This window comes from Corylus avellana, chromosome ca3, assembly GCF_901000735.1.
Source record: "Corylus avellana chromosome ca3, CavTom2PMs-1.0".
In the NCBI taxonomy this organism is placed as follows: domain Eukaryota; kingdom Viridiplantae; phylum Streptophyta; class Magnoliopsida; order Fagales; family Betulaceae; genus Corylus; species Corylus avellana.
In genome coordinates this window covers 26,207,482-26,279,421 of record NC_081543.1, presented here as the reverse complement: position 1 = coordinate 26,279,421, position 71,940 = coordinate 26,207,482, and the positions used below count along the sequence as shown (strand labels likewise).

General features: G+C 34.6%; 5 protein-coding genes across 5 annotated transcripts; 1 reads left to right on the top strand and 4 right to left on the bottom strand.

Annotated features, from left to right (window-relative positions):
- Positions 1–32,602: 32,602 nt before the first annotated feature.
- Positions 32,603–35,347, bottom strand: LOC132174328 (uncharacterized). Its single transcript, XM_059586001.1, has 8 exons — positions 35,260–35,347; positions 34,996–35,121; positions 34,644–34,894; positions 34,297–34,545; positions 34,033–34,125; positions 33,852–33,953; positions 33,308–33,746; positions 32,603–32,652 (listed from the first exon to the last, which is right to left on the bottom strand). The coding sequence occupies exons 1-8, from the start codon at positions 35,345–35,347 to the stop codon at positions 32,603–32,605; spliced, it is 1,398 nt and encodes a 465-aa protein (XP_059441984.1).
- Positions 35,348–40,521: 5,174 nt separating this feature from the next.
- LOC132175470 (uncharacterized) lies at positions 40,522–44,073 on the bottom strand. Its single transcript, XM_059587425.1, has 5 exons — positions 43,794–44,073; positions 42,965–43,031; positions 42,287–42,335; positions 40,928–40,972; positions 40,522–40,806 (listed from the first exon to the last, which is right to left on the bottom strand). The coding sequence occupies exons 1-5, from the start codon at positions 44,055–44,057 to the stop codon at positions 40,740–40,742; spliced, it is 492 nt and encodes a 163-aa protein (XP_059443408.1). The 5' UTR covers positions 44,058–44,073; the 3' UTR covers positions 40,522–40,739.
- Positions 44,074–49,321: 5,248 nt separating this feature from the next.
- Positions 49,322–59,693, top strand: LOC132173842 (kinesin-like protein KIN-14J). The gene is made up of 22 exons (XM_059585477.1): positions 49,322–49,602; positions 50,485–50,639; positions 50,731–50,888; positions 51,036–51,134; positions 51,554–51,800; positions 52,236–52,336; positions 52,445–52,528; positions 52,666–52,743; positions 52,837–52,929; positions 53,005–53,034; positions 53,843–54,184; positions 54,259–54,340; positions 54,437–54,532; positions 54,618–54,797; positions 54,924–55,030; positions 55,116–55,295; positions 55,438–55,601; positions 55,709–55,962; positions 56,092–56,255; positions 57,929–58,488; positions 59,048–59,175; positions 59,316–59,693. Exons 2-22 carry the CDS (start codon positions 50,531–50,533, stop codon positions 59,375–59,377), a joined length of 3,318 nt encoding a protein of 1,105 aa, XP_059441460.1. The 5' UTR covers positions 49,322–49,602; positions 50,485–50,530; the 3' UTR covers positions 59,378–59,693.
- A 7,934-nt stretch (positions 59,694–67,627) lies between these two features.
- Positions 67,628–68,223, bottom strand: LOC132174327 (putative B3 domain-containing protein At1g78640). The gene is made up of 2 exons (XM_059586000.1): positions 68,194–68,223; positions 67,628–68,086 (listed from the first exon to the last, which is right to left on the bottom strand). The coding sequence occupies exons 1-2, from the start codon at positions 68,221–68,223 to the stop codon at positions 67,676–67,678; spliced, it is 441 nt and encodes a 146-aa protein (XP_059441983.1). The 3' UTR covers positions 67,628–67,675.
- Positions 67,997–68,930, bottom strand: LOC132175537 (kinesin-like protein KIN-14J). The gene is made up of 2 exons (XM_059587504.1): positions 68,553–68,930; positions 67,997–68,452 (listed from the first exon to the last, which is right to left on the bottom strand). Exons 1-2 carry the CDS (start codon positions 68,834–68,836, stop codon positions 68,383–68,385), a joined length of 354 nt encoding a protein of 117 aa, XP_059443487.1. The 5' UTR covers positions 68,837–68,930; the 3' UTR covers positions 67,997–68,382.
- Between the last annotated feature and the right edge of the window lie 3,010 nt (positions 68,931–71,940).

Here is a 71,940-nt window from a genome sequence, read left to right as displayed (position 1 = left end):
CTATATACATTGCACTTACAAATCAAGCAAATTCCCCCACAGTTTTATCAACCATTTGTTCTAACTTATATCAACCATTTGTTCTAACTTATAAGCACAACTTTACTATTTATAAATCAAAAAATTTTAGATAAAAGATGAGTTTTTTATTTTATTTATTTATTTTTAATGATTTGCGGACAAGTGTATTGCCATTTATATTTATATGTAATGAAAAATGTTTGCAGTATTATAGTTTTTACATAAATTTCTTACAAATTCACCTATTAATCTAGTAATATTTTAGGAGTTGACGTGAGAAGTACTACATAAACTATTATTACAGTTTGTAAATATAGCAATATCATGTAAACGCGACAATCTACACGTTAATGATTGACATGACAAACGCTAACTGCAATCGTATATAAATATCTTAAAGATGACGTGGCACAACTAATGCAAGTGGTGGTTGCATCCAACAGTTACGTGGACGGTGGAGATATGAGTTGCAAGATTTGCTGCTACACATTATAGGAATATTGCTAGTTTTGGTATCGAAGGTGTGAATCTTCATGCCGACAATTAATACTGATAAAGTCATGTTTGGTGGCCTTAATGGGTTTTGAAGGACTACAACACGAAAAGTCGTTTTCAGATTTTATTGCCTCGCAAAGTGGCAAACGCAAACAAACGCTTCGGTAGGCAGCAGCCGATCGATAAATCATAAATTATAAAAGACTTCTCATTATTCACACCCTTAGATTCTATGTTAGACTTCTCTCATTCACACCTTCAGATTCCAAATAAGCAAATATATATATAGTGACAGGTTGAAATCGATATATGTTGGACATCATGCATTCTCAAGTGATTAAATTACAAGAGCATTTTATTCCATTTCACTAAACTTTACTCAAAACATTTTATTCCAATTCACTAATCTTTAGTCAAAGTTTTCATTTTTTTTCAAAGACAGTTCACTCGCGTTCAGAGACGGAGGGAGAGGAGGGTCGGTATTGGCCGTATATAGCCCTCCCTCTTCTTTTGAAATTTTTATTTACTATAGTATATAAAGAGTTAAATCCATATATTTGAACCAGAATAATTAAGTTTGGCCCCTGACCCTATTGTAACAAAATCATTTTACATCCAAAGTCCAAACCTTAAACCGTCAAAATCTCTATCATCACTAATATCTCAAATCTGTCATAAAAAAAATAAAAATTAGGCATGAGCGATAGCCTGGAAGAGCAATGTAAAAGAGTTTTTAACACAGTAAACGTAGCAATATAGAAGCTAAAGCAGCACGGCCACAACATAACGCTAGGTTCCATTTTGATAGAGGTTTGAATTGAAAATTGAAATATATTAAGAAAAGATTTTATATTTTATTATTATTATTATTTGTTAACACTAAATGAATATTAATAATATTAATTTAATATTTAATCTTAATTTATTTTTCATTCATGTTTGGTATCACTTAAAAACATTTTTTTAAAACTGAAATACAGAAACACTTTTTCAAGATTATTGTTAAGCATGCACTTTTCAAGATATAAACAACTTTTACTTAACAAAATATTTCCTTCTAGATGCCTTTCCCAAGATAATATTTAGGAGAAACTTCACTTTGGCCTCCTGAACTTTCACTCGATTTTACAAATCCCCTGAACTTGCAAATTTCTCATTTTAAACTCCTGAACTTTCAATTATTCTCAATATGGACCCTCCGTCAAATTTTAAACGTTACAAAACGTTTATACCCCTGACTTTTGTATAAAATTTCAACTTCTAAAATATTTTTTTATTTAAAAAAAATGAAAATCAATGACATTTTGGTCTTTTTTTTTTTTAATTTTTAACTGCTAAAATTAATGAAAAGGTTCTAATTGAGAGTAATTGAAAGTTTAGGAGGTCCAAAATGAGAGATTTAAAAGTTCATAAAGAGTTTATAAAATTTGATGAAAATTTAGGAGGCCAAAGTGAAATTTCTCCTAATATTTATAATTTTTAGTATCTAAAATTTGTAAAAAGCCGTTGGATCCTCCTCTCCTCCCTACCCCCAAAGGAAAGCAGAAGCTGTCAGCTCAAGGCTTAGAAGCCGTCCTAAAATGTAGCCGACTGTGATCATAGGAAGCTAAGCTTGTTCCTTTTTTAAGAATAAAAAATAAAACAAAATGAGAAAGTGAAAGTATGTGGGGGCCTTTAATCAATTTTATCATTGTTTTGTACCAACCAGTCAAGCCACTCATCAACGGCGGCTGCGTGATTCATATTCTTCGGAGCTTGGTTGATGTGCCCACGTGCCTCCTTGAGTTTCATCTTATCCACGAGATCCATGCAATTTTTTTGACATGATTAATTGAACATAATTAATATTATTTACTAGACGATTATTATATAATAGATGTGATTGTATTAATTAGAATTGTATGCTAATATTGTGACATAAAAATATTATTTATAGCATTATTCTGTCGTATATTTTGAGTTAATTAACCGCTTTAGCCTTCATTGATTTCTTTGCATATGATTAACGGAGCAGAATAATACTCAACCTATTGTATTTGTTGAAATTGTTAGTATATTACATCAATATTGTGAGATAATTATAAAATAAAAATATTGTTTGCAGCTTTAATTACTTGGAGTAGTGTGTTGCTGCTTCTTATTGGGAGGCCTATGTGAATCTATTTATCTTCAAATCAACTGGGAGAATTCCCGGCCTACCATACCTTTGCCAAAGGCTTTTTACTATTCATCCAAAAAATTTAACTCCCGACAGTTTTACTTTTTTTAATCGTATTAATTACTTTTCATTATTATATAAATAAAAAAATTACTACAAAATAATATACTTTTTTTTTTTTTTTCTTTTTTACTTTTACATACCAAACATTCTTATTTTTTTCTTATATCAATCAATTTTTACTACAATTCTGTATACTAAATGGTGACCGTTGATCGTGGAACAAAAACTATTTGATGTGAGAGGGGGTCGAGATTTCTTGGAATTTGCAACAAGCCAACAACTTACCAAATACAAGCTTTAATATATATATATTGTGTTATAATAGTTTTTATATTATTCTTTAAACATAATATTAGAGAATAATATAAAACATTTTAACAATATTCATTTCTTTCATTATAAGATAATATCATACTCTGACCATTATTATAATATCAAGAAATTTACAATCAATTTCTTTAATAGGGGAGGTTCAACTTGTGGTACATATAATTTCATTCTAAGTCATAACTATATAACATGTCTGTAAATCATCTTTAAAATTAAAAAACTTCTCTTTTAAATATAAAAGTTTTCTAATTTGTTATAAACATGTACAACTGTAATAAGCAAAATTATCAATAGACGAAAGTTATCACTAATAAAGAGTTATTATTGATGAGCTAAAATAGTTGATGATGAACAACAATGTCAAACTTTTTGCAAAAACTTATATATCAACAACGATTTGTCGTAGCTTAAAGTCATTAGCGACAACCTTTAAACTTATTGGCATCGACGTAAATGTTTTTTTAGTGACATCAAACAACCAATGTATATATATTACAAACTAGGTAGCTGATGACTTGGGTAGTGCAAGTAAATACATGTTATTCATCATTGGTGTCATGACCTAGCATGGATTTGAGTGCACTAAATTATCGACTTGAGAAGAAAAAGAAAAGAGGGCAGCATAGAATAGACCACGAGATAATATATAATATGATCGTCTGAAATAATGTAGGGTCACATGGAGAAAGTGAAGCTCACTATGACACGTCACACGACCAATGGTGACTTTAAAATACAGGAAAAAGCAATGGAATTAATGGAACAAATGGAGATACATAGATTCTGAAATGATATCCACTTTTGACACCTTTTTTTTTTTTTTTTTTTTCTCTTCATGCTCTCTGTGGGGTGACTTGAAATCAATCAAACCTGCTTTCGATCGTGTGGTCTAGTAGTATTCTTTGTTTTATCTCGCCTCCTTTTTGCTATATTTGTATCTCTTTTACTACTGCACTTCCTTTTTGTGTCTTGTGTGATTAAGTTATGCTTTTATTAAAAAAAAAAAAAAAATGAATAATCATTTACACTTTCGATGTGTTACTAGTTTTGTAATGTTGATTTTAAATTATAAAAAGTTATAATATGGGTATTCCATTATTTACCATCGTTTAGTTTTCAAATTTCTTGTTAAATCTTCGCGGAGGTTGTCAAAATAACTAAAATGTTTTGTCCCATGATTTGGTTCCTTTTTTTTTTTTTTTTTTCTTTTTTTTTTTTTTTTAAATTTTCTTAACTTATTAGGATAAATTTAATAGGGGTATAAAAGACATTTCACATGCTAGCACAATAAAGGTAAAATTAAAAAAAAAAAAAATGAAATACCCACATTGTAATTTTTGATAATCCGAAATCAACATTGCAAAACCAGCAACATATGCTGCACGTTAGACTAATTAATGACGACTATTTTTCTTGCTGCATCTGTTTGATTGCAACAATGATTTAATATCAAAGGGATTAAGCAAAGTTTTCCCCTAAATATGTCACAACACTCTCTATGGTGAACGGTGTGTGTCTCACATTTGCTAGACAATGCACAAGATTTATACACAAACATAATGTTTGTAAAGGGTCATTCAAGTACATGCTTGCAACCCATCTTGTGAAGAAAGGATGGCCTAGCTACAAGCTAGCTAGTGTGACAAATATTGGAAATATGACAAGATTAATTCACAAAGTTAGGCTATTGTGAAGTAGACTTTGTTTTTGTCAACCATTGATCAAGCCTATTGTTGTTCGCAAATATTTGTCCCTTCTCATCTAAATGCACTGCACCACCCACCCCATGACAGGTGTCAACTAAGTGGTGCTAGCTCGGCCATAGCCCCCCCACCCCCACCTAAAATCCCTGACAACTCCAGCCCAGGACCCCCCCTCCCTTGGCATTGGAGAATTATCTATATGGTCCCCTAAAAAAAAAACAAAAATAGAAAAGGAAAAAAACGAAGAAGACGATAATCATTATAATTAATAATTATGCAAATTTTGAGGGAGGAATAAACGATAAGGACAAAATTGATGAGTTTGACTCCAAAATAGGGAAGATTTCAACCCACCGTCACTGTCATCCTCACCTTATCAGAGTTAAGACTATTTATTCTACTTCTTCTTTGATTCTGTTACGAATTCAAGAATTAATGGTAATGTAAATGAATAAATGCTCAGCATATTTTCACTCTCTATTGTTTTAATTTACATTTTTCAACGTGGTATATATTGAAAATTTAACTGTAATTTTTAACCCCGCATTAAAAAATATATTTCGAAAAATGAGAGTGAGAATATATGTAACATTTTTTTTGAGCTAGAGTTTATGTTCCCATTACAAAACTCAAACTAGTCTTTATGTAGAATATAGAATATTATTATAATATTATAAAATTATTATGATAATTTTCGAGAATATTATGCAATATTTTCTTTTCATACCCGACTCCCTATAATTGTTGTAAATCAATTATAATTATTTCTCGATTTTATTCCTACTATATTTTTATTTTTCGGTTTCACTTGTCTCATTCAACTATAAAATAAGCGTGACCATTATACAAGTTTTACTCACTTAAAAATAACACAAAAAACAAAAACAAAAACAAAAACAAAAATCTCCTGGCCTATACAATAAGGATATTTTTTATTCTTTTGTGGTCCTCAAGGAAATAAGTTGGCATGCATAAAATGCCAATAGATCCTCCACGGAAATAAAGTAATTAAAAGGTGTTGTCCATCACAAAATCTCTGTCACCTAATGCATTATGCATATGCTTCCATAATTTAGAGTTGTTGGTAGAGACAGGATATGTATATACGCAAAGCAAGACATGACCACCCATGGGGAGGGTAGTGCTGGGGAGGGTACTTTTGGCCGGACATAAGGGTTGGGAACGCTTCTCCGAATGCTTCCAGAGAAGCGGCCCATCAAACTACATGTGCACAATAAAGTGCACTACAAAGACAAATATCAAACCAAAACAGAAACACAAAAGAACAGACTTCTTCGGCTTGAGAGCATATATACATACATTCTTGCTTTTTTTAAAATAAATAAATGCAAGTTAAAAAAAAAAAAAAAAAAAAAACGAATTTTCAAATCATAACCAATGAGTACACTTATGAACTGATGACGAAGAAAGAGTTAATTAGTTTTTAGACTTATTTAAGTTTTAATGATCATTTTATCGTTTAGGTTTTATATTTTAAGAGTTAATGTAAAAAGAGCAACTCGGAAGCAGATGAATTTGGTCTCAAAACCACATACCTCAAATAGCCAGCTGTCTCCTTTCCTAGCCAATTCTTTTTTTTTTTTTTAAATAAAAATAAATTACAAAAAAAATGAATAAATAAAAAAAAAAAAGAAAGAAGAGAATTATCGATCTGGTGGATGGATGCATTTGGGTTCCACACATGGCAGGAAAGCAGACGACAGATGAATGGTTGTATCAAGGGAAAATGATTGAATAGAGTCATTGCATTTGCTGGGTCCGCTTCCCTCTTGTGCTCTTTTTGGCTCCAGCTACTTCCCACTCATTCAATCTCATTTTGGAAACTACCATTCTTATTCTTCCAACCATTCATACATCCTCTATAAATAATTCTAAATGAAAATTGAGTGTAATTGTTTTATTGTTTAGATTGGATTTTACAGTATTTAATAGTATGTATTGTGTCACGTTATTTAAAAATTTTAAATAGCGTGGCAATGTAAACAATATATACATACACCATTAAGATACCCTGAAACCGAATCTAAATTGTTAGAATATATAAAATATATTTTTCAGATAGTTCAAATTTGGTTAATATCGAAATATTTTATATTTACGAGTTAATTCTGATCAAATAACTCATATATTTACTCACTATCCTATAAATAAAGACCTTTGTATTATATACAAGAGGTTTGATATGGACACAATACAAGTTAATGAGTAATTCTATGAGGCCTATTTGTGTCCAACTAAGAATGATGTGGTTATTAAAATCATTATTGAGATTGTGATTGATTATTATTAAGTTTTGATTCAAAAGTAATTTTAATAGCCACATCATTCTTAGTAAGACACAAGTAGACCATTTAGAATTACTCCAAGTTAATGAGAGTACAATATAACCCTTATGGCTATTCAGACTGGTGGATGTAAGTATCTAACACCAAACCGCCCGTAAATTCTTTATTTTTATTTTTTCTCTTGCTTCCACTATTGTTCTAGTATTTTAGTTTTGAAAATGATTTATGCAAATATTTTTTCTATTTCATTTTACAAATTCAATAGATCAACTATTAGATTTGTAAACTCATATGGATGTCACACAAATTTAATAGTGGATTCATCCATTCACTATGAAGACGGTTAAAAGATTGTCGAAAAATAAATGAATTCCATCATTTCTCTTTAGTTTTCCTCACCACTTCAACATAATATGAGAGCATCATCAGTATTCAACATGAATAATGAAATGACTATTCTATGTACCTGTTAGTTGAAATGGAGTGGATCCTTGGCGTGACTTGGTCGGTTAATACTTTTAAAAATGTGTGTTTTACTTTTTGTTTGAATAAATATTTTGATATAACGTAAAGATGAAAGTAAGTTTAAGTGTTTTTGTTAATGTTTTTCGTTTTAGAAAAAAAGAAAAAACAAAAGAAAGAAAAATTAAAAATTAAAAATGCAAGCACATTAAAAATGACGTACCGTAAGAATAAATATCAATTTAATAGATTGCACATGAAGGGATAGGGATAGTCGTTGTGTTTGTATGTCTGGTTCAAATTGTTTTAAGACATAAATAAAAGATTATATATCATATATATCAACCATAAATCAACTTATTTAATTAAATAGATTATAAGTCAAATCACTTCATTCTAACTTATTAATTTTATATTAAATTTATGTTAAATTTACAAGTCATATCAAAAACCGTCACTGCCCAAAAGACAAATTCTTGATAGACTGAAACCTAATAGAGAGTACAAAATTCAATTTTCTTCACAGCAATAGTTCCTGGATGTGGCTTTTGAATGGAGAAAGGGACACAAATGTTATGTCATATACAGAGTCTAGACTTTTAAAGCAGTCATTAATGGTTTAAGTATTGGTTAGGTAGGTATGCACTTAATAGAGTCACGACAACGCAATTAACAACCACAATGTGCACATCAAAGTCTTCGGCACTGAAATTTGGGTTGAAATATATATATTATCTAACAATTTCTTTGTTTTTTGGAAATTTTACTGACTTCACCTGTAATTTCATTCGTTTTGAAAGTAGTTTTTAAAGTTAAAAAAAATTCTCACTTAAGAGTATTTAACTTTCAATTATTCTATTTGGTTTTCTTTAAATCTTATAAAATTTTTCAAAATACCCTTAAGCGTTTATTTATTTATTTATTTTTACAAAAAAACATATTTGCAATATATATATAAAGAAAGAGAGGGTATTTTGAGAAAAATTAACGAAAAATCTTAACTGAACGAGGTAATTGAAAGAAATAGAAATTTCGATACTGTTAATTGAGAGTTTTTTTAACTTTAAGAGTAATATTGTCAAAACGAGTGAAAGTTCAAGAGAGTTTTATGATTTTTTTTTTTTTTAGTTGAAACTTGACCATTCAATTATTATGATGATGAACACAATGAGAAAGACATGGTGCAATTGACTACAGTTAAACCAAGTGTTGGCTTCCAAGAGGCCACTTGTCCTAATTAAACTTTGACTATATTCTTTCTATTTTTGTCTACACTTTATGGTTTTTGCTAATTGGTTCTTCAGGTTGACATATAAACATAACTTGTGTTCTTCAGGTTGACAATAAACAAAATTGGAATGACTATTCAACTTGAATAGTCTTGAGTGAAGAAAAATGAGAAACATAATAATCTACTATGCTCCATTATTTTCCTCTTTTCATTTCAACCAGATTATTTATAGAATTTAAAACAAAAGGAATTTATGTACAAACTGCCATACTCTCCCTTTCATAATAAAATTTTATTTTAAATTGGTCTGAATATGTTATTTAACATGTGTGAATCACATCTTTTTTTAATATAATTCAAAAGACACATGTCAATTTTATAAATTGAGTTAAAGGAAATTTCTCGAACCCAGTTTTGATGAAATTTTTGTCCTTTTAATTGAGTATGTGATGTTTTTCATTAATTTTTTTTTTTTTTTGAAAAAATGTTTTGATGTGACAAAAATGTGATAACTGGTCTTGTGTTTTAAGAAGTGTTTTGTGATTTGGTTATTTATTAATGTTTTTGTTTTGAGAAGACAAAAAAAAAAAGACTTTAACAAACAGAGCGGTATACATTTTGAACACATGTAAGTTTAATAGACTGGGTTTAAAAAAAGTTTTTCAAATCCTATTTAAAATAAAACTTTGTTCATCAATTTGTATCTTCAAAGTGTTTTTTTTTTTTTTTTTCCTTTCTCTTATATCATTTTTTGAAATTATCGACCAACACAGAATGTCTTCACTATGCCTTGGAGTAAGGCCCATTAAAAGATGGAGGCCCATTGTGGATTTGGTGTCAATTGAAACCTACTTCAATGTAGTTCAAGTGGAGCTTGAGGATTTAATTTTCAATGGACTCTTGTTTGGTTTCAATCTTTACCTCATGTCCTCTAAATTCACACACAGTTTAAGGCCATTCATCTTGCACACCTGCAAACACTTAGGAGGAAAACTTATTTGTTTAATCCTTGTGGTATGTAGTTGTATCAAATTAATTCTTTGGGTATTAAATGCATTTTGAAGGTCCTTACGATAAATTATCTGTCCAAAATGATTCTTGTCGTCAGTCATTTGATAGAAAGAGTTAGATGTACAGTACACGTGGATTCATGTCACACCCCTTCATTATGTAGAATGAATAATATTTATCGAAGAATTGTCGGAAAAATAATGATGTGGAAATGAAGGAATTAATAAACATAAAACATAAACAAAATGAGAATTTGTTAAAGTCCGACACTAAGGTGATTATTACTCTATCTCTTCGATAAATATTGCCTCCCATTTGTATTAGAAGTTTTGCAAAAGAGAATCAAAACAATTTTATCGTTATGATACAATACAATACTGTCCGAATGTAGCGTGGAAGATTATGGTCATAATACGATATATTACATCAGATTCTATGCTCACAAGCAAATAGGAGGAAACCAGGGTAATTAGTTTTAAACTGGAGCAATTAGGATGTTACATTATATTACTTACTATTATTAAAGGTCATAATAGTAAAGTTCAATTTAGAAGTAAAGAAAGTGTGAATATATTAAAATCCTTCGATATGTACTCATATTAAAGATCAGTTTGGTTTAGTACGAGAAAAATAGGATATCTTCTTAATTATAATAGATATCTATTTAAATTTTAATAGGAAAATGATTATTTATTTAAATTTAAATTTTTCTTTTTTTTCTTGTCGGTGATCTATAAAACGTTATTATTTTTGTATTTTGACCAATAACTCTGACTTGGTGGTATTTTAATATGTCATTGAGTTATTATTATTATTAGGAGTAATTACCTTTTGCCTCTATGAACTACAGTACCTTAACATTTTTTTTCCATGAATTACCAACTATGACATATGATCCCATCAAACTACCATCTTATGATAAAAAGCCCTCTTCCATCCATGAAATGTGTTAAAATTGACGAAAAACGGTCATATGCAAGTCATGTACAATTTAAAATTTTTTTTTTTCTACTTTTGCCCTCATTTCAAATTGAGAAAATGACGCATATACCCTCATAAACCCTAATCCAACACATGAAAACAATTTAAAACCAGAGCAAAAGTGAAAGAAAAAAGAATCTTATCTTATTTTGAACTCCGAAACCAAATTATTGTAACACACACTACATGGGTGGTCGGTTAATTTGAAAATATCTAATTTACTAAAGATAACTGTTTCTCCTTTTATATAATAAAACATGATAATAGAAGAAATAGTTATTTATTAAAAATAAATAACTATTAAACAAACATAATTATAATAGGAAAATATTATTTATTTTAAATTTTAAATTTTAAATTCGAAATTAGAAATAGAATCCTATCAGGACTCGTAAACCAAATTATTATATAAAGCACACACTACATGGGCCATGCAACACAAATCCCTAGACTAGACCCGGCTAGAGTAATTGCTTCTTGAGAAGATTTCTTCCTGCGATGGCCATGCGCGAAGTTGAAATTGGGAAAGGATTATCTGCTGCTCTACAACTTCTTAGAGAGCGAGGAGCACTTAAAAAAAAATAATATCGATGATTGGGGTGGCAGAAACGTCGACAAGAGAAAGTGGAGCAAATTCGTGGGTGATGATGATGATGATGATGATTCAAAATCAAAGGAAAAGGAGATTTTCATCGAGAGAAGAGATGAATTTGGGCGAATTATGACTCCAAAGGAAGCCTTCCGGATGATTTCCCATAAGTTTCATGGGATGGGTCCTGGCAAAAAGAAGCAGGAAAAGCGCATGAAGCAATACGAGCGAGAATTGAAGTTGAAGAAGCAAATGAAGATGAATCATTCAGATACACCATTACCCTCTGTGGAGAGGATGAGGGAAGCTCAAAGGCAGCTAAAGATGCCCTATCTTGTTCTTAGCGGTTTTGTTAAACCGAATGATGACAAGGAGCTCTGTCGCGGGGGTCATAAAAAGGTTGTTGTGCCTTTCTTGGTGAAAAAGCGTTCAAGAATTGGTATAAATGCTCTGCAGCCCACTTGATTAATTCTTCTGTTTTTGAATTCTGCAGCCCACTTGTTTGTTATTTGGTCTTTTCTTTTGTTTTGTTGTGAATGATTTCAGGCAGATAGCTAGGAGTGATCAACGACCTTTGTAAACTTTTTGCACTCGATCGACTAAACAATATTATTAGTTGAATTGTCACTGCACAAATTCCTTTTCGAATCATAATACTCTTTCTTCTTTTGCAAGGCTCAACTGGGGGTTGACATCACATGATGTCTGCAAGTAATCTATCTCTTCTTGGTTTGGTTTCTAAAACAGGTGATCAGAATATTTTATTATTAGCAATGCCAAGAATATCAGCCTCAACTTTTTTTATGTAATTAATAATGCTTGATGTTGGTCTTTTGAAATTTTATGTTGAATTTGCTCTTCGATCTTTCTCCTGCGATCGAGATGAATGGTGATGTTTTCACTTTTCCCCACCTTTTGGTTTAAGATTTTTTCACTTGTTGATTAATGCAGACCCTTAAACAATATAAATTGCCAAAACTGAGCTCCATTGAGGCTGGCTGCTGTCTACCACCATCTGAGTAGGTGCCTTGCCGTTGTTTTCTAAAGGTTTCTCCATTCTGAAGCTTTTTTTATTTTTATTTATAATTCAATATTCATTCTCCATCTTTATAGCACATAAGTCAAACCTGACCCTTTCTAGGTGGAGTAATATGTTATAAGTCCTTTTCATTTCATGTCCCTCTCAAACTGATGTGGATTTTAAAATTATCATTATATTAGATTTGTGATAGATCATAATTTGATTTAATGATGATTTTAAAAGCGATATCAGTTTTAGAGAGACTCAAGATGAATATAAAGAGGACTTCTAGCATTATTCTTCTAGGTGCAATTACTTACATTTTTCTTTTTATTTTTCTCTAGAGTCTCTATATCTTGGGATTCAATTCTTTGTAATTATTTTTACCATAATTGGCGCCTTAATTAAAAAAACATTGACTACCCTCTTTATCATAATTGAAGTCTTAAGATGATTTTTTTTTTTTTTTTTAAATTAAAAAATTTTAATTGTACTTATTACATGACTTAATGATACAATCCTAATAATTAGAGATATAGCTAGATAATAGTAGATAAGAATAGTCTTCAATTAAGAGTCTATCTTCTTTATAAGATAAGACGAACAAAGATGCATGAGTAGGTTAACTAGGGTAGAAGTCTACTTACACAGGACCTCTTTATTAGTATTTAAAGTCATATGGTTTATTATTGGTATTATAATACAAGTCTGTGTATTTGGGAGTTCTCGGCTCACTCGAAGTAGCCATTAGAGTTCACGGCTCCCTCGAACGAGCCTATCTATCATTTTCCTGTGTTTTGAACTTATTGGTTCACATCAATTGGACTTCTACCCCTGTTAACCTACTCACGCATATCTGTTACTCGTCTTATCTTATAAACAAGATAGACTCTTAATTGAACACTACTCTTATCTACTATTATCTAGCTATATCTCTAATTATTAGGATCGTATCACTTAAGTACAATTCTAATCATGTGTTTATAAACACCCTTATCTTTTGAGTCGGTGTATGTTCTACTAAAAGTTTGTAATTTGTTGTTTTGTTCTTATGTACTAAAAAAAAAAAAAAAATTCTTTTTCTCATTTTTGTCTCTAGTTGGATAAGAGCAAAAGTTAAAGAACAAAAAGAAGTCTACGACTTAGAGAGCGAGGAGCACTTAAAAAAAATAATATCGATGATTGGGGTGGCAGAAACGTAGACAAGAGAAAGTGGAGCAAATTTGTGGGCATGGATCATCATAAGATTTATTTCAACTTTGTTCCTGCTATTAAAAAAAATATGTGCATTTCACATGTTATTAAAAAAAAGGATACATGCATGTCACTTTTATAAACTAAGTTAAAGGAAATTCCTCCAAACTAGGTTGGAGGAAAACTTTGTCCAAACAAATATATATATAGTATTCCTAAATACTCACCCAAGTGGCACAATTTGAAAGGAATAAATAGTTTTCCTCCAAACTCTATTTTCTATTCAACTGCCACTATCTTTAAATCATGCAATTTTACATGTATTTTTAAAAGGACATTTAAACTGGGTTGGAAGAATTTCTCTCAACCTAGTCTATAAAAGTGATATTTGTTCATTTTTAATAAAATTTAAATTTTATTAAAAAAATGGACACATGTTAAACAAAATTGGAATGACTATTCAACAATAGTTTGAGTGAAGAAAACTGAGAAACATAATAATCTACTATGCTCCATTATTTTCCTCTTTTCATTTCAACCATATTATTTATAGAATTTAAAACAAAAGGAATTTATGTACAAACTGCCTTACTCCCATACTCTCCCCTTCGGAATAAAAATTTGGGGAAAATACACTTTACCCCCATGAAGTATCCACTCATTTTTGTTTTAATGTCCAATGTTTAAAAAGTGACACTTGACCCTCACAAAATTTCAGATGTTAACAAAAAAGCCAATCTATTTATTTTGGCCGTCACTTTGGACAGAAACCAAGTCACATGCGTGGCACGTGACACTTTTCAATCAAAAAGTTTGAAAATGCCCTCGGGGGGAGGGGGGGTAAAGTGTAAACATAAATTACTTCGGGGGTAATGCGTAAACATAAATTACTTTGGGGGTAAAGTTGGTAAACATAAAAAATAAATAAATAAAAAACTTTTTTTTTTAAAAAAAAAATCTTATTTAAAAAAAAAATAAAAAAACTAAACTAAAACAAAAAACTCAAGTTAATTACCTTTTTAATACCAAGGTTCTCACTTTTTTTATTTTCTCTCACTTATGCTACAAATCGTATTACAGATGATACCTAAGTTATGAGAAAATACCAACTAGGTACCTCAGTCACATTCTATTAGCATAATTAATGGACTGCCATGTGTCACCCCCAAAAAATGCCACACGTCCTTAAAAAAACTGGTTTAATAACTAGCTGAGCCACCTCTAGGGAGGGTCTGGGGGTGGCCGAAACCATCCCAAAGGCCAAAATGGGGTGGCTTGGCCACCCCATAATTTTTTCAATTTTTTTAGGGTTTATCTTTTTTGATTTTTTTTTAATTATTTTTATTTTTTTAGGACGTGGTGCCAAATTGGCATTTTTTAGGACATGTGGTGCCAAATATTTTTAGGACATGTGGCATTTTTTTGGGGGTGACACGTGGCAGTCCATTAGTTTGGGCTAACAGAATGTGACGAAAGTACTAAGTTGGTCTTTTCCCATAAGTCATGTACCATCTATTATACGATTTGTAATCTAGGTTTGAAAAAAGAAGAAGAAGTGAGAACCTTAGTACTAAAAAGGTAATTAGCTTGAGTTTTTTGTTTTAGTTTAGCTACTACTTTATTTTATTTTATTTTTTATTTTTATTTGTATTTTTTTTATGTTTACACTTTACCCCCCACCCCCCGGAGGGCATTTTTGAACTTTTTGGTTGAAAAGTGTTACGTGCTACGCACGTGACTTGGTTTCCGTCCAAAATGACGGCCAAATTAAACGGATGGGCTTTTTTGTTAACGTATGAAACTTTGTAGGAGTCAAGTGTCACTTTTTAAACATTGAATGTCAAAACGAAAATGGGTGGATACCTCATGGGGGTAAAGAGTATTTTCCCCTAAAAATTTCCTTCAAATTGGACTGAATATGTTATTTAAATTTAACATGTGAGAATCACATATTTGTTTTTAATATAATTCAAGAGACACATGTCAATTTTATAGATTGAGTTAGATGAAATTCCTCCCCAATTTTGATGAAATTTTTGTCCTTTTAATTGAGCATGTGATTTTTTTCATTTTTTTTTTTTTTAGTTTGAAAAAATGTTTTGATGCGACAAAAATGTGATAACTGTTTTTGTGTTTTAAGAAGTGTTTTGTTTTTGAGTTGTTTATTAATGTTTTTGTTTTGAAAAGAGAAAACAAAAACTTTAACAAATAGAGTGGTATATATTTTGAACACATGTAAGTTTAATAGACTGAATTAAAGAAAAATTCTTTAAATCCAATTTAAAAAAAAACTTTGCCCATCAATTTATATCTTCAAAGTGATTTTTTTTTTCCCCTTTCTCTTACATCATACTTTGTGATTATTGACTGACACATAATGTCTTCACTATGCTGCCTTGGAGTAAGGCACATTAAGAGATGGAGGCCCATTGTGGATTTGGTGTCAATTGAAACCTGCTTCAATAATTAGGAGGAAAACTTATTTGTTTAATCCTTGTGGTATGTAGTTGTACCAAATTAATTCTTGGGGTATTAAAATGTATTTTGAAGATCCCTATGGTAAGTTATCTGTCCAAAATTATCCATGTTGTTGGTCGTTTGACAGAAACAGGAGTAATCTCACAAACAGCTCTACTCTTTTACCATCTTTCTATAGGGTTTTCTCCTAAGCTAGGTTTTACCTTCTTCTGAATTTTTTCTTCTAGTCTATTCTTTTTTGCTTCTTATTGAATTCTAAACAAGTTTTCATCTACAACCTTTTGAATTTCTAGGATTTATTTATTTATTTATTTTTATCTGGGCAAGTACAACTCTTTAGATCACAATCTTTTTAGGTTGTATTTTTCTTTGTATTTTGAATTTAATAGCCTCATCCATAGAAAGCACTTGTATCCATAAAAAAATAATTTACCAATCTCATTTTTTTTGGTTTTTCGTTTCTCTCATCCTTTAATAGTTCGACCAAAAAAAAAAAATCTTTGAAAAAATAATGTTTAAATGGAATAGTGAAAGTTTATTATTAAAATAGTGATGCTGCTGGTGAACTATAAAAAAGTAAATAGTTAAAATAGAGAAAAATATACTTTTAATTATTTTGGGGAGGCTTATAATGCTCTAAGCTGTGGTTTAATGGATTAAGAAGGGTAATTTTGTAATGTATAAAATTACGTGGAGGGCATTTTAGGAAATAAATTTCAAAAGAAAAGACAAGGAGATCGAGGGCCTTCCTCGTGAAGCTTTCACAAGGAAAGCATGAGGCACTTGAGTCTTGTGGATTATGCTTGTTGTATAAAAGGGGGGATCGTGCTTGTTACCCACACGACGCAAAGAGAGAGAGAGAGAGAGAGAGATTGAGAGAATAGGAAATAGAGAGAGAGGAAGGGAAGAAACTAAGAGCAAGATACAGAGTTTTGTCCTTAGGTGTTGATTACCTTGGGGTTGATGGTATAGGTCTAGATTTGGAGTTTTAGAGTTTTGTCCGTAGAGATTGATGGTTGAGTAAGAAACTACTTTTGTTCATGTGTTGGGGTTTAGGATCTAAGATTGAGTTTTAGATAATACTAATCTAACTAGGATATTATGTGGCACAAATGTAAGGTTTTTATATGAGGACTTCGAGAGGATTTTCAAGAGATTGATCGCGATGTTAGGACCCTATGCATGAAGACCGAAAGGAGAGTTTGAGAACCAATGTAAGAAAGACATCTTGTGCTAGTATTTTTATAAATAATTAGTGGCCATGCGCATTTTATATATAATGTTTTCAAAGACAAACACAAGTTATCTCTTGAGCATTTCTTGAAACAAATAAATAATATTTTATGCATGAAATGTGTGACGTGAAATCTTTTTTATAACTTTTAACTCAAAAAGCATTTGGAAATGTTTATCGGACTACTATGAGAATATTAAAATGTCATGTGATGTTACTTATGATGAGATGGGTGTGATAAATGTGATGACACTGGTACCGTGTATGTGTCTATAATTTAATATGTGTGGAGGCAGTGCAACACACTATTTGTTGGGTGTGGCCTCACAAGCGATTATCCCTAAGTAATGGCTAGGCCAATAGGGTTCCAAAGAGAGGGCTTAAAGGGATCAGTCAATGCTAAAAGGTGATGTGCAAGACAAGCACAACCTTATTCTAGGGATTAATCATAGTTAGAAATGTTTATGAAAGTTTGACTTACTTTGTCAATGGCACACGTAGTTGCAAATAAAGTAAGGACATGGATAAATGTTAATTTGAAGCTAATATACATATGAAAAGAATATGATTGTGAAAACATCCCAATAAATATTTTAAGAGGAATGATATCCAAACTTAATACTTTTATCGGCATATGAATGGTTAATTGTCACACACTAGCAACAACTTACTTGCTTACTAAGTCATTGGACTTACCCCTTACTTTTTTCACCAATAAAATATTTCGGTGTTATATAGATAAGTTAACTACGGTTGAATAGAACAGATCTTGAGGCAGATGGGGCCGTTTATGGTATCTAGTGTTTTAAATATATATATATATATATATATATATATATATAGAGAGAGAGAGAGAGAGAGAGAGAGAGAGAGATCAGTCCTATCTGCCTGAAATCATTTGCAATAAATAAATAAAAAAGACCAAATAAAAAGCCAAAATTCAAAAAGAGGCAAACGCACTCAAACCAAACAAGTAAGCCACTTTAATTATTTATGAGAAAAACTCAAACTAAATAGTTTCATAATGTTCAAAAAAAGTATTAAAGTAACCCATCAAACTATTAAAGTATGTTAAAAATGTCATTTTTTTTTTTCCTATAATACCTCTATTCTTTTAAAAAATAAAATTAATAAAATTAAGAATAAACTAAAATATCTTTTAAACAAAAAAAAAAACAATTTTTTTTAATAAATAAATAAATTAGTCACTATAGTGAGCCTAAATTAAAATCGCTTGTGCACCATACAAAATATAGGCCTAAATTAAAGATCACTTCATGTCATATGAAAGTGAAATAACTAAATAAGAGGCTCATGTGATATGCCAAAAAAAAAAAAACAATTTAGTCCCTGGAGTCAAATTTCGTAAAAAAATTTGACGAATTTTGTTAAATGTCACGCCAAGGCCAATAAAAATAGTGACACTGTGTCATTCTTAATAAAAAAATATAAATATATTAAATTAAAAAAACTAAAAATGATTTTTTTTAAAAATAATTTTTCAGTTTTTTATTTTGTATTATAGGAATTTAAAAAATATGTGGCATTTTTGAGACACTTTGATAGTTTGATAGGCTACTTTAACACCTTTTGAACATCGTGGAGCTTTTAAAAAACCGTTGTTAATTTAGAGAGCTTTTTTATAATTTTCCCTTATTTCTAAAATTGAAGTCCCACAATTTCCAGGTGTCTAATATTATTTGTGATGATATTATTTGAATGACATCAAAGAACATGCTTAGTATTTATTGTCAAAATTCTTGTTGCAGAACATGCTCAGAATGAATTGCACATTTGGCACAAAAAATCTTCAATGCAATTTGTGTTAAAAAATGTTATCCAGCAAATTTTTTATTTATTTTGACCATTCAATTATTTATGGGGATGAACAGAATACGTCATGCATGGTAATTAACAACAGAAACTAGTGTTGATTCCAATGATGCCAATTGACCCAACTCGACTTGATTATAATCTTTCCTTTCTTTTTCTTTTTCTTTTTGTCTTAAGTTTTGGAATTAATATATTAGGTTAACATAAACAAATATAGAATTAAGATTCTACCTAACTTGAAAATAATATTGAACCTAGTATTTGTAAAAGACTTAGCCAAACACAAGAAGTAGAAAAAAGGCAACTCACTATGATCACCATTTTTCTAAAATGTTCGAGTACGACAGTTTTTAATGTAATTTCTTACAAATTTACATGACTATTTATATTTTATGAAAATGAGTATTATGTGGACTGTCACGTGTCAATCTACATTTTAGTAGTTGACATAATCAGTGTCAAGTTGACTATTACATTGATTTTGTAATCATAATAAGTGATGTGGATTGCCACATGACACTTTACATTTTAGTGACCGGGTGGTAAATATCATATAATCTGTCACGTCAATATTACCAAAAAAAAAAAACAGAAAAAAACTTGCAGTAAAGGCTTTATACCCCTAAGCTAGAATTTAAAAAACAAAAATAATAATAGCATTTGTCGACAAAACCACTTATCAATCAAGTTTTATACTTACGTTTTGTCCTTCACCTTCATTATTCTTGCTCACATGAGACTCATTTGCTTGAATAGGTGGCCGACCAACCTAACATTCTCAAGCAAGTTATAACACCATTATGATGGATTTTACCGTATTTAATAGTATTGTGGATTTCACCGTTAAGATGAAATTGAGTGTAATTATTTTATGGTTTAGTTTGGATTTTACAGTATTTAATAGTATGTGTTGTGTCATGTCATTTAAAAATTTTAAATAACTAGCGTGGCAATGAAAACAGTATATACACCGTTAAGATGATGTGAAATTGAATCTAAATTGTTAGAATACATAGAATATATTTTCCATATATTTCATATTTGGTTGATATTGAAATATTTTCAATTTACGAGTTAATTGTAATCAAATACCATATGTATATTTACTCATTACGCTATAAATAAGAACATTTGTACTGTATACAAACAAGTTAATGAGAGTACAATATAACCCTTATGGTTATTCAGATCGGTGGACGTAAGTGTCTAACACCGAACCGCTCGTAAATTCTTTAACTTTATTTCCTCTCTCTTGCTTCCGCTATTGTTCTAGTATTTTAGTTTTGAAAATGATTTATGCCAATATTTTTTCTATCTCATTCTACAAATTTAATCGATCAACTATTAGATTTGTGGACTCATGTGGATCTCAAACAAATTTAATAGTGAATTCACCCATTCACTATGAAGATGGTTAAAAGATGGTCGAAAAATGAATGAATTTTATCATTTCTCTTTAGTTTTCCTTACCAACTTCAACATAATATCAGAGCCTCATCATTATTTTAACATAAATAATGAAATGATTATTCTATGTACCTGTCAGTTGAAATGGAGTGAATCCTAGCATGACTTGGTCACTTAATACTTTTTAAAATGTGCTTTTTATTTTTTGTTTTAAAAAATATTTTTATGTGATATAAAGATAAAAGTAATTTTAAGTGTTTTGCAGTGTTTTTTTAATGTTTTTCGTTTTGAAAAAGAAAAAACAAAAGAAAGAAAAATTAAAAATGCAAGCACTGTTAAAAATGGCATACCGTAATAATAAATGTTAGTTTAATATATTGCACATGAGGGGTAGGAGTAGTCACTGTGTTCACATGTCAGGTTCAAATCGTTTTGAGCTATAAGTACAAAGACGATATATTATATATGTCAACCGTAAACCAACATACTTAATTAAGGGTCTGTTTGGGATTGCGTTTGAGTGGTCAAAAAATGCTTTTAACGCTTAAAAAGCATGTTTGAAGAAAAAAGTATTCGTTTGATAAAAAAATTAAAAATGCTTTTAAGGGTCCAAAAAGCCTAAAAATGGCCAAAAAGTACTTTTAGCAAAAACTTAAAAATAAAAATTTTGCCTAAAAACTCTTTTTGACTTAAAAACTTTATTTTTTAAACACAATTCCAAACAAACTCTAAATAAATTATAGGTCAAATTACTCAATTTTAACTCATTAATTTTATATTAAATTTACACCAAATTTACGAGTCATATCAAAAAACCGTCAATACCCAAAAGACAAGTTCTTGATAGACTGAAACTTAATAGAGTTTTCGAACTACAATTTTCTTCACAGCAATAGTTCCTGGATGTGGCTTTTGAATGGAGAAAGGGACACCAATGTTATGTCATATACAGAGTCTAGACTTTTAAAGTATTAATGGTTTAAGTACTGGTTTGGTAGGTAAGCACTTAATAGAGACACGACAACGTTCGGTAGGTAAGCACTTAATAGAGTCACGACAACGCAATTAACAACCACATTGTGCACATCAAAGTCCTCGGCACTGAAATTTGAGTTGAAATATTATAATATATATTATCTAACAATTTTCTTTTGGGAAATTTTACAAACTTTATCAGAAATTTCATTGGTTTTGAAAGTATTTTTGAAGTTAAAAAACTCGTATCTAATTTTCAATTTTTCTTTAAATCTTATTAAAATTTTCAAAATACTCATATTTTTATTATAAATAAATAAATAAATAATTGTAAAAATTTAATTGTTTATTTTTTATATGTCCATCAATTTATATCTTCAAAGTGATTTTTTTTTTTGTTTTTCCTTTCTCTTATATCATACTTTGTGACTAACACATATAATGTCTTCACTATGCTTTGGAGTAAGGCCCATTAAAAGATGGAGGCCCATCGTGGATTTGGTGTCAATTGAAACCTGTTTCAATGTGGTTCAGTGGAGCTTGAGGCTTGAATTTTCAATGGACTCTTGTTCTGTTTCATCTTGCACACCTGCAAATAATTAGGAGGAAAACTTATTTGTTTAATCCTTGTGGTATGTAGTTGTACCAAATTAATTCTTGGGGTATTAAAATGTATTTTGAAGATCTCTATGATAAGTTATCTGTCCAAAATGATTCATGTCGTCCGTCGTTTGATAGAAACAATTAGATGTACAATAATAAGGTGATTACTACTCTAATCTCTTAGATAAATATTGTATCTCACTTGTATTAAAAGTTTTGCAAGAGGGAGTCAAAGCAATTAATTTATCGTCATGATACAATACTGCCCGAATATAGTGTGCAGCATGCAAAATTTTGAACACTAACAAGAACAAGAAAAATATTTGTAACAGTCCTGAAAAAGAAGAGAAGAAGAGAGAAAATAAAAAATATATGTCTAATTTTTTATGAGCTCTGTCATTATAAGGTTGTGCCTTTCTTGGTGAAAAAGCGTGAACCTGCTGAGCCTAAACCATAAACCTTTCATGAAAGGTTCGTTTTGGTCTCTCATGCATTCTACATTAACTACCCAAAACTGGAAGCTAGTTGCCTTGTGAAATCTAAAGATTGCAATAACTTATCCAAGAAATATATAAGGTCTGATTTTGAAATTTTATGTTGAATTTGCTCTTCGATCTTTCTCCTGCGATCGAGATGAATGGTGATGTTTTCACTTTTCCCCACCTTTTGGTTTAAGATTTTTTCACTTGTTGATTGCAGACCCTTAAACAATATAAATTGCCAAAACTGAGCCCCATTGAGGCTGGCTGCTGTCGACCACCATCTGAGTGAGTGCCTTGCCGTTGTTTTGTAAAGGTTTCTCCATTCTGAAGCTTTTTTTTTTTTTTTTTAATTCAATATTCATTCTCCATCTTTTTTGTTTGTCATACACCTTCGAACAAAAAGTGGCAAAATCCTCGTTATGTACAATATGAATAATGCTACTTTTTCTTTTCACATCTATTTATTACACTTATTTTTTGCCGTCTCACTTAACATGTTTTAAGTGACTTTCATTTTTTCTTGTTTTTAAGTGCTTGCAATGGGAAGCAACTTAAGCCACGCCATATCAGCCAGTGTGAAATGGATGTGATAAATAGATGTAAAGAGTAGCATTAGTCGTAAAAGGTCTATAAATTCCAACAATGTTTTTCACACATATGTGATTACAGTTTAAATTGAGTATATGAAGTTTATTTCAGACAATAATTCAAACTGGTGATGATCCATGTTACCGACATTAATATTTGCTTTTATTAAACTCAAATATAGGTGTGGTTATCCTGCTGTGAATGCTTCCTTCTATGACTTGAGCTTAGGAACTCACGGTTTGGCCTCAAACTCAGTAATTGTCTCTAGTTCTTCAATGCTTTATTTCTTTTTTTTCAATGATACTAGATGCTGCTAGAAATTTCTTTTTTTTTATTATTTACTTAGAAGGATAGAGAGCAACATAAATCCTTTCGTTGTAACCTATGTTTCCCTTACCCCAGTAGCTAGTATGAGACAGCATGAGGTAAAGGAGTCAATCAGCTGGAACCACTAATATCTCAAGATTTTTTTTTTTTTTTTGTAATATTGTTCACAAGCTTTTTACTTTGTTGATTGCTAAATTTTGAAGTTTAGCTTTGATGATGGTGTATGTTATTCATCAATGCTCACTTTTAATGCCATCTATGATTGAAAGTTTCGAACTTTAGTTTTTTCAATCATAATGCAGATGTTTTAGCTTAGATCCATCTCTTTTCATTTAACATAACCATATGTTGTTTATTTGTATACCCTTTATAGATAATGTTTGTATGTACATGTTTCAGTTTGATCATTTTTTGTTTTAATTGAGCAAACATGATTGCTTGCCTCTGATTTTCTTGTTTGTGACAACATATATAATAAATGTTGAATTTTTTTGAAGATTAAGTTTGGTTATGGAAGTCTATAGATGGCTTGATTTTGCAGGAGCTCTAGTTAATTTGTCTATACAGTTTTGTTTTTTGGCCCAGAAGTTTAATTAGCTTAATGCAGTACAGTGAACAAGCACTGATCCTTAACTTTTTCCGATTATTATATGCTTGTAGAAGGAAACCGCATACTTAGCTACAATGGCAGTCACAGTTACATTACCTGGTAAGTTTCATTGTGTCACTCTTTTTCTCCTTATCTAAGTGCTGCTTGTAGGGGTGAAAAGGTGGTTGCAGTTAACAGTTAATGGCTAAAACCCCTAACCGCAACCGCCTAAGCGGTTAGTAAATTTTATTAAGCGCCTCCGCTAACTGCTTGGCGGTTAACTGCCCGGTTAGCGGTTCGCAGATAAATAACCGCCTTGCTTTCAACAAAGCCTGCAAATAGATCAATCAAGCTTTTTCAGCAAAAAAACCAGAGACCTAAAAAACCAATCTTTTCAAGCTTTTTCAGTAGATCATTATGAAAAACCAAAAAAAAAAAAAAAAAAACAAACAAACAAACAAATTCGTGCTTGAGAAATGGAACAAGGTATCTCACCATCTCGAATTCGTGCTTGAGTTCGAGGGAGAGTGGCGATGAAGGCTGTGTTGGCGTGAAATTGAAAGAGAAGAAGGAGGAGGCGTCTCGGTGAGAAGAAGAATGAGGCGTCTCAGTGAGAAGAAGAATGAGGCGTCTCAGTGAGAAGAAGAAGGAGGCGTCGAAGAGAAAGAATAAGCTTTCCTAATAATATGACTAGGATGACTGAAACGATGTCGTTTCAAGTTAATATATATTAAAAAAGCAGTTAGTGCGGTTAGCGGTTATAAGGTGGTTAGTGGTTATAAGGTGGTTAGTAAAAACCGCATTTTCACCCCTAGCTGCTTGTCTTGTTCGTGGACTTGGTTTCTCAGGCCGTAATTGTGAAGAACATCAGAAGACAAGAATAATTATTGCATTGGTTTTGATTTATGGATTATACATGCAAGGCCTCAAATGGTTCCCTTTAATCAAACAAATTTAATCCAATTACATGTGCAAGGTCAAACAGTCTTTTTGCAAAGCATCCATCATAAAAAAACTATGAGGCACTATTATTTGAGTTTATTTACATAATTAGCTTGTGGTAGTCCTGAGCTTATTTATCTCCTAGGATTATCTCCTAGCATGGGAGTCAGGTTCTTGTCAACTTACTTCTTATTAGAAGAGTAAAATGCATATTAGCATATATATATATATATATATATATATGAAAATAGGTAAAACATCAAACCATAAGACACGAGAGTTTCATGTATACCTTGGTCCAGCCATGTTGAGGATAAGATAGGGCCTCCCAATCCTTTTCAGTGATTCCATCAGGGTAAGCGAACATGCTAGTGGTGCTAGTATTAGGGAGGGTGGGGGTGGTGTTGTACCACCACCTCCTTCCGGCACTTTTACATCATTTCATGGCTATGATGTTCTTCATTCTCTCCTGCATTACAAAAGCACTCATCTTTTTCAAGCATGCTAGCTTCTTCAGCAAGTTGGCGGTGAGCTTCCACAAATCCCACAATTTCTGAGAAGACAAATTTTTCTTGAATTGTGGGATTTGGGTGAGTAGTGGAATTTAGATCTACTGCACTTGAATTTAGCAGCAACAAGATATACAACTCGTTCAGGGTTAGATGCCACCACTTCCTTTGGATATTCAGATTTTAAAGCCCTTCAAGCAGAAAGTAGATGAAGATTTCAGAAAAGAGACTTGTGACACCTATTTAAGGTAATTTGGTCCTTGTATTTAGACCTGGCAAAACGGGTTACCGTGTCGACCCGTTATGACCCGCCACCCGTTTAGCCTCAACTCGTACACGATCCGTATAATAAATGGGTGGAAACCCCAAAACCCAAATACGGCATGATTAAATTAGCGGGTTACCGTGTCAACCCATTATTTTTAGCGGGTCGTGTCGGATCGTGTCTAAAAATAATGGGCTAAACGGGTTGACATGACTCATTTAGCTGAGCAAAAACCTTCTTCTCGCAGCAACTTTGAGAAAACCTAAAAATTATACACAGATTAAAGGAGAAATCCAACAAAATCACATATTCACAATCTATTTATACACAGATTTAGTGATTCACAAGACAAATATACATAGATTCACTGCTTCCTCGGAGCCTTTCCACCAGTCGATTTGCAGCAATTTGCTTCATACAAGCCAATCTCTTCAGATCGAAAGCACACAACACAAAGTTTCTGCAAATCGCAAACCAAGATGCTCTTATCAAAACCAATAAACTAAAGATGCCAAAAGAAATTAAGAGGAAAGAATAGGGCTAGTACCTTCGAGAGCTCTAAGAAGAGGGCTAGGCCAAGGGTTTCTAATTGCCAGAAAATCTGAGATTGAAATTTGAATGATAGATATGATTGAAGTACGGGGCTTTATATAGGTTGTGATTTGGCATTGAAGAGAAGGGAGGGAGAGCGGCAAATCTGCGACGTCGGTGGTGAGAGAGAGAGAGAGAGGTGAGCTGAGAGTCTGAGACCAAGAGCTTGAGAGTGAGAGGGAGAAAGAAAGGGGCAGCAAGGGGGTGTGAGGCACTGAGGCGGCTGCGAGAAAGGAAGGAGAAAGAAAGAAAGAAAGAGGAAAATGAGAGAGAAATGAAGGAGGCAGCTACGTGAGAGTATGAAGCGAGTTAAGAGTGTGAGGCAGCGTGAGACTTTTAGGCTTAGGTTTAGTTTTTTTTTTTTTTTTTTTAAACGGGTGTATCGGGTCACCCGCGGGTCAAGCGGGTTGACATGCCAGAAACATAAATAAACGGGTTGACCCATTTATGACCCAAACCCCTTTAAGGTAAACCCAAACCCGATAACATCGTGTCGGGTTGGCAGGTCGTGTCACGTTTTGCCAGGTCTACTTGTATTCAGTTACTTTAAATACATGTCACAAGTCTCAATTACCTTAAATACATGTCACATGTCACAAGGACCAAATTACCTTAAATAGGTGTCACAAGTATCTTTTTGAAATCTCCATCTACTTTATGCTTGAAGGGCTTTAAAATCTGAATATCCAAAGGAAGTGGTGACATCTGGCCTTGAACGAGTTACATATCTTGTTGCTGCTAAATCAAAGTGCAGCAGATCCAAATTCCACTGCTCACCCAAATCCCACAATTCACAAAAAAAATTGTCTATTTAGAAACTGTGGGATTTATGGAAGCTCACGGCCAGCTTGCTAAAGAAGCTAGCATGCTCGAAAAAGATGAGTGCTTTTGTAATGCAGGAGAGAATGAAGAACATCACAGCGATGAAGACGATGTACAAGTGCCGGAGGGAAGTGGTGGCATAACACCACCCCCACCCTCGACAATATTAGCACCACCAGCATGTTCGCTTATCCTGATGGAGTCATTGAAAAGGATTGGGATGCCCCATCTTATCCTCGACATGGCTGGACCAAGGTATGCATGAAACTCTCGTGTCTTGTGGTTTGATGTTCTACCTATTTTCATATATATATATATATATATATATATGCTAATATGCATTTTACTCTTCTAACAAGTAAGTGGACAAGAACCTGACTCCCATGCAAGGAGATAATCCTAGGAGATAAGTAAGCTTAGGACTACCACAAGCTAATTATGTAAATAAGCTCAAATAATAGTGCCTCATAGTTTTTTTATGATGGCTGCTTTGTATAAAAACTATTTGATACAGGGGACCATTTAAGGCCTTGCTCGTGTAATTGGATTAAATTTGTAATTACCATTTGAAATCATTTGAGCACAAATGGAGTAGATTTCAAAGGAGTTGAGTGAAAGAAAGAGGGGCAAATTTTCAGCCGAAACAATACCTAATCCAAGAGGTCACTAGCAAATTGAGGTCCCACAGGATCTACATCGGGAAAAAGGCGAGGAAGTGAGCACTGAGACTTCTTCAACATCAACTCCAATTCCCAAGACACCATATGAGCCCCGAACCTCTATTCTAGATAATCTGAATTCTTCATTTTTAGGGACAGATAACACTTTCCCAGTTAGTATTGCTTATGACTTACCAAAAGGCCAAGAGAGTAATCTGTTAAGGCTATTAGACAAGCAAAAAGAGACCATCGAGGTAGAAAAACTCCCTAAGTATTATCCTCATTTTATTACATTTCATGATTCCCTTCCAAATGAGAAACTGTTTGAAAATACTCAGAGTAATCTACACCGATCTATGGACATTTGGAATTACCTCTCTGTAGGAAAAAATCATTCTCTTTGGTCAAAAAGAAGAAAAGATTGGTGCTTCAAATTTAAACTTAAGGGTCAGAGAGCATTGAGCGCATCAAGGATGAGGATTCCGTTGGCTTGGCGGATCCCATATATTTTGACTAAATGAGTCAACTTCGTAGGTTCGAGCACAGGCCCTATGCACTCGAGTCCTCCATCAAGCCAGGATACATGATCTCTTTCCAGGTTTTATCTTCTCCATTGTTGTTCCATTTTCATTCTTTGATTATATTTTTACAACAATGTGTTGCACTTGACTGGTATTTGGTTGGAGTATCACTTATTTGTTTTAGGGACAAGTGTTCTTACATTCAAGTTTAGGGGTATGCTACAAGCCATACCTATTCCAACCAGTTTTCTCATCTCCCTGGCATGATCTTCCCATTTTTTCTACACATTGAGGACAATGTACAATTCAAGTTTAGGGGTATGGGAGACACACACACATACTTTTTCCAAAATTTTAATTTTTGAAAATGCATGTTCATGTTATTCTTGAGACTTTGGTTGATCTAAAAGCTGTGATTTGAATTTCATTGGTGAGCTTAGAATGTTGAACACATGATCTGATGACCAGAATTCTAAGTCTTGTTACTTACTTTTGGCATTTGAGAATTCACTTGTTTTGATTTGAATTGCTACAAGCACATTAGCACATAGTTTGTGAGGTATGACATGTGAACCTAATTGTGTATGTTTTCAATGTCTTTGGTGAAGCTTGGTGACTTGTGGGATGAATACTTTGGCATATATATATATATATATAAATAAAAAATAAAAAAAATAAAATTTTAAAAAAAAATTTTAAAAAAAAAGTTGATCATTTTGAGCTTTTCACTGAGTAACTGGACTTCTTGCCTCATTAAGTACTGAGTGTTCACGTCAAAATGTGAGAATTTTGATTTGGTTAAAGTCATGGCTAGTTTGGTTTCGTAGCCTTTTTGACTCGAGTTAGTAAGCCCATGGGGTGTTCTTACACCTAATACCCTAAAACCATCTGGTTTGGGAAGCATTGGCCTAACACTCGTTACATGGGTCACTTAGAAAGCTTAAGGGAACCAAGCATTACACAGCTGGACCAAAAAGAAAGAAAGAAAGAGAGAATGCTCTTACTGTTATGCCATGGTTATTTATTTCGATGGGAATCCTAGTGAACTTTGAGGTATTGAATCATTACACATTAGAAATAATTTGAAGCTTCATAATTATGTGTTGGTTCACTTCACACTCAATTGAACTTATGATGCCTCAGTCTGTTATTTGTAAGTGGTTAGACTTTGAAATTCCAATTCATTTTAAAGAGGGAGTTTATCCTTTTAAGCTTACTAATGAATGAAAATCATTGTTTTATGTGATACTTTAATCTTATGGATGACATGAACTTTGCATAATGTTTGTAGACAACATTTATATTAAACCCTCACGATACTTCACTCGTCCTATAGGGATGCCTAGGGGTTTAAAAGGCTTGTTGCATATGCTAAATGCAATCGTATATCCCACGAAAGAAGGATTTATCTTTTTCTCTTTTCTTTTTTCTTTTTTTTTTTTTTTTCTTTTTCAGTTTTTTAGTTTATTTTTAGTTTCGTATTACTAAGAGACTAGCAATATGAAAGTTTGAGGGTGTGATAAATGTTGAATGTTACACATTCTAGCCCCTTAATTCAAATATGTTAATCTCTTAGTTTTGTTATAGTTTGATGTTTTGTGTTGTTTTTGTGTTTTCTTGTAGTTTTTAGGATTTTGAAGAAAAGCAAGTGTTTCCGGCAAGTTCCACACTTAAAAAACATTTTCTAGAAAAGCTGGAGGTTGTGATTGATTGTATGCAAGATCCAGTAGGATCGATCACAGGAATGCGATTGAACGCCCCATTCTAAGATCGAGTGCACTCATACGCTGGGCAGTAGAGAACACGGTTTGACATGGTTTTGCACAGCTTCAAAGTCTAGAATCCAATTCCAACTCGATTTTTGAGTTGTTAAGCTGCACTAGAATGTCTAGGGTTGTTCCAAACCCTATAAATAGACCCTCAATCCATTCAATTTGGAGGAGAGAAGAGAGAGAAGCAGACTCAAGCTTTTGGAGATGATTTGGAGGCTAGAAGGGTTTATCAGTTTTTCTTCTTTTCCTTTTTATTTCTTTTTGTGAGGATGATTCTCATCCGAATAATGTGTAGCTAATACTTTAGTTAGGGCTCGATTGAAGCCTTAATCATGTCTCTTTAGGATTTCAATATTGGCGCATTTGCCACAATTATATTTTGTATACTTAACTTGATTATTTCCTATGTTCTTTCATTCCACACATGAATGAACTTGATCATCATATGCATGTGGTATGGACTTGTTATTTAATTTAATTTAGATGACCGAGTCCTAGGCTTAATAAAGTGACAAAATAAAATCACCACAGGTTCTTGGATTAATCAACATGGAGAACTGGGAGTATATACCATACCCTAAGCTTCGTGTGGTTGTCGATTTTCATAGATTTATGCTTTCTTGAAGAACAACTTAGTGTCATACTAAATCCTTTGAAAGAAAAAATAATTACAATAGATATCATGCCTAATTCATTGCTTAGGAAAATCAATAGCTTTAGGAGTAGATACCATGCCCTTAGGTTGGCAAACATTGGGTATCTTGATATAATTGGAACATTAACATATTGTTTATCTTATTTGACTATGATTAATGGTAGATATCAAAACCCTACCCTTTCATTCTATTTCAATCTTTGATTTTATTTCATTCTTATTATTTCAATTCAATCTTTTATCTTGTTTGATTCAGTTAATTAATTTAGGAAATTACTTTTAAGCATAATTTACACAATCCTCGTGGGAATGATCTCGTACTTGCTTACTATACTATCGTTTTCATGTTGCGCACTTGCGAGTAAAACGTACAATTATTTGTCTATTAATTTAGGTGGATACTTGCACAACACAATGCTGGTGGAATAGTAAATTTTTATTTGATGGTGTCAAATTACAAATTTATCATTTATTATTATGCTAACTCAGTTTAATTAGTGAGGAAAAAGTGTGAATGGTAGATCTGTCACCAGGAAATCATGATTTGCGGAGCGTGAGCCATTCAATTGATGGGTTATGTTGTCCAGCGTAGCTTGGATAGTATCCATCCATGCGCTACCCGTGGAACCATCTTCTTGGGTTGGAGGCGGCCTGGGAGGTCCATTGGGTGTTTCTAGGTTGGGCCCAGCATTCGTTGAGTCCTTCTCTGGGTTATGGTTCTCATAGCTTCGCTGAAGCAGGAGCTCCAAGGTTTTCATTATGTGCTCGTTCTGGGCCTCTAAGGTTCCCAGACGCCTGCTGTTTGGCAGGTGTGGACCAAAGACAGGGGGGGTCGATCGGAACCTCTCCAATTTCGTGGTTGTCAGCATCGTGTTGATTAACGTTTTCTGGCTGGGTAGGAGGAACGTTGGCCATGTTGACTGTGTTTTCGGTTTGGCCTTGAGATCTCGTGGCTACCATTCGTGACTTTTGTCCTATTTGAACTTTGGATCGTTAGATGACCCTTGGTTCCCATAGGCGGCGCCAACTGTTGAGACAGATATCAACCCTGGTAGTGACTTAATTCAAAGACTGCTAAGAAAGAACAAGGATCAGCAGTGACAGACCCACTACAAAAAATTAATAATTTTCTGATGAACGTTTTCTGACGCGTTAGATAGTCTGACACATCAAAAAACGCTCATGACGGGGCCTTTCTGACATGTTTCACGCGTTGAAATTATGTGTGTCAGAAATGGAAAATTTCTGACGTGTTAGATTTTAACACGTTAGAAATTATTTTTTGACGTGTCATTTTCTGGCATGTCAGAAAATTATGACGTGCCAAAAATGACCCTCATAATTTTTTTTGACGTGTCAAAATTTTTTCTAACATGTCAATATTCTGACACGTCAGAAATTTTTTTGATGTGTCAATCTTGTGACACGTCAGAAATTATGGTTAGTTTTAAAAAAAAATTTCCCGCCCCCCCCATATATTTTTTTTAATTTTTTCGGGACTATACCCGAATTTTGGATCACAATTAACATGATATACAATTTATCCATCAATCATTGCAAATAATTCTAGCTATTTTTCCATCAATTTATACAAATAACATAAGTCATATATCCATTAACATCAAGACACAAAAAATAACATATATACCAAGTGCGAATAACCAACTACAAATAACATAATATACACCAATTTAACTATATCTATTATCATCACAAAAAACTATCATAACTACAATTACATCGACAAAGTAACTTTAATACAAGTATGAATGGCGAACCAGACATTCAATGCGAATTATTGACATTCATAGCATCCTCTCCATGATGTCCATCACCTACAAATGATAATAACAAACAATCACCAAATATTCACACTATGTAAACTAAAAGAAAAAATGTCCGAATATTCACCCAACTCAGTTGTTGAGTCTAACACAGTAAATGATATAACAAATATGGGTAAAACGATGATGAAGTTAATTAGCAAAAAATGCATATAAAAAAAAAACAAAAATTTATTCCACAGAGCAATCAATGCTTTTGTTAAATTTATAGACATGAGTAGATGCGCTTCATTTTTGCCATGGCAATTATGTGAGATATTAACATAGTGTTTATTTGTTGAGGATATTAACACATAGGACTTTACATATATTCAAATCATGTTATATTAACTACTTAAAATTATGATATTCACCTAGTAAATACTTGATCGTTTCATACTCTCACACAATCACATACACTAGATTGTTAATGTTCTACAAGGTGGCATAGTGGTCCATCGATCTCATAATACCAATAAACACTTCAAATGCAAAGCTCATACCTACATTCACCACCAAACCAACTATGATATATAAACCAAATTCAACAGGATTTACATCATTAATTAAGAGAATGACTACAACATATCCAAACTCTAAATTTAGAAGTTCACATATGTATAGGTAAAGTTCTAAAAACACATCGACCATTAAAAAATGTCATTACCTGCTCCACTATCGATCGACGATGGCACCACCGCAATGGGTGGGGAATCTCTGTCTGGTGCGGAGCTGAACCGCACAATTTCCTCGATCTGGCGCAAACGGGCGTCAAACGTTGCCTGACGTGCATTGTTCACGGCCACCAATGCATCTATCTCTTCCTTGTGCTTGGCCCTCTCCGCCTCAAGAGCTCCGTCAAGCGTTTCTTGTGATATCATGGAGTGCCTGGTGTTTTCTGACCGTGCTTGTGACGGTGTATAGTATGAGCATATGGACCCCCGCACAGGCAGAATATTCGATCCAGCCTGCCGAACCCTACCGGCGTACTCAGGCTTATTTCCATGCGCCTGTGCATACGCGTCGTTTGGCGCCCGCTTGACCGTTCCCTCTGTGACGCTAGACGACGCTGCAGGGTTGGTGGGTATAAGCTCCCTCATCATTTCCTGTATGTTACATTAATTATTGGGTCAGTGAGTCATACAACTGTTAATTGCAAATAATTTATCAAATATATAAACAAAACAACATATGAAATGTCAGTAGCATACACATCTCTCCTTCACTATATCATTCGGATATGTACCGTCCGTCTTCGTGTGCGTGGTGATGTAACTCTGTGCACGAGTAGGATAAGTGCCCAGACATATGGCCTGCCGAAAAAATAGGACATACATATATTTTTAAATATATCAAATGATTTGTTGTTTACATGGTAAATTACACACTTACCTCCTCATGTGTCGCCCTGGCATAGCTCTTCGATCCGGTGCAATGGGGCGTATTATTTTTTGCTCGCAAGCTCTTCATTTTTGCCGCATAGTCCTACACAGTTACCATTATTGATATGTTAATAATCTAAGGAAATTTGGTTTTAGTACTCTTTATTCGTGACACTACACAATAAAGAGGCAATTTGGTTTTACATGACATATATATGTTAATAAAACCACTTAATGACACTACACAAAATGAATAGTTTAACTCATAACCTACCTTATTCTCCCGAGTACACCATCTCTCCAATAAGATCTCCATGTCTTCGGCATTGTACTCAGAGAGTGTTTGTTCCCCCACTCTTGCCCGTACAGTATTCGGAGTATCTTCCTCCGTAATGCCACAAACTTTTTTAAGCTCGTGCCTCCAAGTCTGCAGCTTTGATCCCATATCCCTGAATGCTTCATTCTTTATGGCTTGCAAATTGAATTCTGGCGGGACGAAAAAGTATGCTCGCACATGTTCAAACTTGTTAAATTAAAAAAACCTATAATATATGTGTGCAACTTAGAGCGTATTCATTCATATATACATTATAAGTGTTTTACATAATATGCAACACATACCATCAAGGCGTCCCAAATATCCTCCTTGGTACGCTGCGGTACCTTCGTCCAATTGGCCGGTATTCGGACATAATTTTCGCTCCTTATTACGTCTCCAGCCATCCGTTTAAACCTCATGGAGCTAAAGCCGACGGGCTGGCATGCTGCATTGTACTCCAGTATGATCCATTTGCTGGCGGGGACTCCCGGCAACCTGTGCGAGTCAAGGATGGTAAACACCTCAATAATGGTGTTTCCATCTGAATCGGTACCTAACAGATTAAAAAATTACTGATGTAAGTTATGTCGAATTCAATACTAATTACAACTAAATTAAGACATATATACACGACATTCGAACATATACACTTACTTATGGTCTGGACCTGCCGAGGGCGTAACTGGTCATCGGGAGCAAGGCCGGTGGGCTGCGGGTCAGCCATGTCCTGTGTCCCACCAATCATGTCTTCATCGGCCTGTGTCTTACTGTCTTTGGGACCTGCGTTGTATGTTTTTTAGAATATTTAGAATTCTATGAAGTTGTAGTTGTAGTTAAATAATATAATTGATATCGCACCAATATAGTTAAAAACTACAAAAAAAACTTGCAATATTTCCAAAAAACTTTCGGCCGTACCTACACTATGGTGGCTGTCTAGCTGCTCCACGTGTCCTTGAGAACTCTGTCCAAACTGGCTGGCTGGTAAATACCCCATCTGGGCCATGCCTGCCCGACCGTATGGATTATGGAGAGGGATCTACCCTTCCATATCACCTGGAAATACCAGTCGATATCCGTCATACATGCCCAAAAGCTGAGCAATGTCTTGTTGCTCGCTATCATCAAGGTGGTCTAAGGGAGACTCATGCGGACCATAATAAGGTTGTATTTTATATCATAGATAAATACAAGACATGGTTCTAATAGAATTAGGAATTTTGAAGATTTGATTTTTGTCTGGCAAGATTTGAGGTGATTTGAGAATATTACAACTTTGAAAAGTATCTTGGGGTATTACTTATTTTAGGAGAGGAGAATATGAAATACTTAGGATAGTTAAGGGAACTTGTATTATCTCCATCTACTATATTCTTTGGTAAACAGAGGGTCAACAGTTTGAGATTAATGTTCTTTAATTTGGATTGTCAAGCAACTTCAAAAGAAAACTATATGCAACATGGATGGGGTGCCCAAAACCTTGCCTGAGATCTTGTTATGCTGCAGCAATGTATGGATTCTCTTTTCCAATGTTACTTTGAGATCTCTTAGTCAACTTTCTATACAGTTGTAAATTCTTTGTTGCAAATTCGTCATTACTATTTGTGTACTTCATGAGGCGTTTAATGTACAATATAGAAGGTCAATGCGAGTATAGAAGAGGCGCATTAGTTGATTTGTTTAAGTTGCAGTATCTGCTGCACTCCTTTTTTGCCATTTCTGTACTGTATTTTTTAGTACAGAAATAGAGTACAGAAATGCGAGTATAGAAGGTCAATGCACATTTCAACTAAAGCATGTCTTTAAGGTTCTTTGCTATGACGTTGAGCCAAGTCTCTTTTAACTTTTTTTGCCACATCAAATTCTATATTAAGTTGATAAAATGAAATTCTTACTATTTTGCGCATGATTGCTCATAAACCTAACGAAGCTACATGTGTCTCATTGTTTTGAAGTTTGGAGTCAATAGAAACCTGCTTCAATATGGTTCGGTTAAATAAGGATTTAGATTAATTATATGCAAGGCCGGCTCAAGCCCTAGGCGAGTTAGGCCCTCAATTTAATAAGGCCAAAAAAAAAATTTTAGAAAAAAAATAATAATAATAATTTTGGACCAAAAATAAATCGAAGGCCCAAATTTTTTTTTAGTAAGGCCCAAAAAAAAATTTCATCAAAATTTAAGGCCTCAATTAATAAGCCCATCATTAATTCTAAAAATAATTCAAGAAAAAAATTAAAAAAATATAAACCGTTTAAAGCCTTACACACCTACACGCCATCAACATGATCTTTCTGGCATTTTTTTGTTTTTGGTGAGAAATTCTCATTGTTACAAATAAAATATTATTGATTTATTTCCTATTTATTATGTAGGGAAATGCAACAGCCAAAAACATAGACTTCATAGAGTGTAATGCTGGATACCATTGGCATTTTAAATACCAGAGCCTCTTTATCTGTCACTCTACCTCTCCTCTTTGCTTCCCCTTTTCTGAATTTCTCTTCTCTGCCTATCTCATCTGCTAAGTGCTAATTTTCTCTTCCTCTCCGAGTCTCCTGTCCTGTCTCCAAGAACTGCTTCATAATTCCTTTGCCAAATCAGGTTTTATTGTTATATTTTTGTGCTTTATTTTATTATAGTCATGATTTTTTTTTTTTTGATAAATCGTGTTTGTTTAATTTGTTAGTATTTTTAATTAAACATATCTACTGAAAAATATGCATTTGGATATGAAAAAATTAAATAAATAAATAAATAAAATGAGAGAGAGAGAGAGAGAGAGAGAGAGAAAAGTAGACAAATTGATTGAATCTCAAAGATGAGCTCTAAATAAATTTGTTATTAGCAAAATAGCAATAAACAAAATATTGAGGATAATTTAGGTGAAAAACTCATAAATGAACAAGAAATTCATCAAAAAGAATTAGAAGATAATGAAAATATTATTGATGTCTCTAACTCTATTGTTACAAATATTTATGACCCAAGCCAATGGAAAAATATTGATGCAAAATTAAGGGATTTGTTAGTAAAAAATGGTCCGATAAGATACAATACTATAGATTTTCCTAAAGATGAGAACTCTAGGCAGTTTTCTAGTACATATTATATACGAAAATTATCAAATGGGGAGCAACATAATAGAAAATGGCTAGTCTATTCAGAAGATGTAGATAGAGTATTTTGTTTTTGTTGCAAGTTGTTTGATTCAAAACCTAATAGAATGCAACTAGCTAAGGAAGGAACAAATGACTGGAAAAATCTTAGTGCTAAACTAAAAAGTCATGAAACAACCAATAAACATATTACTAACATGAATGACTGGATTGATTTAGAAATGAGATTGTTAAAAAATAAAACAATTGATAAAAATGTCCAATAACAAATTAACAAAGAGAAAGATCATTGGAAAAGAGTATTGTTGAGAATTATTGATGTAGTAAAGAATCTTGGTAAGAATAATTTGGCATTTAGAGGACAAAATAAAAAGATTTACCAAGAAAATAATGGAAATTTTTTAAGTCTAATTGAAATGATTACAAAATTTGACCTAGTAATGCAAGAGCATATTCATTGTATTAAAGATGGGGAAATTCATAATCATTATCTTTGGTATAATATACAAAATGAATTGATACATTTGTTAGCAACAGAAGTAAAAGGGAGTATTATTGAAAAAGTTAGAGAAGCAAAATATTTTTCAATTATACTTGATTGTATCCCAGATGTAAGTCATCAAGAACAAATGTCTCTCATTCTGAGATGTGTTAATATTTCAGAAAATCAATAAAAGTGTAATAACATTTTGTAGAATTTATAACAGTAGATGATACTACTGGAGAAGGTCTTTTTATTGAAATGATTGGATTAACAAAAAACTTGAACTTAACATTAATGATATACGAGGACAAGGCTATGATAAGGGATCTAATATGAAGGGAAAAGAACGAGGGGTGCAAAAAAGACTACTATATATAAATCCTAAAGCATTTTACACACCTTGTGGTTGTCATAGTCTTAATCTTGTACTATGTGATATTGCTAATTCATGTCCTAAAGCTATATCTTTTTTTGGAATTGTACAACGTATATATACTTTGTTTTCATCATCTACAAAACGATGGAAAATATTACTAGATAATGTGCCAAGTTTAACTCTTAAGCCATGATCACAAACACGTTGGGAAAATCAGATTGAAAGTATAAAAGTAATAAAATTTTAAACTCCACAAATAAGAGAGGCTCTGCTCCAATTAGCAAAAACAAGTGAAAATCCTAAAATAAAAAGTAAAGCTGATTGTTTAGCAACCTATGAGATTGAAAGTTTTAAATTCTTATTGAATATGACTATTTGGTATGATATTTTATTTGCTGTTAATACTGTTAGTAAAAATTTACAATCGAAAAACATGCATATTGATGTTGCTATAGATCAATTATAAGGTCTTATTTCATATTTTAACACTTATAGAGAAACTGGATTTGCATCGGCTATGATTTCATCCAAAGAGATTGCAACCATAATGGAAATAGAACATGTTTTTCTTGAAAAACGCGTACTTCGTAGAAAGAAATAGTTTGATGAGAATGCTAATGACGAGACAACACAATCTGCTAAGGAATCTTTTAAAATGAATTACTTCTTATATATAGTAGATCAAGCTATTTCTTCAATTCAAAGTAGGTTTGAACAATTTCAAATATAAGAAAATATTTTTGGTTTTTTATTTAATTTTAAGAAATTAAAATCACTAGATGATGATAGTTTGCAAAATAAATGTCTTAATCTATAAGGTTTCCAACATGATCTTGATGGTTTAGATTTATTTTTAGAACTAAAAGTTTTAAAAGAAATTTTACAAATAGAAGAAAGTGCTCCAATTGACATATTAAATTATATAAAAAGACTTGATTCTTTTCCAAATGCATGTATCGCTTATAGAATTTGATTAACAATACCAGTTACAATTTCTTCTACAGAAAGAAGTTTTTCAAAATTAAAACTGATAAAATCCTACCTAAGATCAATAATGTCACAATTGAGATTAAATGGATTAGCCATATTATCAATTGAAAAGATGTTACAAAATTTTGAATATAAAAACTTAATCAGAAATTTTGCATCTCAAAAAGAGAGAAGAATAATTTTTAAATAAAAATATAATTTTTTTTTTTTTTTACTTTAAAAAAAAAATGATTTAAAAAAAAAAAAAAAAAAAAAAATTAGGCCCAATTTTAAAGTTTCGCCTGAAGCCCCAAAATATATTGAGCCGAGTGTGAGAGAATTAGTGTTGAAAAGTAAGAGTAATTGTAGCATTACTCTTTTTTTTTTAGAACTCTTGAGACTACTTTCCACCCTAGTCTCCCTAGTGCTGGCAAAATGAGTTGATAGGGCAACCCGCTTACAACCCGTCACCCGATTAGCCTCAACCCGGACACGACACAACAAAATTAACGGGTTACCGACGCGGAGAGAGAGAGAGACTTACCGTGTCAACCCGAAGACAAAATCAGCGCAAGAGAGAGAGATACCGAAAACGAAGAGAGAGAGAGAGAGAGAGAGATACTGAGGATAGAGTGAGAGGGAGAGGGAGAAAGAGACGTAAGCTGAGAGTGAGAGGGATGCGGTGGCACAGAGAGAGAGAGAGAGTGGCGGCTGACAGTGAGAGGGAGAAAGAAATGGAGGTTTATTTTGGTTTTGCAATTACCCTTTTAGCCTTTAGGAACTAAAGTTTTTTTTTTTTTCTTCTTTTTTTTTTATTATTATTTTTTTAAAATGGGTGTGGCGGGTGACCCGTAAGTTCCTGCCATAACAAAAATAAACGGGTGACCGTTTATGATCAAAACCGGTAACTTCGTGTTTATGTCGAGTTCGCAGGTCGTATCAAAATTGCTAGCCCTAAGTCTCCCCAATTGCTTTACCTCTTGAAAGGAGGCACTAGGCTGGGGCGTCACAGAAGTGCATCCCATATAGAGCCTTCCATATTAGTTACCCAAATTGCTAGCAATTTGAAAAATTAATCGCTTTAAATCTCGATCCAATTTAGTTGAGTTGGCATGAGGCAAAGGCTTCAAGTTTTAGTGGGAATTGTGTTCTGCTTCAATCTTTACCTCATGTCCTCTAAATTCAGACGCAGTCCACAAATGCTCTCCAAATCCTAGACCCATCAGCCGAAAGGTAAACAAATCTCCTGGTTTATTTGCACTGAATGGGGCAGCATGTTCAATACATCCAAAAATTAAAAAAGTTGAGAGAAAGATTTCAACATGCACTGCATATCACAAATGAATTCTATAATTCCCAGATCCCAAGCAAAAACAATCCTACATAAGTACAGAGGAAGTAAGGGAAAAGACTAAGCAATTGATGTAAATAATGTGCCGAGCAGCTCCAACTTCATGGAAGACGGAGGAGCCTGTTCACACCTGAGTCTAGAGCATCTACATTTCTCCTCAGGATTTTCCTTCAAGAACATTAAGGACTCAAAGATAACAGAAAGATGAAAAGTGAAGAACGACAACAATAATAATTCAATACATCGATGCAACATGTATCCACAGTAAAGAAACGAAAGGAAAGGATACAGCTGCATAGCTAGATTGTCTACGCCCTTCATCTCCTCATTTAATCTGTTAAAATATCCAAATCAGGTTACAAAAGCCATATTAAACATGCAAAAGTAAAAGCACTGATATAAAAATTCTGCTCTTCTTCCAAGTTGATATTGAGAATGTGCTAGGGGGTGTTTGGCAAATGCCAGCACGAACATCGATACCCAAGACACTGTAGCGACACTGTAGCTTGGCAGCAGGTCATCAATTGTTGCCCACTTGCTGCGCTTATTGTGCTGGAAAACCAATGGGGTAAAAGACAAATAAGCCCATTTATTAGAAAAATAGAAAACCAACGACTCTTCACGCTCCCTCATCCCCAAGCTGAGTTCTCTCGCAGGCACTGTTCCTGACGTTCCCAAGCTCCCTCAAAACTCCCCTCTTCTGCAATTCGTCATTTCATCCTCTCCTTCCTCCCTCATTTGTTTTTCCACACAAAGGAACTCTGAGCTCTCTCATCCCAAGCTCTGAGCTCCCTCTTGGAGGCACTGTTCCTCGTCCCCAATTTTTTTCCCTTCTTCCGCAATTCGTCATTTCTTCCTCTCCCTGCTCCCCCATTTGTCTTGCCACAGCTTAAAAGCCAGTTATGCCGATGGATAGCTCCGGTCAGTCACTCCGAACATCTCCCCGATCAATATCAAAAATCAAGGTTTGCTTAATTTTTCAGAGAAATCGATTCAGCTAGTGATGAAGGTGCGGCTGATTCCCTTCCCCTGTTGATCCTCCTATATAAACGATCCACAGAGAACGGGGGAAAGAGAAAGAGAATGGTGGAAAGAGGAAGGATATGGAAGGAGGAGGAAGGAGTGGGTGTTGCTGGGGAAGATGAAGCTTCTCGCTGTGCTGTGAGATGGGGGGGAAAAAATTTGGGTATATTTTGGTGAAGGGGTGAGTGTTGGTGGGGAAGGGGATATTCACGCTGTGCTGTGAGATATGGGGGGGAAAAATTTCAGCAAGCTTTTTGTGTGGGTGTTTTGAAGGTGCAAATAGTCATTGTCTAGCATAAGAAAGGGGTAAAATAGTCAGCGTGCAGCAAGCAGTTTGACTGCTTTTCTCAATGTCTTCGGCGCCGAGTTGGAGCTACAGTGCCGTGGAAAAAGGCTACAGTGCGCAAGGGGTTAACAAACAGACCCCTAAACCTCGCTAAAACTCCTAGATACCGGCCACTATATGAGGAACCAGAACCATTATGGTAAACCAATTTCCCAAAACTTACAATCATAAAAATGGAAGCTTTCAAAATTATCTGGAGGGCAAGATATTGAGAACAACAACATAACTTTAAACCATTTCTAATATCTTTTGAATCAAAAGGTGAAAATTAAAAAATACCTTAGAGATGAATTTATGTATCGATTCCCCTTGGTTGCTGCATCAAGAACTGCATAGTGAAAGAAAAAAACAGTATAGTAAAAAAATATGAAAGAAGAATATGCGTCACACCAGGAGGGCCATGAAATAACCAAACAATTAGTTACGTCATATTTCAGGGAGCAAATCAAGCCATATCGGCAATGTACTAAAGTTCTAGTGACTTTAGTTTCTCATATAAAGCATATAAAAGCGAAACTCTTAAGTGACCTAGAGTCTCATGCAAAGTGTGTGCATGTATACTAAATAATCTATCTAATCAATTAGATAGTGAAAATTAGTTGATGATCAAATTTGTTAGAAAAAATATAGTTGGTCTAGTATTTCATAAAAACTATACCCGTGGTGCTTGTCACATCTATCTAATATTTGCTGCCATTTCCCAATCAGCCACCCAAGAAATGGTATGGGAAGTCAAACGAGACAGGACTCATAGATTGCCATCTGATGGAAATAAAGTGTCTTTTTCACACTTGTTTGACTTAAATGTTTAATTACACAACAGATCCATCACTTGGAGGACTTGGTCACCACAATGATAATCATGACTTTTACATTACAAAATAGATCATCCCGGGTTTAGGCCTTTTAGCTAACCTAGATAATAGATAGCATTATATGCATTATGTAAACTTTTACCAGATTCTTGAAGGCGGCCTGCAGCATCGTTGAAGCAATGCATATGATCAACCGAGCTACTAGTAACCTACAACATTCACATTGTTCCATCAGACAAACTGTTAAGGGAACTATGGTCATTTTCAACAGCAAAAATTGCTGGTTTATGCATGACTATGTGAAATGGATGAACTAAGAAAGATTGGAAATCAATTATGATTGAGTTGTTGAGAAACTTTAATTAAAGAAGATAAATGTGTACCTTCACATGCGAAATTATTTCATAATTTATTGTGCACCAGAAAACAAAGGCATTTACTCAGCTGAGCCTAATATATCTATTTGGCCCATTAAGACCATTAGTTGGTAATCAAAAACATCATTATTCAAAATCCAATTTTCTTTCTTATCTTTTACTTTTCTCAGCAACAAAATAGTTAAAATACGAATATATATATATATAGTAATTTACTAACTCGATTTTCCTTTCTTTTCATTCGTTTTCTCGGCAATCAAACAGAAATTAGAATAAAAAAGAATCTCTAATATGAGCTAACCTATTATTCAGAAACCAAACACAATCTCATACATTTCAACATTTGAACCCAAATTTCCTTTGTTTTCCTCTCTTTTCCTGCATTTTCTCAGCATCCAAACAAAAAATAAACGAAAACCCCCAAAAAAAAGGAATTCTCAAACGAGAGCTAACCTATTATTTAAAAACCAAATACAACGTCATACATCTTAACATTTGAACCCAAATTTCTTTTCCCACATTTTCGCAGCATCCAGACAAAATAAAACAAAAAGAAAAAAAAAAAAAAAAATCAAGCAAAGAGCTAAGCTTTACCTCAGACAGAGCTAAGCGAAGAGAATCGAATAGAGAAGTGAAGCTCTCCGCGATGGCAACGGAGTCTCTCTCCAAGACTTCGAGGGCTCTGAACATCTCGGTCTGGTCGAGAGTGGGTCTCGATTCAGTGCGGCCATCCTGAGAAGAATCGGACCCGGGTCGGGGAAATGTGGACGGTGGATCAAGCGGCTTTGGTTCTGAGATTGGGGTTTCTGAGTTGCAGTCAGTGTCTCCCTGAGCTCGCTGGTCCTCTCCTCCCTCCATATCGATGCGGTTTTGATCCGGTGCTACTTACTATGTTCTCTATTCGGTGCAATTGGTTCCAAGAATTCTTGGGTCTGAAGAGTGGGCCTTTGGTCACGGCCCAGCTTTCGGCCCATGATAAAGATTGGCCTTATGTGCCAGATGCAGGTAGGAACATCCAAAATAACACTACCCAAAAAAAAAAAGCACTACCCAAAAATTAAATAATTAAATTTACTTAATTTATAGTGTTACTCGTAGTGACTTCAAATTAATTACCTGTTAATTAGCTAAATTAATTATATTAAACAACTAATCAGAATATAATGCAGTGGAAAGCGGAATTAAATAATATGAGGGAACATGATTCTCTTCAGTCCATTATGAACTGAAAAATATCCAGTTCATGGTTAAGATTTCTTCTCAGAAATGTTATGGCCACAAATGGGACACATATCCTATTAATAAAAATAATAATAAAATATTATTTTAAATTAAAAAAAAATTAATAAATAAAGTAAGAAAAAAGAAGGGGGTGGCTAGCCACCATAGGGGGTGGCCAAACTTATTTGGGTAGGTGGTTTGACACCCCTAATATGGCTAGTGCTCTTTAGCCACCCTTAATGGTTTTACAGGGGTGGTTCGCCACCTCCCCATCTTGCAAGTGGGTCAACTACCTCAGCTAACAGGTGGCCGGACCCACCTTGTCTGTAGGGGTGGGCTGAGCCACCTCAGCACCTTGGGGTGGTTCAGCACCCCTTTGCAAGATGAGGTGGCTCTAACCACCCCCATGGCCTATGGGGGTGGTTCAACCACCCCCTGGCCGACCATTGGGGGTGGCTCAAAGCCACCCCCTACCCAAAATGGGGGTGGCCAGGTGGCCTCCTTTTTCTTTTTCTTTTTTTTTTATTAATTTTTTAAATTTAAAATAATATTTTTTTAAAAAAATTTTTATTAGTGGGATATGTGTCCTATTTGTGGCCATAAGATTTCTGAGAAGAAACCCTAGTCATGAATTGAATATTTTTCAGACTATAATGGACTGGAGAGGATCATCTTCCATAATATGAGGCATTTAATCGCATGTCATTAAATAATCATCATTACAAACCCAAAGCTTTCAAATAGACATTAATATTACAATAATAATTAACCACTAACTAATCAAACTTAACATTGCAAGTCATTCGCAAGGCATCTTTATCTTATTGAATTTCTCACTCTACAATCTAGTAACCTGCTAAACAACAAAACACCAAAGTGCTCTACTGGTGGAAGAAAATAACTACATAATTGTAAGACTTAGTGAGTAAATTGTTATGAAATTGGTTTATGCAATGAGCTTTAAGGAATAGTTTATGATCATCGATATTAAACGTTGGCGATAGTCCAAGTAGTGAGACGTCCAACTGTATCACCTATGGAGACGGCCCAAGTAGTGAGGCGACCATAGGTGCCAATTTTTCATGTGATGATGATCAAGATATAGTTTCCCATCCCCAAATTGCAAAGGAATGGAAATGGAAAACAATTAAAAGAATGAAATAAATGTCAAAAGGAAAATGTAAAAAAGGAAAAAAGTAAGGGCTCGTTTGGTTCGCGGAATGACTATTCCATCAGGAAAGGAATAGCTATTCCTAGGAATAGAAGAGTGTTTAATGGAATAGCTATTCATATTCCTTAATTTGGTTGAAGCGTTGGAATAGAGTGTGGAATAGAATAACTATTCATATTCCTTTGTTTGGTAAGTCCAATAGGATGGTGAATGGAATCATATTGTAATCAAATTTTCTAAAATACCCTTATGATACAAATTTAATTTATTTTTATTAAGGACTTTTTTTTGTTTTTTTTTTTTTTGAAACATAAACAACTATACTATAATTTATTTATTTATTTTTTTTAAAAAAAGAAAATTACAGAAATGAAAGGAAAATTACATAGCCAAATATATAGATATTGGAATGTCAATTTTGTCAAGTATATGGCCTTTTTATGGGATAACCATTCTTAGGAATATGCCTTACCAAACAAAGGAATGACTATTCCACATGAATAGCTATTCCATTCCAAAGACCTATTCCGCGAACTAAATAGGCCCTGAGGTGTGTATTGTATGATGGATGTGGTCATAGTTTCAATACAAGTATGCGCATATTAATACATGATTACCTTAAGAGTCTCTTAAATGAATATGAATGGTACGTATTTTTTTATGCATGGGAAAAGCATGTTTATGATGTGCAAGGTTTTACGTTCAAATTCAGGTAAAACTCTCTGTAAGTTTTGAGAAAAAATGATGGAAGGATTCATGGTTTTCTCTTAAATCATAAGAGAGGGGAGAGAAATGTAATTTAAGGGCCTTATAATTTCAAAAGTTTGCGTGAGTATAATGATCATCTCACCATTTGGTCATCTAATTTAACTTCAAACCCTAATGGCAAGGGTGAGATTGTACATTTTTAAAAGTTTGATACACTAAATTGTGAATTTTTGAACTTTAGGGGATATTGCAATATAAAAGTTCAAGGTAGTTATGTAAAGTTTTCCCTTTTGTTGCACATCATACGTGGGAATAGCCATTCCCCTACAAAGAGAAATAATTATTCATTTAAAAATGAGAGGAATAACTACTTTTAGATGAATAAAATGGAGTTTCCAAAAAATTTCATTGTTTCTTTTTTTCTTCAAACCCAAAATTTATATATATAAAAAACTTCTTAAATATTTTATGGGTGGTTGACCACTCCAATAGAGCACCAGGGGTGATTGCACCACCCTGGGTGCCATTAGGGGGTTTACCTTGAGGGGCTCCAAGAGTAGTGTGACCGCTCCTAATGTTCTGTTAGAGTATTTCCATGTAGCAACTATTATGATTAGAAGTGGCGAGGATTCCCCATTGTAGTCCTCATTTCCCATCTCCTTTGTATTGCTTAGAAAACAAAAATGTATGGTACTTCCATACAAAAAAACAATAGGTTAAAATAATATATTTTAACAAACCCTCATACATCCTTGAACCTTTCAATTGATATATATAAAATTTAGCAAGACATTTGGCCAGCACCAAGAGAGAGCTCTCTTAGTTTGTTAATATGTTTTGAAGGGTATTTTTTATTTGAAAAAAAATATTTTGATAAAAGTTGTTTTTGTGTTTAAGTTGTTTGTTAGTGTTTTTGTTTTGAAAAAAAAAAAACAAAAGACATAAAATAATTACTGTTGAAACAAATGAAACTTTTTTTTTTTTAAATTTTTTTATCACGATGGTATGTTAGTCATGTTAAAACATGTTAGCGTGACATATGTCAAGGTTATGTTTGAATAGTTATATTAAAACAATTGTCCCATGAGTAGTAGAAATGAACACCCATTGTCGATTCAATTTGGTCAGTTTGTTCATTGTGTCTTTTGTTTGCTTAAGAGGTTGTTTTTTGCTCATTTGTTGAATGCATGATTTGAGAGCTAGAATATCATTTGCTTGTAAAATTTAGTCGGCAATGTGGGCCGGACAATCTCTCCCCACCCCCACCCTTTCTTAAGGTTTAAATAGTCGTCCATTATTTATTTATTTATGAGTGGTTGAAAGGGTTCAACTTTTGGGCATTTGTTTTTTTCGAGAGATGTGTAAATGTCAACTACCAAACTGATGATTATTCTTTAAATGGAATCAACTATAAGCCTTTTTTGCCATATAGTAGCCCTTTCATTTCAGTCCAAAACGCAAGGTCCAAGCCAAATTGAATTGGACCAACACAAAAGCAATTCTATTTAACCACTTTCAAATCACGTCAATCGCTTGTTCATTGGGGTATATTGCATAGTGCATTCAAGACAAAGATAAGGATTCAATATATAATTACTTGCGTGAATTGTTAGTAATGTGGTCAGGTAATGTAAGAGATCATATATTGAATCTATTTGTTCAAGTCATTGGTTAGACAACCCAAAATTTTATTTCGACATGTGGTTTCATATAAGGTATCCATATTACATGTTCAAATTGATAGCAATTTAGACAAATAATTGCAGTGAATCTCAATCCGTAAGATAAATGGTATCACAACAAGTAGTTAGGAATTCATAAGATTTGTCTAACGGCTCGTAGCTACCAAAATCGTCTATTGACCTCTAAATTACCACCATGGTGGTGGCTATAGCTAGATAACCACCACTTGTGGAGATAAGCTCTAACAATTAGGGCAGTCTAGTAAACTCCTTTAGAGCTAGTTTTATTTCTCAAATGTTGAAAACTCTCTTTTCAATACTGTTTGCCCCCACAAACACGTACACTTTTCAAAAACAAATTATTGAATTCTTTTCAAAGTTCATTCTTTTTTAAAAAATAAAACACAAAACATTTTTAAAAAATATAAAAGGATTGTGTAGTCGCTACCACACAATGGCAATCGTATGGCAGCCATTGTGTGGTGGTTCCACGGTGATTGCCAACCCATTTTGTCTAACTTGGTAACCAGCGGCTATCGCCACTCGCCAGGGCCACCAAAACACTATTACACCGTCATTGTGGCGCAACACTTTCTATTTTTTATTTTATAAAGATATTTCTCAAATTTTAACTTTTACAACACACTCTTCCAAAAATTTTATCAAACCAATTTTTTTTAAAGGAAAATGCTAAATGTTCTCCTAATTTTATGTGGATATTATTTTATAAAAACCGAGTGAGAGAAATAAGGGCCAACTTTTTTTTTACGTTTTTAGAAAATAATACCTACCTATGACCTGAAGAGCACTTGGATACATACATTTAAATGAAAATCACCCGCATTAAGCTAATGACTTTAGCAAAAAATTGAGTGAGTTATATATATATATATATATATATATTTCTATTTATCATTCTCTTCAATAAAAATAAAGAAATACTTGAAAAATAATATTTAAGTGAAATAATAAAAATAAATAGTTAAAATAAAAAGAAAAATATATGTGCTTTAAAAATTAAGTAATTAAAAAAAAAAAAAAATTTGGTAAACCGAAAATGGTGAATCCTCTTGCACCGGAAAGAAATAAATCTCCACGTCATTTTTAGCTAAAAATTGATTCGACCTGGCTACAAACAATGCGCGTGGGACCCACACCACATCGCGCTGTGCTTACTCGTTTGGTCTGTCGCTAATTTCAAATACAAAGTAAAAGACAAAAAGTACAAGGCGGGAACGCACACTCCAAAAATAGTGGGGGGGCGAAATAGCAATTAGGTAAAAATATGAGCCCCTCATTTTAAAATACAAAGAATCACAAAAAGCAAATCCTTTGCCATTCCAGTCCCACATTTCCCAACGTTTCCAACAAACAGAGAAAGAGGAAAAAAAAAGAAAAAAAAGAAAAAGAAAAAGAAAATCCTCTCCTCTCTCATCGCTCTCGCTCTCGGAAATCTCGGGCCTGAATTTCGGCGATTTCGGCTCCGTTTCGCTGACGGATCGGTCCGAAACGCGCACTGTTTCGCTGTTGTATGTTTATGTATGTAACGCCGATCTCGGAGCTCGGCGACTTCTGATTTCCGAAGATCTCAACCGCCTATCGCAGTCCTATGAACTCCCAGGTTCGTACTTTTCAGCTACATTCCGCACGTGCATCTCTCATTCTTGCGAAAATTGGGGTTTTGTGCGGATCTGATCTGTGGGATTTGACAATGCGAGACAAGAAATGCTGGCTTTTTGTTTGCTTGTTTAATTTTTTTGGTGTTAAATTATGCTCTGTTAGGTTGCTGAGAAAATGGAGGTCTAAGAGAAGAAAGTTCAATTTTTGCGGAATATATTATTTTCTGTTTGTTTTGTTTAACAAAAGACGAGAAATTAAACTCAGCTAAGCAAAAGAATTGTAGAAAAGTGTTGGAGAAGAAAAGAAATTAAGCGCGCCGCTTTATGTTTTAGCTATTTTCCTTTTTAATTTTGGGTTAATAATTGTAATTAGACAAAAAGTTACGCGCTTTATTGAGGATTACAGTGCTGTTAGGATCAAACCGCTATCTTTCTAACTTGGCGTTTTAGATCGCCTTGTTCCATGGTAAAACAGGCCTTAAAATTGAGGAGTCTGATGGATTTTTCTGAGTGCGCTTATGAAAATTTGTGACGAAGTTTTATATAAGCAATATATTGCTTGCTCATCAAGTTTTCCTTCTTTCTTTGTTCAGACCTGTAATTTTGGTTGTTTACATATATATACTTGCTAGCCTTCATGATATCTACTCGCTTGCCTAGCATACTATTAAGAGAAGTATAACTTTATAACATATGTATTAATTGATCCATTGGTCAAAACAATTTCTAGTCTTTAAATGGTATGGTGTGGGTTATGCTTTCTCAAGTGAGAGATGTATGCTTGGATTCTTCATATCAGCCTCCAGTGACTACATTTTGTTCCTTAAGTTTAAAGTAGACTGATTTTTCTAATTTGTGTGCATGGAATTGTTTCCTTGTAGCAGTGTCCATAATTGATCAGGGAAACAAGGCATTTAAGAAGGTCTCATCATGAGCACCTGGTTACCGTACACAGGTGAAAATGGGGGATTCGGCTATTTAAATGGAGCAAGTGGTGAAGATGTTCAACACCTAGAAAGTTTCGGCGGTGTGGCTGAAGGTAACTGAAGTCATGCTGCTTTAGCACATAACTTGGTACCGTTTGATTTTTCTCTTTCTATTTTTTTTTACATTTGAACTCTTATTTTTAGGTTACCAGCGATCTTCTCTGGTGGAGTGGTTAAATGGTATGCTTCCTCATTTATGTTTGCCATTGGAAGCTTCAGAGGAGGAGCTGAGAGCATGCTTGATTGATGGCACTGTTCTATGCTGCATCTTGAAGAAGCTCAGTCGTGGTTCGATAGATATAGTAGGATTACCTTTTGTCTTGTTCGTTTATAACCTTTTTGGATTTTATATTATCTTTTGCTTTATGAATTTTTCTTGTTCTGTTTCCTCTTTTTCTTTTTGTTTCCATATTGTACTATTCCATTTGATCATGCACTTTCTACTTTAGGGAGGCAGTCCCGAGTCTGGTCTCCAAAATGTCAGAAGGTTTTTGGGAGCTATCGATGAAATAGGATTGCTTGGATTTGAACTATCAGACCTAGAGCAGGTATTTGTTTTTAATATTGCATATATAGCAGCATGATTTCATTGCACTTGTCAATCATATAATTGGGCTCATTGAAATTGACAATCATGTGGGCAACTTCTCCTTGGTTCTGTTACATTAGGCCATGACCTTAGGTTGTCTCATATATATGTTTATACTACTTTTGAATTGACCCAACCTTGAGAGAAGTGTTTGGTAGTATTGTGGTTCATTATCCATTATGCCTAAAGAAAAAAACTGAACTGTATTGTCTGTGAAACCAACTCTCAGTTCAGTTCTGGGTTTTGCTGAATTTTCCCAACTTGAATTGAGTTGCACCTGTATTTGGTTTGCAAAAATTTAAATCCTTGGTGGTTCGTTATCTCTTCTTAACTTTTTCTTATACTCATTTTGGTTGATTGTCCGATATTATTTTTCAGGGATCCATGGTGCCAGTTTTGCAGTGCCTTAATAATCTTAGAGTGCATTTTAATTCTAATGTTGGGGGAGAAAACTTTCAAAATCATTTGAGAAAAAGATGGGATCTGCCAGAGGTAGGCTCTTTAGAGGGAAATGATCTTTCCCAAGGGGATGTGTCATCACATGGACAACACTCAGCTGAAAATGGAGAGTTGCAAAGAGATTCAGTTGATGCCAAATTTCAACATCCTTTGCATGGTCCCTCAGGTATGCTTATCCTATCTTAATTGACAGGGAACATAATTTAAGTGTGCGTGAAACCTGGCTTGTGGTGAATGTGTGTGTAAATTCAAATACATAATGCATGAGATTGTGCATACAGTATGTGATGCATTAAAAGTGGCTGTCTGGTTGTGGTGGGCTGCCTTAATTAATGAATGACTAGATGTGCAAGGTTCAGTGCAATGAACTTTAAGAAGCAGGATTGGGTTGGGAGAGACTTGGTTTCATTTCATATGAGGAGCTGTTGGTCTTGCAATTCATTATCTTGGACATGAGAGGCAACCACTGAAAGTTTGGGGTGGGGCTGGGGGCATTAAGGCACACATGTCATTCTGCTTGCCACATTTGTCTTGCTGTTTTTAGTGTTTTAATTGTTGGTTTTGCTTATTCTTTCATTTATATTTTTTCATTCTTTTGTAGAGCCATCAGATGCTTTACTACATCATCTTGGAGAGCAAGGATGTTTTGCTGATTCTTCTGATGCTAAAATTTTGGACATGATAAATTCAAACAATTTGGATGTAAGCTCATTATTTTCCTTTATGCAGATGATTGAAATTTTGCTTTTTCTACCAATTCAATTGGAAGTTTGATGCTTTTCTCAAGTTTTATTGCAATTCTTGTTACAGAAGGCATCAACTCGATTGCTTTTCAACATAGTGAATAAGATTTTGGATGATAGCATGCAAAGAAAGGACGAAGATCTACCTAATGTATGACAGTAAGAGGACACCTGGGTGCTTTATAACTAAAGCATGCTTGAAGCCTTGAACTAATACATTGTTATGATTCTTTCTCTTTATTGTTTGCCATTTTGTATCACTCACTATTTTTCCCCCCCATTTTGCAGCGTGTGGCATGGCTGCTTAGAAAAACCTTGCAAGTTATTGAAGAGAGAATTTCAAACCATGCGGAAAACTTAAAAATTGTAAAATGCTTTAGAGATTTTCTTCCAAAATTCAGAGATTATGGTTTTATACTGCTCATGAGTAATAAGTGTTTGTATGTTGCATGTTTGCAGCAAAGTAATCTTTATAAAGCTCGTGAGGAGAACTATTTATCAAAAATAAGAGTACTTGAAACCATTGCAACGGGGACTACCGAAGAAATTGAGGTACTCTTGGTTTCAGGTGTTTGCCTTTTGTTTTTGTTTCCCCCAATTGATTTTAACTGTTCTTGTTTCCTATAGGTTGTTATGAAACAACTTCAGCAGATAAAGGTGCTGCACTGTTCTTAGCCCTATCTTTATATTCAAATATAATGAAACATATTTCTGTTATTCATCCAAGATTTTAATAGCTGTCTTATAGAATTAGCAATCCAAAGTTTCTCATATGACTTCTTAACCTGCCTTTTATCTTATATTCACTAGTACATATTAGGTATCATGTCTTTTAAGTAATCCTTAAGTTTCTTCCCCTAATGAGCATTATGTAGCTGTGTCACTTATCTTGAAGAGAGCTAATATGACTTGTTATAGTTAGCTGTACAAATTGATGATCATGCATGCTAATGTTGTACTGTCTTGAGTGAAAAAACCGCAGTCCATTAGTTTCACTTTTCTGAAGGAAGTAAGCATATTAATAGTGGTTATTACTTATTAGTATGTCAATTTTATCTTTAGATAACGTACACAGTTATGTCTTGCACATTTGATCCATTATGCAAGTGTATATTACATATTTGATGAAGCACGAGTGATAATTAAAATCTTTGCTGCTCAATTAAGGAGCAGGTTCTGCCATATTTGTGGAATATGAAGAATTATTATGAATTTATGTTTCTTAACTTATATGATTCTTAAATAGTATGTAAAAATGCTAATAAATATATCACATTGAAAATGATGATAAAGACAACAAATTAAGAAAAATGTCGATGAGACTTATTATATTTTTTAGTTTGTAAAACCAGAATCTTGCTGCAACAGGGTTCTTGGTAGTTATTGTCTAGTGAGTTTATGTTGCTCCTAATATACTTTTATGTGCCTCACAAAGTAAAAAATAAACTTTTATGTGATGTGGCAGATCGAAAAGGCCAAAATAGAAGATAAACAGAAACTTGAGGAGCGGGATGTGGTAAAATTAAGGGAAGAGAAGGATCATAGTGATATGGAGATTTTGGCACTGAAACAAGAACTAGAAGTGGCCAAAAAGACACATGAAGATCATTGCTTGCAATTAGAAACAAATGCTAAGGAAGCTGTAATTGAGTTGGAGAAGAAGTTAAAAGAACTTGAGTGCCTTTTAGCAGATTCAAGGAAGAAGGTGGAAGAACTTGAGGCATTTTCTGAATCTAAATCACGGAGATGGAAAAAGAAAGAGAGAATCTACAAGAGATATATAGATTGTCATTTTGGAAATTTGCAGGTTTGCCTTAATTCTCTTTTTCTTGATCTCATATCTTTTGGATATTGATCCTTTAACGAGGTTTTATTGTTTAGGAATCGAGGGTGGCTTTAGAGTCCATAAAACACGAAGTCTTGAAGACAAAACAAAGTTATGTGGAGGAATTCTATTACTTGGGTAGGATTGATTATTTAAAGTTAGTTTACATCCTGCTTAATGTTGTGCATTTATCTTTGTCTGGGAATTTTTTCTTAAGTATGCTCTCTTAAACAGGATTGAAGCTTAAAGGACTGGCAGATGCTGCTGAAAATTATCATACAGTTCTAGCAGAGAATCGTAGGTTGTATAATGAGGTTCAGGACTTGAAAGGTACATCTTAGTCTTCCTTAGTTTGTTGTTGCTTGAGTTTGTCAGTTCTTAGTTTCACTCTATCCTTTCGCCCTCCCTTATGCAGGAAATATTAGAGTATATTGTCGCATAAGACCATTCCTTCCAGGACAAAGTAAGAAGCAGACCATCATTGAATATATTGGTGAAAATGGTGAATTAGTTATTGTGAATCCCTCTAAGCAAGGAAAAGACACCCGTAGGTTGTTCAAGTTTAACAAGGTTTTTGGTCCAACATCTACCCAAGGTATTGATTTCCAAATGAATGATGTTTATTTATTTTGACACCTTTTATTCTAACTACTGCATCCCTTTATTAGTGAAAAAATTCTTACATTCTAATTGTTATTTATTTTGAATTATATGCTGATAGAGGAGATATTTATGGATACCCAACCATTAATCCGCTCTGTTCTTGATGGATACAATGTCTGCATATTTGCTTATGGTCAAACTGGCTCAGGAAAGACCTATACAATGGTATGCAAATCTTTCATATTGTAGCAGTTTTAATTTTTACATGATTTAGGATTGTTCCTTACATCTTTTATTGTGTTTCTTCTAGAGTGGGCCTAGTGTATCATCAGAAGAGGACTGGGGGGTCAACTATCGCGCATTAAATGATCTTTTCCTAATTTCTCAAAGCAGGAAAAGCTCCATTGCATATGAAGTTGCTGTTCAAATGGTTGAGATATATAATGAACAAGTTCGTGATCTTCTTTCAAGTGATGGTCCTCAAAAAAGATATCCTTTTTTTTTCTTTGACTTTCATTGTTACTTTTGGATTTCATTCTTGATTGTAAGTTGAATTCCATCTGATCATTTAATTACGAGCAGTACTCTTGTCTTTTAATGGAAAAGGTTTTGTTTCCTTTGACTTGCACACACTTGGGATTTGGAACACCACCCAACCAAATGGGTTAGCTGTCCCTGATGCAAGCATGCACTCTGTTGAATCAACCACAGATGTCTTGGAGTTAATGAATATTGGTTTGATGAATAGGGCAGTTGGTGCCACAGCCCTGAATGAAAGAAGTAGCAGATCCCATAGGTTGTATTCTCATTACTAACTTCTTCTGTCAACCACTTTACATGTTAGATTTTTTATTTTTTATTTTTAAAATTATTTATTGGTTCTTTTTTAATCATATCTTGCAGTGTTCTCACTGTTCATGTTCGAGGCATAGACTTGGAAACAGATGCCATCTTGCGTGGCAGTCTGCATTTGGTAGATCTTGCTGGAAGTGAGAGAGTGGGTCGGTCTGAAGCAACTGGGGATAGGCTTAGGGAGGCACAACATATAAACAAATCACTATCAGCGCTTGGAGATGTAATTTTTGCTCTAGCGCAGAAGAGTCCACATGTACCATACAGAAATAGCAAATTAACTCATGTACTTCAGAGTTCTTTAGGTACTTGTCTTATTCTTGGTCTTTGACTATGGTAATAAGATACGAGTTTCAGAGTTTGATACTGTAGTTTGAGTTTATTTTATTCACAACTTGTTTTATCTTTATTTTTTGTTCCTTTCCAAATTGTAGGTGGTCAAGCAAAAACCCTTATGTTTGTTCAGCTTAATCCGGATATAGATTCTTACTCTGAAACCATAAGTACCTTGAAGTTTGCAGAGAGGGTTTCTGGTGTAGAGTTAGGTGCTGCACAGAGCAACAAAGAGGGAAGAGATGTTAGAGAACTTATGGAACAGGTCCAATCTTTTATTCTTCTTAACTTAACATGATTTCTTAGAGATCTTGCTTTTAACATACAAAGCAGATGTTTCAGAGTGCTTTCTCATATTCCTCTTATTGGCTATTGTTTGGAGACTTTTTTGATATTCTACTCACTCTAAACTATTAGCTAAATATTTCACAAGGTTATTCACCATGTTGTTATACTACAGAAACAGACAGATTCATTTGTAGAATCCCCAACAATCCTATGAAATCAATGGTTTATCAATTAGGAATGATTTTGATATTTGGAAAAGAGGGTTGGCCGGCATGATATCAATATTGTTTGGAATGCAATTCCTTCCTTTCTAATTTGGTGCATTTGGAGAGAAAGGACGCCCAAAGCTTCAATGATCGTGAGAGAACAACTTGGATCTAAGGACTTGTTTTCTTAAATCCCCATTTGAGTGTACTTGGGTTACGCTCTTGGCTCTTTTAATGAATTTCCTTATATAAAAAAAGGAATGATTCTGATAACTGCACTTAATATTGAGGATGAGTCTGCAGGAGAAGCTGAAAAAAGTTGCACATGTAGCTTCTAAAGATCTTTGAGTAATGAAGCCCATGTCTAGCCTCATGCTGGTCAAATTCGTACCACTCGTGCAATAGCTAGTGGGTCTTGGTCATTGCATATTGGCATTTTGTGTGCATATACCACTTTTTTTTAAAAATGTTTTGGGGTTGAAAATTTGTTCTCAATTTATGGCAAATTCAGTCAAAATGTTTAACATTCTTCCACTTCTGACTCTTTTTTCCTTATTTAATTCGAAGGGGAAGTGTGGAAGAGTTCATAAGCTCTTAAGTTATGCGTACTAGGGGGTCGCAGAATAGGGTTTTGTAACCCCAACTACTCAATTATGAACAATTGAATTGGGTTCAAGAGGAAATTTGAGCACTGATGGGGCAAAAGAAGTAGATATTTTATGGTTGGTGATTCTATTTGCAAACAAGTGCCCTCTCTATAAATTCTTTTCCAATCTGCTTATAAAAAAAAAAAAAAAAAAAAACTTTTCCAATCTGTGCTCATAATTGTTGTTGAGCAGAACATGCTTCCACCAAGTGGGCATGAGAGTGACACTGATTGGTACCACAGTTTAGCATGGCCACCACAGCTAGAGAAACAGACTATGCTTGCTTACATTGAATTTTTTCTCTCCGACTAGGAAGCACCCATGAAATTTGGCCCTAAGTTTAGCTGCCGTTATCGTGCACATCCCAGTTTCATTTGCAAAAACATTTGCAGCATTCCACTTTACGGAATTCTGTATGGTGAGCTTGATAGGATCTGATTCAGGGTCTCTTGACTTCTTAAGCTCTAGATAGGGCTTAGCTGGTTAAGGTGGAAGGTCCTTGCTCCTTGCAGTCTGTTCCATAAGAGCCATTTTGCTCGAAAGAAATTTTCTTTGGAAGCCATTATAAAGATTATTTCTTTCCCATCAATATTACAGCCTACCATGTTTGACAGTTGTTTCCCCAACCATATTCTGCCCCTACCATTTTTTGTCAGGTTTAGGGAATAAAAGGTGTGAGAAATTATTGGAGGGAAACACCTTGGGTCTCAGCTGATTACTTCACATAATGTTTAACAAGGAAGATTTTTTATTCCCTTTATTTATTTTTTTTGTCTGATTTCCTTTTTATCTTCCAGGTGGCATCTCTCAAGGAAATAGTTGCAAAGAAAGATGAGGAGATTGAGCACTTGCATCTTCTCAAGGTCAATGTTAATGGTACGATGCGTGGTATGACCTCAGTTAGGTATGGGTCTCCTTCTCCAAGAGGACATTCCGTAGAGACTCCTCGACACAGCCGAAGACTTTCAGGAGGAAAAGCCTCCGGGCGTACAGAGAAAGCTGCTTATGATATGGACAACTGTTCAGAGCAAAGTGATAAGCATTCCGAAGCTGGATCTCAGCAGTCACTGGATGAATTTAGACATCAGAAGGAATTGTCTCCACAGTCAAAGCTATCTGGAGGGAACGTAGGCCAGCATTTTACGGATGACATTGAGCTCTTGGGCTTTGGGGACGCAGATTCTGAGGAAAGATTAAGTGATATCTCTGACGGTGGTCTTTCAATGGGAACAGAAACTGATGGCTCAATAGGCAGTGTTGTGGAGTACACTCTTTTCCCTGAAGTTGCAAAACCAGCTGAAAACATACTTCCCGAGTGCACATCAGCTTCGAAACCATCAATTCAGAACTCAGAGAAGTAAGTCTTTTTCATTTTCATGATATTCCAATTGAGGTGCATTATTCTTATTGCTGGAGAACTGGCTGGTATTAATCTGATACCTTTCTTGCCCAACTAGACGGCTAACAAAGAATTTGGTATGTGCTTCTTCCAAGAGAAATGTTACAAATTACATTTTATTTCACAACTATTTCACTATACTAACGTGGCAGTCTCAACCAATCATTGATTTTATTTATTTATTTATTTATTCTTCAATAGGTGATTGAGACTACATGTCAGCATTGTAGGATAAAATTATAGTTTCTAGCATTACTCTATCGGTCACTCTTCTCTTGAGTGATCTTAGAGGCCGAGTGATTTTGAGAATTGCTACCTCTCTCTCTCTCTCTCTCTCTCTCTCTCTCTCGTACATTTTTTTTATTCCAACTTTGCTGCCTTTGGTATTTTGATGGAAGCTGTACTCAGCAACATTTCTTTTGGGGCCTGAAGAATTTCACTTGACATTGCTACTTATGGGATCACCTATATTTAAATTAATCTGACACACGATTTCCTTATATTTGCTTGAGCACAGGCCACCTTTGTTTGAACGCAGGCCAAGTTTACCATCTAAACTTCCAAAGCCACCCCAAAAGCTGGCGCAAGCAAAATCTTCTCGATTATCATTGACCAAAAGCTCCTCAAAGGTTTCTTCTTCATCAAGTAAGTAAATTTATGTATTTTTCTTTTTCTTTTTTTAATTAACTAGATTGGCATTTAAGTTTTTTAATAATCTCTGAACCATACTCTTCTCCCTACCCTTTCTCTACCCATTTTCCCAATTCCCTTGCAATGCACATCAGGTGCCAGGAAAACTTTTGGTGGCAGCTCCTCTGCAACAAGGCCCTCCAAACGGTGGCAATGAATTTGAAAGCAATTTGGTTGGCAGAAGAATATTTACGCCCACAATAGCTTGTACTTTTGGTAGGAATCCAATGTAGCTTGTATTCTAACTTCACTGTGCTCCTCACATTTTAGATTATGGCCTGCTTCCATTTATATAGTGTACTGGAAGAGGCATTGGAATCTTCACTCTGTAAAATGTGTAGTTTAGGATCACATGATTATCCATCCATGTCCTGTCATATTTCCTTTGTCTGTCGTTCTCAATGCTCTCAATGATTATCCATGTCCAGATGACATATGATATAACAACTTGGAATCTTGTAACTGGTTTGGTGGAGTCGTGCCTTTTACTGGATTTCAATTCTCTCATCGCTTAGTTGGAGAAGAAGGCTCTGTTAAGGAAGTAAAAGTCTAAACCTACTTTTCCCTTTTTTTTTTTTTTTTTTTTTTTTTTTTTTAAAAAAAAAAAATAAAATAAAATAATAAATAGAGTGAATGTATTAATGGCCTTAATTGCCAAATAAGATCTCCAAAATCAGGAGCCACATCGCAATTGAAACAAACGGTTGACTTGAACAACAATCCTATTTTAAGGGGAGAATGACAATTGCAAGCATGGGAGGAAAGAGTAATCCTACACACATTTTAACTCACTTTTAAGTGTACATTTCCTAATGTGGTGGTTAAAATCGTTGGATAGATCACCATTTTGTGTAGCATTTACTATGTTATATGCCACATTTTAATCTTACAACTATTTTATAACGTTAATGTGGCGGTCTCGATCAGTTTTTGTATATATATATGATAAACTTTTTATCTTTCTATTTATAGCATCCTCCGCTCATGTATTAGCAATTCGGTTATTCTGGATTTCAGAATACCCTTTTCTCTTTTCCCTTTCTGATCATCAGTGAAATCTCATAATATGTATATTAGAGTTTCATCAATGTATTACAGAATGTTTCATTCAATGAAAGCTTCTTCAAGTTAATTTTACAGCAGCATATTTCGTTAAGTACTTATTTTTATATATTCTATTTTCATTATGTATATTCTTGAATTTATGGTTCCAATTGAAGTATCTTCAACATTTCATATTCATGTTTATGTTTATAACTTTGTGTATCCATCTAGATATTTTGTGCATATTTAGCCTAGAATCTTACAAGCAGTCTCTGTTTAAATACATCATTATGTCTTTAATTCTTCCGTTTATGTTAACTCGTTTTGCGAGTCCCCTCCTGGTATCAGAGCCATGTGTGTTTGATCTATTCATCTTGATATCCGTTCATATATTTGTTAATTCCAAAAATCAGAATTGTAAAACAAGTATATTTTCAGTTGTTATCTTTAGCAAAACCTTTAAGTTCTATGAGATGTATCGGAAGCTGGGCTTTGTTCTCCTTGGTCTTTAATCCCTTCAGCTTTAAGGAGAAGGTTTCTGCAAAGATCTTTAAGATCTTCTTTACATTAGACTTGAGCCATGACTGCAACAATTTCTGTTTGTAAATGTGATTTATTTGCCCGGAATTGGCTTTGAACTGTAAAGGATGAGAATTCTCTCTGTATTGAGGAAGGTATTTTCTGAATGTTGAATTTGTCCCACCAGCGGACATATCTGTTTCTTTTGCAAATTCCCTGATCAATGGCATAATCCCATTTAAAGAGCCAGCGGATTTTATATTTCTTTGCCATATGGAGCAAGGAAGGAAATTGACTTTCTGCTTCATTAACTCTGTTAGCTGTAGAAAACTGTTTTAATGCATCTGAGAGCTCTGGAGGTAAAATCTCAGGGATAATCCAATGATTTTGTCACCATCTGTTGAACCACAACGGGAGCTGACTGTTGAATTTGTTATCAAAACAAAGATACCAGGAGTGATTGTTATTATTGTTTTGATAAAGAAGTACTTTTGACCATGCTTCAATCTAATCAAAGTAACTGTATTGAACTTGATTGATGGCCTTGTAGGACTTTGAGATCAGATGGGTAGTTGCCCCATTCTTTTGCTGAAATAATCTTTACGATGTACATCTTATCAAAGATTATTCTTTTCTGTTTCGGATCAAATTTGTCTTGGACTGAATCTTTACGATGTACATCTTGATGTTGTTTGGAGTAAAATGTCTATATAGAAATTGATAGATTTAGATGGGTGAAATGGAATGAAATTCAATTTAGGAGGGAAATAATTTTTTACATGATCCAAAGGATTCTTGAGGTGACGCTGGTCATGTTCTACAAAGAACAGGTTTTCTGTATAGGTTTTTTGGACAAACCTAGATCTATTGATATGGATAATTGGCTGGCTGGTATAGAATTTTTGCTGCTGTATGAATTTTGAAGAGTTTTGTTGGGTAGGGGTAAAGGTTTCTGTAGGACATTCTACCAACTGGTAAGGGTCCGGGTGGCTTGGAGATGCTAAAGTTGATGAAAAAGTAGGTCTTGGAGAACCAAGAACCTGAAACTTATTCAACATGTTAATAGGTGAATATGTTTCATAAGGGTTTACATTTTCTGGGCTCAGGAATATATGATGACTTGGTTGTGACTTGATTGAAGGTGTTTTATTTTTGTTTTTACTGGAGTGGCGTTTCAGCCATCTTTTCCCTGTAGAAATTCACAGAGTGAGGAAATCAGATATATAATTTTGATCTTCTTTGATGTATTCAATTTCAAAATCAAAGATACTTAAAATTGATTGCCATATGGAAAATCTGTTTACTTGCTATATTTTGAACATTTTTTTTCTAAAACATGTTTTGCACTTTTGCAATCAACTCGAATTAAGAATTTTTGCCTTTTGGTTTAACAAATCACTCTGAAACTTTGAGATGCATAGTACTATAGATCAAATCTTTTTTTTAATAGTATGCTTTGTGCTGTCAGCGCAGTTAGGCCGGGTAGGCTTGTAAGTCGGGAGGACATACAGTAGGACACAAAAATAGCTATTCTAGAACACTTAAAGACTAGTTAAAGAGAAGCATTTGGTAGTAGAAAGTCTTCAATTTTGTTGTCTTGTTCTTAACAAATATTTTGAATTATGTCTAGACTATTTAGATCCACTTCTTCTATGAGCTCTAGATCTAGTTTACCTTTTTTATTCGATATAGTTAATGAAGAAGAATATAACATTCCTGAAGCGAATATAGATTCACATGATTGGAACGTACTCAAGGTCCCAACTAAAGAAATTTATAAATCAAGTTTTTCACCCTTGTCATTTAGTAATGATTACAACGTAAAAATAGTTGAACAAGTCTATGCTTTAAATAAACATCATGATACATATCAATTAGTTTTTAAAGAAGTAATTAAAAAACTTAGAGAAAAGAAAATGAATTTCCTTCACATAGGATTAATCCAAGTTGTTGTAAAACCCCTAGTTTGTCTAGGAATCAAGGCCTATGTACTTTTGTGTTTAAGAGATGCAAGACATAAATATTACACTACTAGCATGTTAGGAGTCGTTGAATTTAGTCTTCTTAAAGGACCAATTCATTTTGACTGTTTCCCTGACTTCACTTTAAGTTTAAGTGATCCACATATCTTAAAAGTTTTAACTTTAAACATTAAAATAGCAGGTTATGATATGTTATAAGGAAGCCAACCTTTAGTATTAATTTACAGATTTTTATTACAAGTTAATGAAAATCTTAATGTTCATGCTCTTGTTAAAAGTCCCAAAGATAAAACTTTACTAATACAGACACATTCTTGTGAAGCAAACGTTAGAGTACCAAAATCAGTAGTTTGGTTTGAAATAGAACTCCCATCAGAATGGCTATTAGAAAATGAAAACATTCCAACAAAAACAGAAAATATAGCATTTGATCTAAACTGTTTACAACAATACTTAGATGATAGTGTTAGGTTAAGTTTTGACAGACAAAAACTCAACAAACCATCCTTCATGATAAAAGAAACATCTTTCTAAGATACAGCAACAAGCCGTAGAAATTTTGCCTCTTCCTCTGTTTATATTGAACTTTTAAGAAGAGATAAAAATTTATAGTTAAAAGGTATAAAGGTAGAATCACAAATAATCTCCCCATGTTATACAGCTAATCAAGAAAATTTTGAAGAAGGACAAAATTTGCCAACACAAATATATATATATAAGCAATGCTTCACACTCTCACTCTATACTTTCACTGTCATCTTCTTTGATGTGACTTTTAAAATTACCATTAGATTTATGATGGATTACTATTGAATTTTGATCTAATGGTAATTTTAAAAATCACATCAAGGAGTATACGAGTAGGAGTCTGTATAACATTTTTTTTTTTTAAAAAATTTTTTTTTCTAACAAGGACCAATGTTAGAGTTCGTTGGAACTGTGACATTAGTATTGTGAGAACATTGTAGAATACAAATATATTTTTTTGCACTCCTCTTTGCGATTGCAAAATGACATTATAATGTCAAATATGGATATCAATGAAATTTCTACTATCATAGGTAAGTTAGTTGATTGGATGATTTGAACACGTGTCTGATTAAAAAACTCTGGGAAACCCTTAGGGTTTTTTCCCCTAGCCGCCTCCTAGTGAGGTCTTTCTCTACGCCTTGTGCGGCCTTCTCGGGGTGGAGGAAAAGGCTTGCCTTTTCCTCTTCCCCCCCTCCCCTTCTTTTTTCCCTCTTTGCTGTGTTTTTTGTTTGGGTTTTTTGTGTTTTGTTCTTTTTTTCTTGTGTAGATTCGAAGCCCGCCGCCGCTCTTCTCTCCCGTCGTCGTTCAGCCATCGTCCAGCCCCTTGTGCTGTCTAGTCCCTCGTTCCTGGTCCTCGTCGCTCAGCCCGCCATCCTTAGCACCTCGTTTTCCGTCATCGTCCAGCCCGTTGCCCAGCCTGTCGCCGCCCAGCCTGTCGCCGTTCAGTCCATCTCTGTCGCCGTCCACTGCCTTGCCGAAGTTCCTGGTTGTGGATCTGGTTTTTGGGGGTTTAGATCGGGTTTTTTCAAAACCCGATCTACTCTTCCACGATGACCCATCCACCAATCGAGGCCTTCCACCATCCTCCCTGGCCTCCTCGCTTCCCTTTTCCGCCAGCCGATCCTCGATCAGTCCATTGCTCGCCGGTGCCCGATCTGTTCTTCGGCTGGCTATCACCACCCCTACCCTTGTTTTTTGGTGTTCTTGGTGTTCGTTTTTGTTGTAATTTTATTTCTGTTTTACTGTATTTTTAGTTTCATTCTGCTGTTTGTATTGTTTTTTGTGGGTTTTTATCTCTCTGCCATGACTTGGTTTGATTTTGAGGAGGAGATTGATGTTGGTGGTCGTCCTATACCGGCTCCTTTTTGGTTCTCTGCAGTGCCTACTTTGCAACAACCATTTAACCGTGGTTGTTGGTTTGCCCGCAATGATCTCTTCATGGAGGTTCTTTGCAATTCACACCGCCTTGTGCGGTCCTGGAATAGGCCCGGCTTGCTTATGATTCTTTTGGGATCATTGGTAATTACCATTGCTTGCTGTTTGGTCCTTTTGGACTGGATCCAGAATCTATTCTTGTATTTGCACTGTTTTTTACCATTTGGGCTTTGTTGTTGGGGTGGCCTTCCCTCTTGTTTTTATTTCTGTGTTGTTTTAGTTTTTATTTCTATGTTGTTTTAGTTTATTTTGGGTTTATTGTTGGGGAGCCCACCCCTTTTTCGTTTTCAGGATCTCTCACTTCTTCCGTTCGGATCAGAAGTGGGAAAGATCCTTTCCTGTAGCCCTTTCCTTATTCAATTAGAAAAAAAAAAAAGAACACGTGTCTGATTTTTATTGAACATAATATGGTTTATGGCCACACTCTTGAAAATTTAAAGGAAGGAAAACAAAGAGTATGATGACATTTTCCATCTTTTAATGAGTTATTTGATAAAAGGTAAAACCTTAGGAACCAAAACGATATCGTTTCATGTATATATATAGGCGGTTAGCGGTTAACCGTTAGTGGTTAACAGTTTTTAATAAACCTAAAACTGCTAACTGTAACTGTCTAGGTGGTTAGTGATTAATGCGGTTAGCGGACGGTTATTAACGGTCGGCCTTTTCACCTCTACTCAAAACATCATTCATCATCGGTTGCAAGGCAGAAAATCATATTGATCTATTATACATAAATAGATAAATATGCCAAACGAGCCCTAGCCATAGGAGCTCACCTCCATCTCCATGGACACAAACAACACCCAGCCCACGTCTATAAACGTTCGGTTCTGCAGAAGTTGTCTGTTCAATCTCTGAATGTCACTTTGTTGAGCAGATAGCAGAGGAGCAATTCCAGATAATGTGTCTTGCTCCTGAACCGTGTATGTTAACAACTGTTTGAGAATCAATCTCTACACATCCACATGGAAGATGGATAGATAAATTTGTTCCCGGGACTAATATTGGATCATCTCCTCCATCCCTCCAAGCTTGCCCGCTGTATATCTCAGCAGAGATATTAGCAAATGTGTCACCCTGGTCTACAACATAGGATGTGTCGTAGAAATATCCGACAGTGCCACTTATATCTGTGCAAGAGCAAGGGACATTGATGAGGTAATCTTGTTTGTCGTTGCCATGCATTATTGGGTTCATTTGGGATAGATTGACAGAGTAAAGGGAGGCAATTTGTTCTTCTCATCGACCACTGTCGTTTATGTGGTACAGGGAGGCATTACATGTCTTGATTATTGTTTGAGTAGAGCAATTGAGAGGGTAAATAAGGCTTGCTTTGATGGATGTGGTGGAAGCAAGAATGGTGGCAAATAGAGTTGCCATTAATGGAGGGAGGAGAGCATGGGAAGCCATTGTTGTGGTCATGGGAATGAAGGAGAAGTTAAATAAGAGTTGCCGCCACCATTGCTAGCTTCGTTCTCTTTGTCCTTGCTTACTTCTATAGATTGATGGATTTCGTTTGGAAATTGCCAATCTTCTTATTGGTTTTAACGAAGGCACTTGATATTTTCAATGCGTTTATAGAAATGACAATGGCAAAATTGTCATTTTACTTTTTTTTTTTTTTTGTTCTACAAATTTGTTGGACCCCAAATTCACTAACAAGAACCTTGCCAAAGGCTAAATAAATATCACTTCTCTCAATCCTCTTCTTGATAGCCCAAGGGTAAAGGCAGAGCTTTGATTGGTATTATGTTGGTAGTATGTAGGATAAGTCAATTTGGCCAGATAAGGATTCATAACAATTATTTATTTGAATTATTAATAAGTTTTGAACTGTCTAATAATTTATTTGGGCAGGTGAGAGTTTCATATAGAGTGGTTTATTTATTTATTTTTATTTTTATTTTTAACATTGGGTTTCAATGCGGGCTTCCGGTGAAGTTTTGCACCCTTTGAAACCTAGCTTTGTGTATCTTTGAGTATGTGTCGGCTGCCACCACCTTCTCAAAACCTCCTTGCTCACTACCTCGCTAGCTTCAATTATCCAAGCAAATTTTGATCTTGCTAGAACAGTTTCCTAGTACCTAATACTAAGCATGAGAGCCTGTTGATGGGTGTCGGTGAGAGATAACTTCAATGCTTAAGTCACTGTATAATTTTTAGAAAGAGAGTTGAAAGTAATAATAACCTCAGGATCTCATCCATCTGGGCTCTGAATTAGGGGTGTTGATGATATTGCGGGATTGGATAAGTTATTGGAACAAATCCCCTGTTACGCACACACTTACAGGATCAGGTCTATCGTAGTGGGCTTTGAGTTTGCAAGCCCATCTTACGGTTTAGGTGGGCTAGACTATCTTGTCGGCCCAATTCCCAACCGATCTAATTTAATTACTAGTTAGATGGCAGCAAGCCAAGCTCAAAAGTTGTCAGTGTTTTAAATTATGTTTGAAAAAATTTGACCAAAAACATTTTTACGTCGAAACAAACGAGCCCTAATAAAGAAGGATCAAGATCTCATACAATTGTAAAAAATGCTACATATTAAAAAGTTGACATGTTATAGAAGTAATTAAACAGAATTTTCCTCTCAAAATGTGTCATCTCCACTTTTGTAGACACCTTTCTTCTTCGTAAAATCAAAAGACAATTTTTAACTCAAAGCTTTCTTACAACATAGAGCAACAACGTGATGAAAATATACTAAATTCTCAACTACCTAGAATATACCACATTTTTAATAGATTGACATTTTCCAGCCATTTTAATGCCTAAAAATTTCATAATTTAAGAACATAATGTTTATTTAAAATTGTTGGGTATCTTAATCCAATGAAAAAACGTAATAAAGTAAGAATATAAAATATTATAAAGCAGGCAATTTGCCTCTCTAGTTGATTTGCAATATACATGACAGAAATTAAAAGAGACATGAAATGGAGCTACATGTTAATCCAAGCTAGGCCACGCTTGGGAAGGCTAAAATTAAATCTTGAATTGCCGGGATCCCAATAAATTCCAATCTCATCACCCTTCTTCAGGCTCCTCCTCTCTACAAAGTCTCCTTTCCATCTTTCAATGAAGACGTAGCTCCCACTCTCCCATCGTTTGAAGAGCAATTGATATTCAGACATGGTGTCGCAGTCCCATACTGGAACGCTCACCCCATTCTTTATGTTCTCAATGCACTGTGCATCCCAATGGGGTAAAATATGCCTCCTTACGCTGTCCTCCGCCAGCACCAACTTCGACAAATACCCCAGATCGCTTGTCACAATCGTCTTCTTGATAGCCCAGGGATCATATTGGTCGAGCTTCAACTCCAATGAAACACTGCTGCACCTCTCTTCTTTCTAAGTTCACGGTAATCCGCAGGTTTCATTCTTTTGAATATTATTCCACAAGTGCTGTTTTCAGTTGCTTTCCTCTTTTTGTTGGCGCAATAAGAATCGCAAACGACCTTTAACTCCAACGAGATCTCGGCGTCCATTAATTCACGTTGGCTCTCGGTGGTGATCATCACAATAAGTCGGTTATTAGCTTGGTGATCGTTCTCTAGAGTCGTCAAAAAATCGAACAAGATGGGTTCAGAAAAGGAGGAAGTAATATCGTTTGTTGTCTTGTCGTCGTTTGAAAAAAGCGAAAGTTCCTATGAGATAAAAATGTAGTTTGTAACATTTCTCTTGGAAGAAGCACATGCCAAATTCTTTGTTAGCTGTCTAGTTGGGCAAGAAAGGTATCAGATTAATACCAGCCAGTTCTCCAGCAATAAGAATAATGCACCTCAATTGGAACATCATGAAAATGAGAAAGACTCACTTCCCTGAGTTCTGAATTGGTGGCTTCTCAGCTGGTGTGCGCTCGGGAACTATGTTTTCAGCTGGTTTTGCAACTTCAGGAAAAAGAGTGTACTCCACAACACTGCCTATTGAGCCATCAGTTTCTGTTCCCATTGAAAGACCACCGTCAGAGATATCACTTAATCCTTCCTCAGAATCTGCATCCTCAAACCCCAAGAGCTCAATGTCTTCAGTAAAATGCTGGCCTACGTTCCCTCCAGATAACATTGACCTTGAGAAGCTGCAAGTGCTCAATCTCCTCATCTTTCTTTGCAACTATTTCCTTGAGAGATGCCACCTGGAAGATAAAAAGGAAATCAGACAAACAAAATAAAAAATAAAGGGAATAAAAAATCTTCCTTGTTAAATATTATGTGAAGTAATCAGCTGAGACCCAAGGTGTTTCCCTCCAATAATTTCTCACACCTTCTATTCCCTAAACCTGACAAAAAATGTTAGGGGCAAAATATGGGTGAGGAAACAACAGTCAAACATGGTAGGCTGTAATATTGGTGGGAAAGAAATAATCTTTATAATGGCTTCCAAAGAAAATTTCTTCCAAGCAAAATGGCTCTTATGGAACAGGCTGCAAGGAGCAAGTGTTAGTCAGATACGGTCTATATATATCATTATATATTTAGCCATAATTAGTCTTTCTAGTTATGGCATGTTCTTGTATTATAGCTATAGTATACTGTAATTAATACGTAGATTTTAGTTACCTTATTTGTTTCCCTAGATTGCTGTAATCGCTGAGATACAGCCTGTAATTACCTAGACAATTTCTATATAATACGAGGAACCCTCACATTGAGAGGTATTCAATACAATTGACATGGTATTAGAGCCATCATCTAAATTAGGGTTGTTCTAGGTTTTCAGTTACCTGTTGTTTTTTTTTTGTGGCGGTCGATAACTTCGATCATTCTGGTGGGTTCTAAATTGCTATTTGGCAGTTTTTTGTTGAGGGTCGAGGCAGTCTACATTGATTAGTGGCTGTCGGGAGAGCCTTTGGAGGTTGTGGAGAATCCTTGGTGGCTGTCGGCGATCTGCGTTGTCGGAGATTTAGTGCTGTTGGCAGGTTCAGGTGTGGCGGATTCTATTTTGGTGTGGTGTGGAGCGTTTCCGGCGATTTGTGGTAGTTGTCGGCAGACTTGGGCTTTCGGCGATCTCCTTGGTGGCTGTCGGCGATCTGGGCTGTCGATCGTTTTTGGGCTGTCGGCAATTTTGGTGTATTTGGGGCTGACAGCGGCGTGGTCGTGAAGGATTTGGGGCTGTTTGCGATTCTGGAGTAGGGGCTGACGGCGACGTGGTCGTTTTGGGCTATCGGCGATTCTGGAGGATTTGGGCTGACGGCAGCATGGTTGCATGATCGTTTTGGTTGCTATTTGGGTGCTGTTTGGTTGCTGTTTGGGTGCTGTTTGGTGGGCTTGGGCTTGATTGGTAGCTGTGGGCTCATATTTTTAGTTGCTGGTAACTTTGGGCTTGCTGGGCTTGGGCTTAGTTGCTGTTTTGGGTTGCTGATTGGTGTTTGACTTGTGTGGGGACTTGGGCTTGCTGTCCAACAGATCTGGTGGGCCTATTACTCATTTATCAGGTGTTTTAATTTCTAATTTTCTTATTTCATCATGTCTTCTAGCGAGGCTTTTGGGGTTCGTTTTACTAGAAAAAATTATTCTGCTTGGGAATTTCAGTTTCAATTATTTGTTACGGGAAAAGAGTTGTAGGGCCATATTGACGGTAGTGATCCAGCTCCTACGGAAACTAAGGAGTTGGCTAAGTGGAAGGTCAAGGATGCACGTGTGATGTCTTGGATCTTAGGGTCTGTTGATCCTCTTATTGTGCTCAATCTGAGGCCCTATAAGACTGCGAAGACTGTGGGAGTATTTGTTGAAAGTTTATCATCAGGACAATACCGCACGCCGTTTTCAGCTGGAATATGAGATTGCTAGTTACACTCAAGGCAATCTCTCCATTCCAGAGTATTTTTCTGGTTTTCAAAATTTGTGGGGAGAATTTTCTTATATGGTTTATGCGAAGGTATCTGCTGCATCTCTCTCTGCTGTTCAGGCAGTTCATGAGCAAAGCAAGAGAGATCAATTCCTGATGAAATTGCGCCCTGAATTTGAGGTTATTCGCTCAAATTTAATGAATCGGGATCCTTCTCCATCTTTGGAGGTTTGTTTTGGAGAGTTACTTCGTGAGGAGCAGCGTCTTCTCACACAGGCTACGTTCCAGCAAGATTCCAACCCGAATCCAGTATCCTATGCAGCCCATGGGGAAGGGAAGGGTAAGGATATGCGCAAGGTCTAGTGTTTCAGCTGCAAGGAGTATGGTCATATTGCTGCCAACTGTGCAAAGAAATCTTGCAACTATTGTAGGAAACAGGGCCACTTTATCAAAGAATGTCCCATTCGACCGCAGAATCGTCAAGCTACTGCCTATCAAGCTGCAGTGAACACCTCTTCTACTCCAGTGATGTCCTCAGCTTCTTCTGCAGCCGGATCAGCAATTCTTACTCCTGAAATGGTCCAGCAGATGATTATGTCAGCCTTTTCAGCCTTAGGGCTCCAAGGTAACAGTACTATTTCCTCTAAGTCTTGGCTTATTGATTCTGCTGCATCCAATCATATGACCAGATCGTCCGATACTCTTTGCAATGTTCGTCCATATCATGGTTCATCCCATATTCAAGTAGCTAATGGGAGTCATTTAGCTATTACTGAAGTAGGAGATATCAATCCTTCATTCAGAGATATTTATGTATCTCCTGGACTTTCTAGTAGTCTTATTTCAGTTGGCCAGTTAGTTGAAAAAAACTGTGATGTCCATTTCTCTCGTGATGGTTGTCTTGTGCAGGATCAGGTGTCGGGGAAGATACTCGCGAAGGGGCCTAAAGTTGGCAGACTATTTCCACTGCACTTTTCAATTCCTAGTTGTTTATCTTTGGCTTGTATGACAGTTAACACTCCGAACGAAGTATGGCACAAACGATTGGGTCATCCAAACTCTGTTATTCTGTCTCATATGTTAAATTCTGGTTTGTTAGGCAATAAAGAACGTGTTTCTAAAAATTTGACATTTGATTGTTCTGTATGCAAGCTTGGTAAGAGTAAAACTCTTTCGTTTTCTTCTCATGGAAGTCGTGCTGCAAAATGCTTTGATATTGTGCATAGTGATGTATGGGGCATTTCTCCTATAATTTCTCATGCTCGATATAAATATTTTGTGACATTCATAGATGATTTCAGTCGGTATACTTGGGTCTATTTTCTTCGGGCCAAATCTGAGGTCCTGTCTGTTTTTCAGACCTTTGTAGCATATATTGAGAACCAATTTTCTACAGGTATTAAGATTTTGAGGTCTGA

Bases quoted from the DNA above. Each gene is read 5' to 3' on its own strand.
- LOC132174327 (XM_059586000.1), bottom strand. From the start codon at position 68,223: ATGGACGCCGAGATCTCGTTGGAGTTAAAG. The intron at 68,087-68,193 runs GTCGTTTGCGAT...CCGTGAACTTAG, and splicing joins AGATCTCGTTGGAGTTAAAG to AAAGAAGAGAGGTGCAGCAG.
- LOC132174328 (XM_059586001.1), bottom strand. From the start codon at position 35,347: ATGGCCCAGATGGGGTATTTACCAGCCAGCCAGTTTGGACAGAGTTCT. The intron at 35,122-35,259 runs GTACGGCCGAAA...CATACAACGCAG, and splicing joins AGACAGCCACCATAGTGTAG to GTCCCAAAGACAGTAAGACA. The intron at 33,954-34,032 runs GTAAGTGTGTAA...TTTTTTCGGCAG, and splicing joins CCAGGGCGACACATGAGGAG to GCCATATGTCTGGGCACTTA.
- LOC132173842 (XM_059585477.1), top strand. From the start codon at position 50,531: ATGAGCACCTGGTTACCGTACACAGGTGAAAATGGGGGATTCGGCTAT. The intron at 52,930-53,004 runs GTACTCTTGGTT...TGTTTCCTATAG, and splicing joins GGACTACCGAAGAAATTGAG to GTTGTTATGAAACAACTTCA. The intron at 59,176-59,315 runs GTAAGTAAATTT...AATGCACATCAG, and splicing joins AAAGGTTTCTTCTTCATCAA to GTGCCAGGAAAACTTTTGGT.
- LOC132175537 (XM_059587504.1), bottom strand. From the start codon at position 68,836: ATGAGGAGATTGAGCACTTGCAGCTTCTCAAGGTCAATGTTATCTGGA. The intron at 68,453-68,552 runs GTGAGTCTTTCT...TTGCCCAACTAG, and splicing joins CCAATTCAGAACTCAGGGAA to ACAGCTAACAAAGAATTTGG.
- LOC132175470 (XM_059587425.1), bottom strand. From the start codon at position 44,057: ATGGAGGGAGGAGAGGACCAGCGAGCTCAGGGAGACACTGACTGCAAC. The intron at 42,336-42,964 runs GTAAAAGTTTAC...TTCACTATGCAG, and splicing joins AGGCCGCCTTCAAGAATCTG to TTCTTGATGCAGCAACCAAG. The intron at 40,973-42,286 runs GTATTTTTTAAT...ATATTTTAACAG, and splicing joins TACATAAATTCATCTCTAAG to ATTAAATGAGGAGATGAAGG.